This window comes from Carassius gibelio, chromosome A13, assembly GCF_023724105.1.
Source record: "Carassius gibelio isolate Cgi1373 ecotype wild population from Czech Republic chromosome A13, carGib1.2-hapl.c, whole genome shotgun sequence".
In the NCBI taxonomy this organism is placed as follows: Eukaryota; Metazoa; Chordata; class Actinopteri; order Cypriniformes; family Cyprinidae; genus Carassius; species Carassius gibelio.
In genome coordinates, this window is record NC_068383.1 from 17,540,720 (window position 1) to 17,612,808 (window position 72,089).

At 39.1% G+C, this 72,089-nt stretch overlaps 1 protein-coding gene across 4 annotated transcripts; it reads right to left on the reverse strand.

Moving 5' to 3' along the window:
* Positions 1 to 1,560: 1,560 nt before the first annotated feature.
* Positions 1,561 to 44,506, reverse strand: LOC128026358 (fibroblast growth factor receptor 3). Of its 4 annotated transcripts, none has more exons than XM_052613423.1 (18): positions 43,908 to 44,506; positions 38,369 to 38,565; positions 29,546 to 29,812; positions 26,735 to 26,788; positions 24,120 to 24,289; positions 18,007 to 18,130; positions 17,730 to 17,920; positions 15,262 to 15,406; positions 13,801 to 13,976; positions 12,519 to 12,667; positions 12,300 to 12,421; positions 11,232 to 11,342; positions 10,941 to 11,131; positions 10,640 to 10,762; positions 9,136 to 9,206; positions 5,658 to 5,795; positions 4,780 to 4,885; positions 1,561 to 4,683 (listed from the first exon to the last, which is right to left on the reverse strand). In XM_052613423.1, exons 1-18 carry the CDS (start codon positions 44,057 to 44,059, stop codon positions 4,516 to 4,518), a joined length of 2,655 nt encoding a protein of 884 aa, XP_052469383.1. In that variant the 5' UTR covers positions 44,060 to 44,506; the 3' UTR covers positions 1,561 to 4,515. The 4 variants fall into 4 exon arrangements, with proteins under 4 accessions (XP_052469383.1, XP_052469382.1, XP_052469381.1 ...); XM_052613422.1 differs by having other exon boundaries at positions 12,519 to 12,664; positions 26,723 to 26,788; XM_052613421.1 differs by having other exon boundaries at positions 26,723 to 26,788.
* Between the last annotated feature and the right edge of the window lie 27,583 nt (positions 44,507 to 72,089).

The window sequence follows — 72,089 nt, forward strand, 5'->3', positions numbered from 1 at the left end:
ATATATGCATATAGGCGTAATAGTTTTTATACTGTACAAACTGTATATTCTATGGCCCTACACCAACCCTACACCTAACCCTAACCCTCACAGGAAACTTTGTGCATTTTTACTTTCTCAAAAAAAAAAAAAAAAAAAAAACTCATTCTGTATGATTTATAAGCGTTTTGAAAAATGGGGACATGGGTTATGTCCTCATAAGTCACCCTCTCCTTGTAATACCTGTGTCATACCAATGTCATTATACAGAGTTGTGTCCTGATATGTCACAAAAACATGCCCCCCCCCCCCACACACACACAAACAGACACACACATTAAACAAAAACAAAATGATACAGTATATATTATAAAGCAAATGTTATTGGAGTAGGTTTTGCCAAAAAAAAAAAAATACTATTTCAGTCTTAGTGCTTTAACATTTCATTTTAGTATTAATGTTGCTTGCTGTTTCATTGCAGTCATTTGTGAAATATACTAGCAATTTTGAGTGAAATTTTTTAGATTCTACAACAATTTCTCTTCTCTCTCCTTCTCTCGCACTGTTACTTGCTGTTTCTGTGTGATTATTTTAAGTAAGTCATGCACCCTAGCAACACCACAGTGCTACTTTCATGTCATTTGTATGATTTTGTGCCATTTCTCTTTTCATTCCAATGTCAGTTAGAATAGCTAATTGGTGCCATTAGCAACTTAAGCTCTATGACAACATTTGTGATGGCATTGTTGGTTTGGTAAGACTCATAATGCTGTCAATAAAGTTGCTAATGGTACCAGTTAGCTATTCTGTTTTATAAGTTTGAAAAGAGAGAGTGCAGGTTAAAATAGTTAACTGGCGTCATTTTATGACTAAGATTGACCACTGACCAATAAACTAGCCTTGAAGGACATCACTACTTATCTCTCTCTCAATATATAGCAAGGATGAAAATGTCTCAGAAGAGTAAGGAAACTAGAAAGAGAAACAAAGTTTGCTAATAGTTAATAATGTACAAATTATTTATTATTTTAATATTGTTGCATAGTCCATAGTTGCATTTTATCATTTCTTTGAGCTAATTTATAAGTTCTTCCTGATCATGCTGTCAGGGTTCATTTTGCATTAGTGACCGCACTTCATCTATAATGAGGCATCAAAAATATGTTTATGGTTTATTAGTTTTTTTGACCAAAACCTAAATTAAAGTTTTAATTTCGCTGAAAACTTTAAGTAAAGGTTTTGTAATTTAATTAGTGTAATTTGTTTTTCATTTGTAGTAAAGTCACCTCTCAAATTTTACAACAGAAAACATCTTACATATTGCAATGCAAAATAAGTTTTTTCTTTTTCATTCAAATATTTTGGCTCCAGAAATTTTGGTGCAGTGTATTCTGTACAGTGTAATACTAGTGTTTTCTGAATTAGTTATGACTGAGGATTCTGGAATTTCAAAATGTACTTTATTTCAATTCTAAATATCCTTATCAAATTCTCTCCCACCCTTGATAATTATTGGCAAAATAACACTGAAATACTGAGTGTGGCCAGTATTGATTTAAAAAGAACGTGAGAAGCGAGCACTGGTTTTGTTGTGTTTATTGAAAAGGTTTTGATTGACAGCATAATTCCGTCAGGCACAGACTGATAGAGTGTAAAGAGGTTTAACAGCTCGGAAGGGGCACAACTAAAACAGAACGGAATGTTCCACAGATACAGAGATATGGAAAAATAACATACAACACTGTTAGTCAACTATTCCAATCTTTTGTTAAACAGAGAGGGATGCAGATGCTGAACGACTTTAATTCTGCAAACGTGCTACCTCACCGCGTAAAGAAAGCTATCTACCTGGAATGCAATTCTTCTGTAAGAAAATACTGTAAAGAATCTTTCATCCCTATTAAAACAAAATAAAATCACCTATTTAAAATCTACTAGACATATAACAATATTTGCAAATTTAAATCTATAACTTAATTTAATATCTTAATTCTAATAAGAGCTGAATGGCACAATCAAATAGAGCTTAAGAGGAAAAGAACAAATGTGTAAAACGAAAAACGAGTGTCGACATCAGACAAGTATTGCTCATCGTCCAGGCACTTTAAAAGTGCTGGGGGAACACATCATCCTTTTCAAACTGTCTGGATGTTCATTGTAAACATTTAAGAAGGCCTTCTTCAACCCCTAAATGCATCTCAACTCTTCCTCCATCCCAAAACACACAAGCATGAAGGAATGCTGTCCTTTTGAATAAAAGAAGGTCGTGAAAGCAAACGGGTAGAGAAAAACAAAACGAAACATAAATACAAGGAAATAAATAACGTGGATTTGTGACAAGGAGGGAAAAGGACCAGCAACATTGTTCGATATGTTTGAAACAATGCAGAAGGGCTGTCAGTAGTAGAGCGGAGGATGCGGAGGTGAGCCAGAGGTTACAGGTTGTACAAAAAAATGAAGGCAAGAGTGATCGCTTGCCCTGCCATCCCACACCAAACAGTAAACGAACAACTCCACACGTAATGCACAAACACACTGTATCCAACAGAACATGATGTCCCTCTGGAAGAAGAAATCATAGAACAACGTCATCTGTATCTTTAAGAACCCAATCTGAGAATAAAGGGAACAAAGTGCCTTGCACATATTTACTTTCTCACTCGAAGAAACACCCTGCTTAGGTTTTTTTATTGATGTGGCCGTACATTCAAACCGTTTGTTGCAATAATCACCCCCTCAGCTCCCTTCCAGGCACTTGACAAGTACAAAAATTCAATGGTTTGCAGGAGGAGGGAGCGACTGCTTCATTCGGCACCTGTACAGTCACCCCTATCAAATCTTCAAATTTACAGTTTTCGTAGTTTAGCAGCAAGCGAATCATCCTTCCCCCCCAACCCCATTATATATTATTGCCGGCTTTCTGCTTGAATGCAACTGTCTGAGGACACCCTGAGACACAACCAAGCTATCCCATAATGCTTCGCTTAGATTCGCAGGGCCAAAGACACTCATCTGACAACCATGCACGCTAGAGTTGAATAGCAATAATGGTTCTGTACTCATTAACATAAAACTCAGAGCAGAGAGAAAGATTTTGGCACTTTGCAAACATACCGACCCGGAGGATTAGCTCAAAATATTATTATACATATTCATTAGCAAAAGAGCAAATAAGAGCGACAAACTCATAGTATGGTTTCACCATTTATCTATATGCTATGGTAGGTTTTTCCCACATAGCACTCCTTCATATCATAGAGCTGGATGAAAAGACCACAGCGCTCATAATCAGAGAAAAGCAACACTGTTTTGTTTTTAAACTGTAGTGAACGGATCTGCTTATGACTCATGCATGGAAGCCCAAATATGGAGATTATTATAATGTTTTTTAAATATACAAAGATTATGAAAAGTGCATTATGTGTGAGTCTGACTGGTGTTAAAAAATGTTTCCTCATGAAGATCAGAAGCACTTGTGGTCCTTTTATCATTAAATTAAATACTGAGATAAGGGCAAAGGAACTTCTGGTGTACTGATTTGGTGTTTAGAATTCATCATTTCATAATTTTGCTCTGCTGATATCGCCAATTAGTTTCTCATACATTCTTGTCACTGTAAACAAAGAAATGGAAGAAAACCGGCAAAAGTAAAATACAACCCACTGGGTGAAATCTTGCACTTCTGTGGTAAATAACTTATAAAATTGAAAAGAAAAAAAACTTTGTTTACAATACCAAAACCCAACTAGAATTTTAGACCCCTTAAAAACCTTACGTCTATAAATAGCTTTACAAATATACATGTTAATTCAAATAAAACTTTTGTTTTGCTTTTTAAGATGAAATGTTTACATGATCTCAACAGTGCTCTTAGAATGTTAATCCTTTTTTTTTTTTTTTTTTAAGTACACTGCTACCAACTGCAATATGATACATATTTATATCTATATATTTACAATAAAAACTTTAAGATACATACAAAGCACACAGTTATATACCTTCTAATCAAATCTCACATCTAGGAGACCTTTCTCTCTTTTCTTATTAAGAAAGGATGAAAAATGTTCTTTGTGAGGAGTGGAGAGGAGAGACTGGCCATGGGTTTGATTCTCACTCCAGTCAGATATTGCTGTAAAAACACTTCCTGTCCATGTGTGACAGGACGACTCTATCTGTCACTTCGGAGCTGTGCTCTTACACAGTGTCAATCCATTCTTTTTGTTTCCTGTCCAGCAAACTGTCTGTTTTTTTGGTAGGCACGGAATGGTTTGACCATTCTGACTGTGTTGCGCAAAGGAAAAATGAAACTTACAAAATACAAAAATAGGAATTCTCTTTTCAAAGACAAAAATCTGAATAATAATTTGGAAGAAAAGGAGCTGAAGGAGAGGGGAGTAATCCCTCCTTCAGACCTGTGAACAGCAGGAAGTCTGAAGCTTCTTGTTGAGCGTTTCATGAGATCCACACTGCGCCACATGCTGGTTCAGTGCAGTGAACCAGAAGGTCCCTACAAACCACCGTTTCTGTCCCGGGTCCTTATGTTCGTATGACCCCATTGCTGTGGAGGTGAGTTTTAGGGAGGCAGGGCTCGTCAGGTAAAGGGTCGTGAGCAAACACAGAGTCGTCGCCGGAGGAACAGGTGCTGTTGGAGTCTGGGCAGGCTGGGGAGTACTGCTCGAACGACACTGACAGGTCCAGATACTCCTGATGGATCAAATACACACAAACACACACTTTAGAACTGTCAACTTCTGGATAATAATGGTGAAGGTGTTTGGTTGGATGCACAAGAGCTCTTACATCAGTGGAGGTCATGGAAAGAACCCTGTCGTGATCCTCCACCAGCTGTCTGAACGTGGGTCTTTGTGAAGGAACAGCGTGCCAACACTCCCGCATAATCATGTACCTGCACAAATCACATCACAGAACAATCTATGCATTTAAAACATGCCAGAAATAACATTTTCATATGGACGGGATGCATAGGTGCAACCACGTCAAATCGGAATTATTGTAATTACGAGAAAGTGCTCATGTTCTCGTAGAACTCGTAATTACTACTCAATAACTTGTGAACTGACTTTTCTGAGAGCATATGCACATGCACCTAGCTTAAGCATTTGTATAACAACTGTTAGTTGTATTGTATTGTGGGTTTGTCTATCGATTACTCAAATTACACAGATTAGCTGCCTTTTAAACAAATTATTTGGAGTATGAGGATGTGAACAGTCTTCAAGTTGAATGTCTGGATTGTTATCTAGAAATTACGGTAAATAGGACATGGATTGAAAGTAGCAAATATTGAATTGCAAGGTTTCTGCTAAAAATAAAATGCTTTTTTTTGTTCAAAAGTTCAGGTTTGCTTGTTTGTACGGTTGCATAATTTTTTTTAAATTTTTTTGTTTCATTTCATGCTATTATTAATTAATAAGCATTTTGCTATTGTAATTATACTATTTCACTGTAAAATTAAACCGTATTTGAGAAAAAAATCAATATAAACATCATACTCTGGAGTTTTATTTATTTATTTTTACTGAAGATATTTAATTAACTTGTAGCTTTTGTGATTTAATAATTGCACTAATCCATATTGGTTTTAACTGTTCAGACCCTACTTTACAGCATAATTTTAAGAGATGAATAAGAAATGTCTGAAAAAATCAAAAGCGTACAGTTCATGAGTGCAGTTGGCAGGTTTGTCCATCCGATGACCCTCCTTCAGCAGTTTAAAGAGCTCCTCCACTGGGATACCTGGGTATGGCGAGCCGCCCAGTGTGAAAATCTCCCACAACAACACTCCGTAAGACCACCTGAGATGCAAGAGAGGTCACAGTTCAGAGCAAATAAGGGAAACAATCACACATTTATAGTACAGTACAAAACATAAGTCCAATTCAATGACAAATTAAGTGTCTAAGCACTTGTTAGGCCACTATATATGGTGGATGTGCTTGAAATAGTGAAATATCTGTCTCCCTGTCCCTTTCTGGGGTGTAGATACTTGGCAGATGTGAGAGAGTTTTGTTGGTTCTTACTGAGGCTTATAATGTATGTTGGTGATACAAGCCATGAGTCTTATGAAACTACATAGAATGAGTGTGTGCGTGTGTGTACGTGCACATATGTGTATGTGGGTGAGTGTTATCACAAGTAGAGCTGAAACAACGAATCGATTTAATCGATTAAAATCGATTATTAAAATAGTTGTCAACTAATTTAGTAATCGATTCGTCGCTAAATAAATTTTATTTGCCATAAGCGGCTCATTTCGTGCATATTTCAAATCTGCGGTGACCAAAGTGTGGCAGTAATGAGCCACCGGAGGTTTTACTCAGCCAGTACAGCAGGTGAAGTAGCGAATAGCCAATAGCTGGCCTCGTTTTATGTCACGTGCTTCCCAAACAGCGTCTCTGCAGCATTCAGCGGGAAGTGGGAGTACTTTACTTTGAGCCTTTAAAATGAAGAGTAACCTGTAAACTCTGCACTACTGAACTGTTTAAGGGGCCGTTCACATATCGTGTCTTTTGCGTGCTCAAGTTCGTTATTTCCTATGTAGGCGCGCAGTATGCACTCTCATAATGGAAGCGACGCGGTCGCGACACGCACGCGGTGCGATGCGCCCGTTTTTCCAGGCGCGTCCACACCGCATCCATTTATCCTTTGCTGAAATTTCATGAAACGTCATGGAGAGAGCACGTCATTGTTGCTTAGCAAAGGCAGACGCCTCAGGGGCGCTTCTGCCCGATCGCTTTGGAAAGAAGGAGAAAGCGGCGCGACTAGCGTTTTCCACGCGTTTTTAGGTGCGATATGTGAACGGCCCATAAGAATTTTATTTGTGCAGATTCTCTAGTACAAGGTTGTTTGCAAATGTTTAGTCGTAAAAGCTGATAACATTGCTTTTTAACAGTTAACATTTAAAGCTTTACAAAATGTTATGTGATCAGTTTGTCGTTTACCAGTTCATAATTCAGACTTGCAGCCTAATTATGACTGAATGAGAGAGGTAAATGTTTGAGTATATTTAAAATGCACTTCTTTTCTAAGTATTCACTGCTCTTTTTCACACAGCAGGTTTTTTGTGTGTGTCCCAATTTTTTTTTTCTGGACAACCTTCTGATGGATTTTACTTTAAATTGTGAGTTCCATTCAGGTTTCATGCCATTGGCACTTTTTTTCGAAGGATTGTTTACAATTTCACAGCATAAGCTATAAAGCTTTTTCCCAGTAAATAATAAAATACAATGCACTGCAATTTTATTCTGTTTTATCCTTATACTTCATGAAAATATTTTCTCAAAGATTCCTTAAGCTTTGTTTGGGATGTTAAACTACTTTAGGAGCTCTAAGGACTGCCATGGTGAAAACAATATTTGAAATCTCCTTGTGAATTTTGCTAGAGTATGGATCAGTGTTTTGATTGCAGAAGAGTTCGACAAAGGATTACTAACATAATAAAACAACTCCAGGTATATTTTTGATGAGGATATGACAATGCAAAATGGTTAAAATCTCTTAAAAATCTATGCTGAATGATAAAGACCCTTTATTAATAATTTACCTGGGGAAAAAATGGAAAAAACTAAAATATAAGTACATAAACCGATTAATCGATTAATCGTAAAAATAATCGACAGATTAATCGATTATCAAAATAATCGTTAGTTGCAGCCCTAATCACAAGCTGCTCTGTTAACTCAGGGCTCTTTTGTTTTGGCCCCATTCCTCCCACACCACCACTGAGCAGTGCTAATCAACTTAGCCACGCTAAGAGACAACAGCCAAACGCACACATACACACACACAGCCAGTTAGAAGCCTTATGATGGCTGAATAACTGGCTCGTCATTATATCACTATCTGTTCATTAGCTTAATGTCGGAGTCAAATCTCATTTATGCCCATCAGTGTGGTGCTCACACAAACTCTCTCTCTGTCACTCACACACACATACGAGCAGATCGAGTGAATGAAGGGCTCACTGCTCATATATCATAGCATAAGTAGAGCCTACAGGCCGAGGCCAATGACATTATTTTATTTCTGCTGTCTAAGGCCAACTGTCATTAAAGAGTGTTTAGACATATTGGAAAGTGCAGCTCCGGGTAGAAGTCTGAGTCTGATGAATGGGTGTTCGGTCTACTGAGAGACAGTGTGCAGTATACTAACATACTAATCAAAACCTGCTGTGCAAACACAGACACACACACTACCGTTCAAAAGTTTGGGGTCAGTAATAATATTATTATTTAAAGAAATTAACACTTTTATCAATCTATTAAGGATGCATTAAATTGATCAACAGTGACAGCAAAGATGTTTATAATGTTTTAGAAGATTTCTATTTGAAATAAATGCTGTTCTTTTCAACAGTCTATTCATCAAAGAATCCCGAAAAAAATATATCACAAAAATGTTCAGCACAACTTATTAAATTAACTTTTTTTTTATTATTGATAATAAGATAATAATAACATTGATAATAGTAAGAAATCTTTCTTTAGCTCTAAATCAGCAAATCAGAATGATTTCTGAAGAATCGTGTGAGACTGAACTTGCAGACTGAAGTAATGATGCTGAAAATTCAGCTTTGCCATCACAAGAATCAATTATATTTTATATAATAGAAAACAGTTACTTTAAATTGTAATGATATTTCACAATATTGATGTTTTTACTGTATTTTTGGTCAGACAAATGCATCCTTGGAACATAAGAAATAACTTTCCCACATTTCTGAATGATAGACTACACACACACACACACACACACACACACACGCACACACACACACACACACACACACACTGTTTATAGATTTCTATATTTGTGAATTAAACTACACAAGTCATCCTGTATGTTTACTGTCGAGTGCAGTCAGCATAAGAACAGAAAGATGTGTCTTTGCTTTATGTAACAGATCTAATCCCTTTTAACTTTGTTCAGATATGTTTTGTTTTTTCATGTCTCTGAGTGTTGCTGGTGAATTCCAGTGCAGGAAACACTGGCACAATCTCCTGGAAAGCTTTGATGCTATCATTGCAGGGTTATGGCGTTCACTTGCATTCCTTTACTGCTTGATGAACTTTATGAACAGATGGCATGATGTGATGGGGGAAAAAAGAAGAGGTATGCATGGCAATGTAAACTCACACATCGCTCTGGTGCGTGTAGACGCGGTCGAACAGTGCTTCTGGTGCCATCCATTTGACAGGCAGACGACCCTGAAAGAACATAGATCAGTCAGAACAACAGCGGTGCTGACCCAGCAAGACATACAGACGCCCAACTAACATCAACAGGCCTGCAGCTTAATCTCCTACTGTCCTGTCTAATACAAATTTACTTCTACGTCAACATCGTTCCACTCCCCAATGCCCTCTAATCTCCAACTGCCCCATCCAATATCCAAATACTGCACCAACCACACCCCACAAAACTAAAGCCCGCCGTCACAACACCTAACAGTTTCATTCAACACATTCCATCTATTGTACCAGTGTCGGGGAAGCTAAGTTGATCTTGCTACAAGCTACTCTAAGCATATTTAAGGTAGTTAAACTACTGTAAAGCCAACTGTAGTTGACATTGATAGCTGTGCAAACAAAGAGAGTTCAGTGCGCCCACGTCCAGGTGCAAGTTAACAGGTTAAAAAGGAGCAAGCATACTACATGCTATTAACAAAAATGTAACTAGACTGAAGGTATATAAGTAATATCATTTAAATTATAGCATACAATCAGTGCTGGGTATTAATTGATTACATGTAATATCTATACGTAAAAAAAAAAAAAAAATCAATTTAAATGATAACGTATTATTCACACAAAGGAAGAAAATGATTCGTAATTTACTGATTCTCTCTAATTACTGTTTTTTTTTTTCTCTTTTGAAATCGACTTCCTTGTACTGTTTTTCATAGCATTTAGTTTTGACTACATTCCCAATAAGATGGGCCATGTAAATGTTATGTAAATAAATTTGTGATCCACGCTTTTAAAATTGGGGACAAAAGCACCTTTCAATGAGTTAGGCTCTTATACATTCCCCTATTGTATAGCTGTATCTTATATTTTATATATTTTCTAGATTTTTAGGCTCTACTGTTAGTGTTATCCGTATGCACCGGGGGTCTGAGAGTTACACAATTTCGATTCTCTGTATGTATGTACTGTACATGTGGAAGAATTGACAATAAAGCAGACTTGACTTGACAATGAATGAACTTGCTAAAATGTTACAGTGCTACATGCTTGAAAATAAGAGTTTTGTTTCCCACAGCTAAGCTAATGTCATGTTACCAAAAATGTAGTGAAGCTAGCAGCACCCCTAGTTTTAGCTAGTTACTCCCCAATAGTGTATTTCAGTGTTCAGTGGGCCAGGTAAACTTTGATCTGCTCAAAAGCGCACAGCCCTCGCCAATACCCACACATTCTTATGACCAACTCCAGACCTCAATCAACAGTTCATTCATTTATGACAAGTTGCTCATAAACGCAACTTCAAAAGTTCCTAAACTAGACACACAAAAAATTCAACATCTGCAGGTTTGACATTTGAAATACAGTGTGTGACTGCATCCGCTGTTTTTCAATCCAATGCCACCCAAGAGCGCTATCCTTCAAGTATTTTGAGATTGATAATAGTGTCGACTTACGTTGGTGGTCTTCTTGTAGTAGTCAATGTTGTGCACATCTCTAGCCAGGCCGAAGTCTGCAATCTTCATCACATTGTCCTCGGTTACCAGAACATTCCGGGCCGCAAGATCCCTATGGATACACTGGCAACACAAACAGAAAGAGGGCCATCTTTTATACCCAAGTCTGATAAATAGACACTATGACGTACACATCTGGAAAATATTAACTGGCATAGATAGACAGCATTTATAAACGTAAAGCATCTTAAATTATTTCTATTTGAAAAAGTTGACAAACTAAGATAAGCAGATGTGTTACCTTCTTTGAGGCCAGGTACTCCATACCCCTGGCGACCTGATAGGCACAGGACACCAGATCTTTAAATGTCAGAGTTTCATTTGGGATTTTACAAGTGTCATATGAGTAGTCCATCCCAGGAGGCCTTCTCGCCCGCAAGTATTCCCTAAGATTTCCTTTAGAGGCATATTCCACCAGCACATACAGAGGACCTGTGCGAACAGCCAGAAACTATTTGGTTAGAAAATTTTAAACTAAAAAAAAAAAAAAAAAGCCAAACATCAAAGCTGTGGTCTACTGTGGTGTACTGACCATTTTGTGTGCAGGCTCCTAGCAAGTTGATGATGTTCTTATGTTTTCCAATCATCTTCATCATCTCCATTTCAGACACAAGGTCCGACAGGTCCTTATCTGTGCCGTCATCTAATAAAACAGTAATTTTGTAAAATATTATTACAATTTTTTTCTATTTTAATATATATATATATATATATATATATATATATATATATATATATATATATTAAAATGCAGTTTATTCCTTTGATGGCAAAAAGCTGATTTGTAATTTTTTTTTGCATCATTACTCCAGTCTTTAGTGCCACATGATTCTTTAGAAATCATTTTGATGTGCTGATTTGATGCTATTATTATCCATGTTGAAAATTTTTTTGTTGCTTAATATTTTTGTGGAAATTGTTTGATAAATTGATTATTTGATGAATAGAATCTTAAAATAACAACATTTATCTTATATATTACTTATAATTATGCACACTTACTACTTAAAGCTGCAGTAGGTAACTTTTGTAAAAATATATTTTTTACATATTTGTTAAACCTGTCATTATGTCTGACAGTAGAATATGAGACAGATAATCTGTGAAAAAATCAAGCTCCTCTGGCTCCTCCCAGTGCTCCTATTGCCATTTGCAGAAATTCATCCGCTCCCGGTAAGAAACAATCAATCAGAGCTGCGGTCCGTAACTTTGTTTGTGTTCAAAATGTAGAAACATTTATATAATAAGTACACCATGAATCCATTTTCCAAACCGTGTTTTTGGCTTGTCCTGAATCACTAGGGTGCACCTATAATAAGTGTTTATATTCAGACTATTTTAGATTGCTTCGGGGATACCGCGGCGGAGTAACCCAGTACCTTTGTGATTCTTCATAGACATAAACAGAGAGAAGTAGTTCCGGCTACGATGTTCTTCCGCAAGACGCAAGCAGTTCTGTTTATTAACCGCTAGAGCGTCAAAAGTTACCGTTGATGTGTGATGTGATGTTTTTTTACTCTTAACTTAAGTTAGGTCAGTTGACTGATTTCTTATGCAGTAAAAAACAAATATAATTTATACCATCTGGACACACTCTCACCTTTGAGCATCTTGACAGCAACAGTGAGAGGTTTGTTGGGTTTCTCTTTGTCAATCCCAATGGCTTCTGCCATCACCACCTGCCCAAAGCAACCCTCTCCCAACGGTTTCCCCAGCGTTAGTCTGCAACAGAATCATCAATCACACAACTTTGTTTACTAATACCAAGTCTGGTCTGATTATTATGGTCATTTGATGTTCTCTTCAGCTTGTAACTCACTTTGTACGTGGAAACTCCCACTTGGGGTCAGAGGGCAGTTCCAGCTCAGAAACGTTGGGCAGCATGGGCCCATCGCTGGATGACAGGCGGGCGATCCGGACCAACGGGGTGTTTGAATTCATGGAAGAGTTCGATTCCAAGGACACCTGCTTGGGTAAAGAATAAAAACAGCATGTTATTGTCTCTGAGGGAGAATAAGACAGTGAGTGTAAGAGCGAGACAGAGAGAGTGGAAGGATCAAGATGTCTATTTTAAGAAGATACTACTCTGAAGTGTTGTGTTACAAACAGGAACATGGTGTTTGTTCCTCAGAGGAGTGCTTCTGGGAGAGAGAGAGGTTTGTAGCTGTCAGATCTCCACATAATGGACCACAGAAGACTGTGTGAAGCAACATTTCACTGCTGCTGCGCACACACAGATATGATCTGGAGTTTCGCTGTTGTCTTTTAACCAAAAAGGTGCTTGGAATCCACCAGCCCAACTGGCTCTCTTTTTTCTTTCTTGCATTTGACTCTAAATCCGACTAACAGCAATAATGTAACATTTTCATCCCAAACTATGACTGGTTTCTTTCTAGCATTGATTAGCATCTTTTTAACCATCCATAACTTTCTTTGCACAAGAATAGAATATCATGACAGTTACATGTTGGCCTATAACTTGAGCACTATTCTTTTAGTTCCTTGCAAGCGCTGCTATTTCCTTTAGGAAATGCAAATCTGTGTAGACTTTCATGAGACACTGAGAAAGTATGTCAGCAGCAGGAAGATCAAACTGCCTGACAATGATATCTCAATATTTTCTAAAATAAGAACTGGCTCAAAATACACACCTACACACACACACACACACACACACACACTATTTGAATAAAAGAGAAAGAAAAACACTGCAACATGATTATGTAGCTTGCGTTGATTCCAGCGTGACATTGTCAGACTTTGATTGCTGGAAATAACTTGAGGGTAAAAGAAGAAGAGATTGGGAGAGCGACGGAGATTAGAGAGACAGTGTGTGTCAGCTGCAGCTGCTGCGATTTAAAATGTTTAAAACAACTGAGAGAGAGCGAGTTTCACCAGGAGAGAAACATGATATAAACACTGGCAGTCTCCAGGAGAGCATGAATATCCCCCTGCCACATCACATATGACATGCACAAAGTATGTCTTCATAGACACGAATAGCCCAAAGAGCTTTATGTTAAGTGTGCAAATGAGGAGATACAGAGGGAAAAAGAAAATAGGAAATAGGCTGATCAAATCTTGTATCTACTTTCTGTTACCTGTCTCTTGAGGGGGAATTTGGACAGTTTTTGAACCGGCGGCATGGGGAGAGTCTTCTGCGTGTTCATCCGCATACGGCAGAGGATAATGATGACCATGGTGAGGATGAAGAGCACGCAGCCCGTCACGTAGATGAGGATGTCCGCATAGTCATCCTCTCTCTCCATCTCCACCGCTGACAAAGAGCACAAGAGCACGGGTTAGATGTGCAATGATGACATTAGGGGACACATGAGCCAATGCATGACTATAGATAAAACAATGACAGTTGTGTGTAGTAGTACCTCTGAATTACATTCACACAACACACCTTTATACTATTTAGAACCTACTTTTTAAACGGCAGCAAAACGGCAACAATAGATTACATTTTTTTTTTAAATGGCTCTCTTTAGTGGCTATTGTCAGGGTCCTAGTGCCAAATGCAAGTCAAATTCGCTGGGCATTGCTTTGCAGAGCAAATAATACTTTTACTGGGAACTGCAACATAATATGTAGAGGTAGCATAAATCAAGTTGTGATAATGTCTGATCCTCATTGATGTAAGCAGTGATTCAAAGACAAACATACCAACTTCAAACATCTATTTGCCTAAAAGACTTTTCTCTAGAACTAAATGTGGCAAGACACATGTGGGATATAAAATCAGGGGAACAACATCTGCTGAGGGGCGATTAGAAAAATATTTATGGCCAGTACATTTTCTAAGTTTCTCAGCCTCAAAAATTCCGCCACAAAATTCAGTTTATCAACTTGAATAAAATATGAAACCCAACATAAATTGGCTAATAACTACAGCCTCAAGACATAAAAAAAAAGAGTGACTAACCCTAACCCTAACCCTAGAAACAAGCTCCACTATTTGTTAGATTAGAGATCATGTTAAGTCAATCATCAGTTATTGTTCTTTGTTCGAATTTATAAAGCAGAAACCCTACTGTTAATTTACAGCCACCTTACAAACTAATTAACATGCTATCGCACCCCCATGCAGGTACAAACATCCCATAATGGCCCTCTCTCTGCGAGGCTTATTTGGCACTGGTGTGATGAGCCTCATAGATAGAGTTCAGTGTCTCTACATGATAAACGGAGAGCAGGATAACAGGATGAGTGCAGAGTAGATGAAATGGAAGAACGAATGAATTGGGCCTCAGAGATACTTTGACTGTGTGCCATCTTTTTATGTATGTAATGTTTGAATCTGAAAACAATTACAAACTACCAGGTTGTTTTTAGAAGACTTTAGTCATGGTGGCCTATTTAATTTGATGTGAATAAAACTGAGGCTGTTGTCTGCCCTGACTAAGGTCCATAGAAAATATCATTGAAAACATTTCAAAAACATTTTAACTGCAAAACTATGATTAAAACACTCAAGGAGAATAGAGAAAATATGAAGTGTAGACACATGGGAAGAAAGGAGTGAAAAGAAACCCCAGAAAGTGAGACTAGTATACCTGGTAACACTGTAAGCCAGGCAGAGTGATGGTTAAAGCCAATCGAGTTCCCTGCCAGACAAGTGTATTGCCCAGCATCCTCAAAAGACACATTGGTCAGTGAAAGAATCTCCAGCTCTTTATCCGTAGTATTTATTCCCGCAGTCTGGAAAATGCAAGGAGAGATGGAGAGAGAGAGAGAGAGAAAGAAAGACAGATGCGTAAACCACAACCCTTGAGAAACAGCACCCAACACCGGGAGGAAGATCTGAACGAGTGAAGATGATTTAACCCATCACCAGTAACCCAGAAATCCCACACTCCTGCGAATGAAGAGATGACCTACAAGCAAAATAAGTAGTGGTGGAAAATTTTACGCCTCATCAGCAGCAGCAGGTCACTTTTTTTTGTCATCCAGATCTATCTGAGGTGCAATGAAAACGTAAAAAAGCGTGGAAGAATATTACCAGCTTTAAGCCTAGTTTAACCTCTCACTAGATAAAACTCACACATTGTTATGGAGAAGTATGTCTCCCAACACTCAAGAGAGCTGTGTGTAGTGTATGAGCAAATCAATAAGAATGTGTATGTGGCACAGTCTCGGCTCCTATTAAACATGCCCTTGTTGCATTGATTGGGGAAGAAGAAGAAGCGAGCATTTAAATGAAGCAGACACACACTCGCCTTACATAACATAAGTCCTCCAATCAGGTCACTTTATTTAATGTGTGAAAACAAGACAAGAAGTGTAAGGAGGAATAGAGAGAGTTTAGGGGAGTTTGACTCTACGCCACCAAAGTCTTGATAGGCATCAGCTGTTCGGAGATAGATTTTTACCTGGCTGGGACACCATGAGCCAGAACGTATTCTCTGACATGCCTACAAAGTTGTGGGCTCTGCACCAGTACTGGCCTGCGTCTTTTTCTGACACATTATATAGAGTCAGCGTATCGTGGGCCTCTTTTATCTTACTGACAAAACTCTGCAGAGACACACACACACACACACACACGTAGTCAGAGCGAACATGTTCACACATAAACTAACAATTAATGATTTAAAATATTCGCGCAACTTGTTACCACTTGTTACCACTTTTTTATGATGCTGATACACTTAGGGGCAAAGTCCCATTCTGATATTTTAGTGGTGCTTAACATTTTGCTTTATTAATATTCAAATGAACTCATTGTAATTTCCTTTCAATGCGAACATCTCCATTCATATAAATTAGGCTTCTTCTAGATTGTGGCTTATTGACAAAACTTAGAAAATTTATGTTACTCTATTATCACAGAATGAAAGCAGCAAGATGTTGCGTTGTTAACAAATTTGCACAGTTCCTTGTAATCAGGGAACTAAACCAACACAGACAGCACATGCAAATAAACAACACTATCGGCAGATAAAAAATGCTTCCCATGAAGATTTATATGTGGTAGTTAAAATACGAAATATCAAGAGATAAGAACAGGAACGAGCTTGGGAAATGTTGCAAACTGGATTCAAACTCATTCCACCTGCACTGGCACCACAGCTCAACACGCTAACTGCTAGGCCATCGCTCTGATTTCACTATGTTATAATGAAATGCTCAAATATTGTCTTCAGCCCCTTTATCCACACATATCTGTTTCTGTGTTTCTTTCAGACGCTTCATTTGCTTTATTCTCAGTTTCCGTTCTTTCCCTTGATCGCAGGCGTTGTGCCACACATGATCTGTCGCTCAGCACTCTCGGACTGGGAGGGCTGGGGAAGGCTTTAAAGGGTGCGCAGATGAGACAGTGGGGAAGGGAAAAGCCGGCATGCGGCTCCCAGTAAAATACTGTTTCAATTATGTGGGAGTCTAAAATAGCGTGGCGGTCTGGCCAGCCGACGCACTCCCCTCCTCTGCCTGCTGACTCGGCCCTTCCCTTGCTCCCCGCACTCATTTTTTCCATGGCTTTTTCGGGAGTCTCTTCCCTTGTTCCCTCCCTGCTTCTCCTCTGAAGAGTGAGTGGGGCAGCACAGCTAATGGCTGTCTCCCTGTGCGACGCCACCACGGCGGTTAGCTTAGCCTAAAACAGATGTCTGCCTCCTCTCTCACTCTGAGAGGAAAAAGAGAGCGAGATACCCCCAATTCTCCAGTTGCAAGGTCTATAGTGAGATGCTATTATGGGTGGGGTTAGGAGTTGAGGGAGGTGCTCCAAGTCACTGAAAACTCAAATGAGACTTAATATGTGGTTTAATTTAAGCTGCACTTGGACACATTTCAAAAAACGCCTTCAACATCTATAAAGTCCCTTTTAACAAGCACAAAGTAAAAATGTTTACATAATAGAAGTTTCAATAAAAAATTTATTAAATCTTTGTATTCTCTAGAAAAGTAAAATGTAATACAAATATTTAAATCATTATCATTGTAACAAATCACAATTGTCTTAATATTAATATAAAGGCATAGTAAATCTGATACATAGTATCTGATGTGCCACTATAGATGACTGTACCTTAAGGATGTTGACGAAGGGGGTGCCATTGGGCCCATACTGGCTTCCATTCACCTCGATGTGTTTGAGCCACTGGATGTGTGGCTGGGCATCACTGTACACCTTACAGTGGAACTCAACATCACTGCCCACCACCACTGTCTGGTTGGCCGGGAGTCCCGCCTGTAGAATGGGCCGGTGAGGAGAACGCTCTGATTGGATGAGAGATGGAGGGCAGTCAGCTATGAAGGTACATTTACAGTAAGCTAGGTTGACTATGTGTGTTGTGTGTTCATACCCAGCACATCAAGTTGGTAAGTGTGTTTGATTGTTCCGTATTTGTTCTGCACCACACATGTGTAGTTTCCCCGGTCAGATGGAACCGCACTCTCCATGACCAAACTCCACTGCTGATGCCTCAACTAGAGAGAGAGGATGACAGAGACAGAGACAGAGACAGTTTTATTCATAAAGTGGGATATTACATAAGAGGTCCACTTGAATCCTTCCTCAGCTTTTTCTGTAAGCTGAAGAAGAGCAGGTGCTAAACTCTGTGTCTGTATAATGTTATGTGTATGATCCACTGAGCTGATAAATCCAAATTTAATTTGAACTGCATTTACAAAGTTTGTCAAGACTATCTTTGAATGTTTTCTTGACATTGGTTTGTTTGAAAGAGAGACATACAGACATACAGACAGACAGACATACATACAGACAGACAGACAGACAGACAGACAGACAGGTAGATAGATCGATCGATCGATAGATAGATAGATAGATAGATAGATAGATAGATAGATAGATAGATAGATAGACATGTCTAATTTTGTATTTCACATAGAAAAGCATACAGAGAACAACACAAGGATGTGTAAGTTATCTCTCACTTATTTATTTGTGGGTTTATTTTGGAATACCTTTAACAGCACCGGACATGGAAACTATGCTAATTGGTCAGAAAGTCTCATACACAAACCCTGCACCTCATACACACATCATGCACACACACACACACACACACAGAACCATCAATTCATTCATGGAGCACACTCTAACTACATGACTCTCTCTGCTTCTTTCTATTTCTCTTGCTCTCTGTCTCTCTCTCATTCCTCCTCTACGTACTTCGAAGGACTGAGTGGAAAAAAATGTAACTGTGTAAATATTATGGGCTGTGTTTTTGAACAGTTGCGTGGTAACACTGCCTGAGCGGGCAACACTCACACAGACAAACGTACATGCCTAAGAAAGTTGGCAAGGGCGTCTGTGCCCCCTGCACTCCTCCTCCCCCTTGTCTTCTAGATCGTCACCTTCTCTAAGGCAGCTCTCACTGGCTCACTTTCACTCAGTGAAGCTTCGGTGCTTCCTGATTGAAGTGTGTGTGAGTGAATGTTTATATGGGAGTGGTTGACATTTAATGTGCAAATTTACTTTTTTTAATCAAAATATTAGGTTAAAATTAATATGAAAGTCTAAGGGAAATTATACTTTATTGTATATTATATGTAATGTAACTAGTGACTACATAATATATATATATATATATTATATATATAAGTAACTTCCATGGTTAAACATTATTTCGAGAAGATGTTTACATGATATGATATCATATGATATATATAAATTTACATTTACATTTAGTCATTTTGCAGATGCATTTATCCAAAGCAACTTACAATTGGGGGATACATAAGCGATTCTTCTTAAAGAGGCAAACAGACACAGGAAGTGTTTGTAATACCAGGTTTTAGACATTGTTCAAATAAGTACAAGCTAAAAAGAGAAGGAATTAATAAAGAGAAAGACAATTTATCTTCTTTCTTTTTTTAATGATGAAGTCAAGGAGCTTTGAAAGATAAGAGTTTTCAGCTGTTGCTTGAAAATTGTCAGTTTTCAGCTTTCCGGATAGGGGTGGGAAGATCATTCCACCAGCCAAGAGAATGCTCTGGAAAGTGACTTTTCGCCCCTCTGTAATGGTACCATTAGGTGTAACATGGGCTCTTTTGGGCTTGTTGAAGACCAGTCATGCTGCTGCATTCTGAATCATTTGTAGAGGTTTGATTGTGCATGATGGAAGTCCAGCCAGAAATGCATTAAAGTAGTCCAGCCTAGAAATGACCAGGGCCTGGACAATAAGTTGTGCAGCATGCTCTGTTAGAAAGGTCCTGATATTTCTGATGTTATGCAATGCAAACCTGCAAGATCGAGCAGTCTTTGCAATGTGGTCTTTGAAGGTCAATTATTCATCAAAGGTTACACCAAGATTTCTGACCGAAGTTGATGGGGTAATTGTAGAAGAACCTAACTGGATGGTGAAATCATGCTGTAGAGTTGGAGTGGCAGGGAAGACAAGAAGCTCAGTCTTTGCCAGGTTGAGCTGTAGGTTATATCCTTTCACCCATGCCGAGATGTCCACCAGGCAGCCTGAAATCCGTGCAGCTACCATTGGATCATCTGGTTGAAATGAAAGATGTGCCTGTATAATGGGACCCAGTGATGTCGTGTACATGGAGAAAAGGAGGGGTCCCTGAGGAACCCCAGTGACAAGTTGACGTGCTTTGGACACCTCCCCAAGCCACCCTGAAAGACCTACCACTGAGATTAAATATATATGTATATGTATATTAATTTACCGTTGACCAACTTTAGAATAAAGGAAATAAATATTTCTCTGAGCTACATCAACTCATGCTCAGCCCCCCTTTCAGTGAAAACCTAGATTAGCCTTGTTAACTTCACAAAAGTATCTAATGTCAGCTACCCTTGTGCAGTGAGACTATGAGAGAGCGAGAGTTAATTTAGGACGCTATCTCACTTGACACTGACATTTTGTGTGTGTGTGTGTATACGACATTTATCTCAATGTGTCTGCTGAAAAGAAATGCTGTGAAGAATTCTCAGCTGTTCCTCAATCTACCCGAACACTTTATCTAGAGGGAATGGGAGGAGAGAGTTAGTACATTTATCCCATCCTTCATCAAAAGATAAGAGCTGAAAAGTGTTGCGATCTCAAGCAGGACCCAGCAGATTCAGAGAAAAAAACAGCACAAGAAAGACCCAAGCAGAGGTCTGATAATCATTCGAAAAGCGCCCCCTAAATTCCTCCCAGCATTATGCTGCTAACATATTAAGCCTCTTTAACTCTGATGTCAGACTGGGGTTAGGTGTTAAGACCAGTGCCGTGGATGTTGATTCTGTTCAACTGAATTGTGAAGTGCAGAGAATATTGGGAGTTTACAGACTCAGGAGGTGCTAAGAAGCTCAGGTCTCTCTTGAGTATGTGTGTGTTTGTACGTGTATGTCCAGGATTTATGGTTGTGTCAAAACTGTGTGAACTCGTTCCGACAGTGGTGCTGTTTAATTTGACCCACAGAGGCAGGAAGCAGCTGAAAAAAAGGGTTTCTTTTTCTCTCTCTCAATGAAAAGTACTACAGTAGTCTCACTGGAAAGACCTTGTACAGATGGCCCATAATCATACAAACCCTAATATGAAAGTCTGCCCTAGAGAATGAACTACATGGCTATATCAGTCGGTTCATATTGATAAAGAGAACTATTGCCACTTAAAGGTGATGTGTATTTAGCGGTCACTAGTGGCAGAAAAATGAATGAAAAAACAATTGTTTCCAAACAGGTTTCACAAAGAAATTGTTCTTTTATAAGTTTTGTTTGTGCCTTTTAAGTAAAATTTCTACAGAGCAGAATAATTTTATTTTATTTAATATGTGAAATAATCTGTATTTATTACTTTTTCCACACCAGTCTGTTATTGTGGTATCAGCTATTTCATATAAACCCACCCTATACAACAACTGTAAATTTTTTGTTATGTCAGTCAGATAGAAATCCAGTCATTTCAATAGGAATCAACATGAAGGAGAAAGATTTCCCTAAGCAGATTTCACACTGGATTCAAGATGGTTGTGTAAATTTGCAGTGTTGATCAAAAGAAAGCTGCTTAGTTTAAAAGTAACTTCTGTGTGAACTATGCTTCAAACATTGCTACTATTGACAATGTACAATGGACCTTTTGTTGCACACAGACTTCTCTAATGTGATCGGAACCTTTATTGGAAAGAAGCTGCAAAGTGGACTAGCCTTATTTTAAACAGCAAAAATCAGGCTACATGAGAAAAGTGAACATTAAACACTTGATCTTTAAACATATTTGTACACATAAAGGAATAACAAATCACACCTTAGCAGTTAATAAAGACATACACTGCTATGGCCTTCAGACAAAAGGCACATTTTCGGTGGATTAGAGATTCACTGATACTCCAAGCTAGTAGAATTTATTGCCGGTAGTCCCACAGAGCACTGCAACTGAAATTGAGTCATCTCTCAGAGGACGTAACAGTCTTTCCTCAGCTTGCTCGTCAGTTGAGCTGTTGAATATGTTGCTCGCATACACACACTCAAATGCACAAAACATCAGTTTGTGTGTGTGCGTGAGGTGTGACTAACACACAGTGCCGCAGATTAGCATTCTAACAATGCGACTCTGGCTGCCATATGTGAGCATGACAAAAGCCACGCCTCCCCCTGCCAATCAAGGTTTCTAAATCGCCACGACAACACCCTCTCGGAACCTCCCCCTTCTGATGACTCAATAGAGAGTTGATCTTTGACCTTAGAACCCTGCCAGTCAGGCACAGAGAGTGTCTGAGGAGTAGTGTCTGTTTGTATGTGTGTTTGTTTTAATGTGTGTGTGGCCGTTTGAAGGGAAAGCTATGGGAAAGTCAACTGTCTAAACAAATCCATGGATCGTTTCAAACAATGAGAGTACAGCCTGTGACTCATTTTCTTGCATTTAAAACTTTTTCGGCAATCTTACCGCATTTAATGCGCCCTGACCGTTGGCCAGAGAGTTAGTGGAACTTCACTGTGCCAATAGAAACATAATAACAGCATCATTGTTCCCCTTGCAATGCAAAAAGGAGCTTTAAGATGGAATATGCTGATCTCTCAGGGAACTCCTCATGTTAAATTTTGCGTGACGCTCTGCATTTTAACACATCGTTAAGTGCGTTATCAAGCCATTAGGCCTGTCATATCCACACACACAATAGGGTCACACATACTTATGCATAAATATAAGAGCTGTGACTTTTAGCCTTGGCCTTAATGGAGACAGAAGACATTTTAGGTGAGCTGTCAAGCTCCTGTGTATGTATGTGTTAAATAAAGCTATTATGATGCTGTCAGAGATCTCTAGACCAACAGTGACTGTGCTGATGTGGAGGGCAGGTCTGGTATAAAGGATGACCCTGGGTCAGTGCAGACCCCTGGTGTGTGTATACGTGTGTGTGTTTGTAAGGGCGGTCTGGTCACACTATGGCCATGGAAAGGTTGAGAGGTCAATGTTTTGTTTCTAAATGTCTCTCTTAGGGGACACTGGTTATTTTCTATGCATATAGGTCAACGCAGTGTTAAAGAATCTGAATGTGCAAATGTTTGTGTCCAAAAATAAGTCATTCAGAAGATCCCAGTTGTGTTTTAAATGTTGATTTTGTTTCGAGTTATAGTGCATTTAACTACATGAGAAATCCTGATCATATAGAGATCTTTTGATTTTAGACTTTCATATCTTTGTAAATCTGAGCACATTCTGAGATCTCATCTGAAGAGGGGATGTCTAAAAGGAGAACATTCTGTAAAAGTCTTTAGTGAAAGTCTCAATTTGCTGTCAATTTCATCTCAAGGCTATTTAGGAGAAACAATTGAGATGGTAATTCATGGTTTTTCTTTCCTGTGGGGAAAATGTTTGCCTCTTCAGGAAAATTGTGTTTAATAATACTGTATTTAAAGAGATAATTCACTGAAAAATCTAAATCATGAACTCACACTCATTTGGCTGAAAATCTTACTTCTCTGAAACATAAAAAAAAAAAAAAAGCTTTGGTGACCATTGACTTCCATTGTATGCACACACACACACACACACACACACACACACACACACACACACAAAGGATGGTAAATGATGACATCAATTACATTTTTGGGTGAACTCTCCTTTAAATTGTGGGGGTTAAGCATTGAGCAACAGCTCTGAAAAATGGTAATAATAAATAAAAATAATCTAAATAATCTGTGGATGGCCTCCAAAGCACGTCACAATCAACACCTGCACACAAACGCATCAACACATTAAAAACAAGACCACACAGAACTTTGTGTTCTTCTGCTCTTTCAGAGGAGCAGCAACAGGTGGAAATATCCTCTAGAGATGACAAGTAAATGATAAAATTCAGAGCGAGCGAGAGAGAGAGAGAGAGAGTTCCTGAAGGAGCAGATGTTGGGATCTGTGTAAATTATTACTAATTGCCAATTCTTATTATCTGTAATCCTAAACACACATGCACACGCACATGTTCCTAATCGATATTTATATTGTCTTACTTTAATCCCACCCATTCTCTGCTCTCCCTTGAATTCCTTCCCATTTTTCAGCCAGTGGATGGTGGGAGTGGGGTTGCCGGCAGCAGGACAGCGGAACTTCACTGTATTAGCGGCGGGAACGGCCAGTAGTTTCTTTTCCATCCGGTCAGGACGGGTCCAGTATGGAGCTCCTGTTAGAAATGAGAATAAAATCAGATGCTGCTGAAAATAGCAACTAAACATGACATTTTGAAAGTTTACCAAAAAAACATGTCAGTGTGAATCAATTGGTGCAAATGGACCAAATATAAGTGTATGTTGACATGCAGCATGTTTAAGGGGGTAGGGTGTTCCCTCTCCGGGAGTCTTCGTGTGGGTGAATGTTTATGGAAAGTTTTAACTTGCTCGCTCTGTGGCAGCGTCAGACTGGCTGCCTAATTCCCAGACTGAATTAAAATTTGTTTGGAAAAGCAAACACTCTTACATACACTCTTATGTGAATGTGAGGCGCGTCTATGCTCTTGTAGACAGAACTCTGAATGATTCCCAGTGTTAACTCCTTCACAGAGCCATGAACACACAATGTGGATTCCTAATCATAACCTATTATAATAACAGAGCAATTTCCCTACATTTAATCTTCCCACAAATTCAGTTTATAATGTGGTCAAGTCTGTGTTTATGCTTCCTAGTAACTAATGCCAAATATCAAAGCATAAATACTTCCAGTAAGATCCTTTAGCTAAAATAATAGTCATTATTTTTTATTTTCAGACAAGTCTTGAATTTTGTGCGTATGTGTCTTTAAGAGACTGAGTAAACATACTTCAATCCCTCCTCAAACAATTAACTCCAGATCAGATCAACCCGCAAACTTGGCGATTAAACCCACAGACGCCACATTTCGCTCCAGACATACATGCGAGCTCATAGGCACACATCTGTGAATGCGCGCACACACATACACACACAATAAACTCATTAACAGACTGAATACAATTCTCTCTTGCATTATTTGTTCATGCTATCAGATGGTGAATGTAAAGGGTGATTGACAGGCTGGCATTTCTTTTGGCATAACCGACATACTAAAGCCTGTATACACACACACAAACACACACACACACACACACACTCTTCCAGTTCCATTCTCAGATGGTCAGTGATCCGCCAGGACCACAACATGGATCTGTACCCAACAGTGGACATGGCGCCATACGTGTGTTTGTGTGGTTTGCTATTTAACAGAGTTCAGTACAGACAGTTTGAGCTTTAATGTGGGAACCGCAAATCTATAGTGACCCAACTTTTTTTTTCCATTTACTTTTATTCTACAGCCAAAAAAGTCATCAAAGTATAACACAACTCTACACAGCTGATATTACGCACAGCTTGCTTCAGTCAGCCAAACTGAGAGCAGTAACCAGCACTGCATCACTAAGATATTACAGAATGATGTCATCAGATGTCACACGACCTCAGCTCTTCTCAAATGTTCCAGAGAGCCCAGACTTCACAGCTCTCAGCTCCAGTGTGCTGATCTCTCTCTCTCTCTCTCTCTCTCTCTCTCTTTCTTTCTTAATTAGAGCTGGATTACTGTTCATTAAACTCTAAAGGGGTTTGGGTTTTTGCTTAATCCCTTGTTTCATGCCCTCCCCTCAACCCCTCAACCCTCCCCCAACCCCAATCCCACCACAGCATACAGATGCATTAGCTTTCAGTTCCCTTCCCTTTACTCTCTCTTTCATTCTTTGTGAAAAATCACAAATAAGATCTCTTCCATATCTCTGTTTTTTCTCCTACAGAACAATGAGCTTAAATAAAGATAAAATGGAAAAAGTCTCCAGAATTTCAGTGTTCTCCCTCAGAATACGATGCCAATAATCTTTTATGTGTCTCATGTAGAGACTTTTATTTTTAATTCGATTTTTGTTATGTTTTTTTAGTTAAGACTTAGTTTGATTAGCTTTTTTCTTCTTTAAATCTATTTAAATTTTTATTTTATTTGAAACGTATGTTTCCATGACAAAATGTAAAAAAAATTCATTTAGTTTTCAAGTTTAAGATTTGCATCTAATTTTTTACTCTATTGACAAACTGTATATCAACATGATTACATTTATCTCTATTTTTATTGCATATTTTTTTAAATATGGAAAGAACCAGTGATTTTGATTCTCTTGCTATACTGACACATATTTGCCTGCACAGACATTTATCAAAACGTGTCTAACATATATATTTTTTTTATAAATTAATTGTGTCACTGAGTTGAGAACCTACCAACACTAAAACATTAAGAAATTAAATCTTCCTAGTTTCTTTCTTTACTTGTTAAACACTGTCAAATAGACTGTGGCATTTTCTCAGATTCTGAGTCACATTTCAGTTGACGCTGTTAGACTTTAAGCTGTTTCTCTTCTTTTCCCTTCCTCTCTTGATTTCTTGTGAGAATTTGCATTTTAGTTTCAAGTGGGGGAAAAAAGCAGCTGATGAAATGAGAAGCAACCTTATTCCAGCTAGAAAAGACAGAAATCTCATGCATTTATTACACAACAGAGAGACCCCATGAAATCTCAATCAAAAAAGAGTATTAAAATTAGAAATAAGAGGGTGAAACACACCATTTCCATTACCTGCATCGTCCTCATCTTCATCATAGTCCTCATCATCACCAGAGGACAGCGAGTCTAAGAGAGAAAGAATGACATAGAGAGAGAGAGAACGATTTCATTACTACACAGTACAGTGGCCTTTCTGTATGAACAATGAACCTATTCATATGATCTGCAGAATTAGGAAAATAAACTGATAACAAATCAAAATCAATTACTGCACACACCCACACACACACACACACACCCTCAAACACTCACATACACAGCGGTTAATGGATGGCAGATGTTAGCAGAGATTCAGTAAGTAAAACGTCTCAGAGATTTCTGATAACAGCTGTATTTTTACACACGTCCTGAAATACACGTGCACAAACACACACTCTTATATCCTGCTTCTAAATGAACAGAGTCAGAGGGACAAAAAACCCCGCAATGACCCTAAAAAATAGATTATTCTGTTTCAGCTCTTCCTCTGTGAACATTTACAGTACACAGGTAACACTGTACAGCACACACTCCTAAAATACCCTAATCTAAAATCCAACACTAGGCTTATTTAGTGCTAAAGATATGCTGTTACTGGGACACTGAAGCTTTCTGTGTGTGGCTTTCACAGTGTTAGTTGAATCAAACCCTCAGATTTATGCTATATTTTCCTGTTTTGTGGCTTAACCGTCTTCAGCTGCTACTGAAGGTTTGTCTTTAAAAATGTTTTAACTTCTAATGGTTTGTTGTTTTTCTGTGGTGGTACATGTTTTTAAAGGATTAGTAGACCCAAAAGTTAAAAACTGCATAAGACGTCAATGACAAAACCAATGCAAACAAATGATGTCATTGATGTCAAACTTGGTGTGAAACATTTAGCAGTACATTATCAGAATATATGCAGGACCATGAAAAGCAAAGAACATTTTCTTTTTCTGTATGTTCCTTACACAGAGCTTTAGAAGATTTGGAATATAGCACACAAGCTAGTCCCTATTCACTTTCGTTGTATGGAACATTACATTCTGTAAAACATCTTATTTTATGTTCCACAGACAAAAGAAACTCAAACAGGTTTGGAATGAAATATGGGTGATTAATGATGTTTTTTGTATGAACTGTCTGTCAATGTGTCTGGTAGCTACGTCTTGTGTTAAAGTGTGCAGAACAGGATATTGCTGTCTTGTGGACTCTTTATCGGCATGCGATAATTGGTGCAGGTTGTGTGCCCATTTCCCTTTTTTTTTCTGTCTTTCTCCAGACGCTGGCGAGAATGAGAGCCGATTTGCCCTGGCCTAATGCCAAACACATGTCGGTAAAAAGACCTCTCCCCATGCACTTACTTCCATCTGCTTTAAATGATGAGGTGATTCAATATAATTACATTCTAATTAGTTGTCAATGAGCAGATCAGCTTGTGTCCACGAGTTTAGGGAACCAAATATCACTCCAAACTACCGTTTAAACACACACACACACGTTTGTTTTTGTGAAAAGTGGGGACATCCCATAGGCGTAATGGTTTTTATACTGTACAAACTGTATATTCTATCACCCTACACCAACCCTACACCTAACCCTAACCCTCACAGGAAACTTTGTGCATTTCTACTTTCTCAAAAAAAGTCATCCTGTATTATAAGCGTTTTGAAAAATGGGGACATGGGTTATGTCCTCATAAGTCACCCTCTCCTTGTAATACCTGTGTCATACCCATGTCATTATACAGAGTTGTGTCCTGACATGTCACAAAAACATGCCCCCCCCCCACACACACAAGCACGCACACACACACACGTCACACAAAAACAAATCATTCTATCATGTAATGTCTGTTTGTCTTAAGAGTTTAATTATATTTTTATTACTGTATGAACATATTCAGAAAAGCATAATATAATACCTCTACTAGTATTTAATATATATATATACTGTGCAAATCAGGCAGATGTTCAGTATGGGTCGAAATTACATTAGCCAAACTGAACTGAATGTAATATTAATGGCAGTTTAATTATTATTGATTTATTTTAACAAATGTTAAAATATTTGTGCATGATTAAAAAGATTAACTTTTTTTATAAATATATTTTATTTAATTTTAATAAACAAATGTTCCTATTATAAAACGTTTATATATTTTTTTCTTTTTTTTTAATCATTAGGCCCGTAAGTAAACGGCACTTGCTAAATTCAGATCACGTGTCAGTTATGTAGCATGCTACCATCTGAAATGTGTAGCATTGTATAATGCAAAATGTATCGCTACTTTTAAATTATACTAAAATAGACATTTTAGTGTATACTGTACCACATAGAATGCAGTGTTCAGATTCCATTATAAACAGACAGTGACACTTGTTTGTATAGTAAAAGATAACAATACCTGACAGGCCGGCTCAATGGGTCACATGTGACGCACAGACAAACAACAACTCTAGTAGTTTAATATTTAAGAATATTTCACACTGATTTAAATCTGTAGGGACCGAAATATGCCATTTTCCACTGTACTTTCCCAAGAAGGCCCTATGTAATTGCCTCATTTTTATTCAGGTAAAGCCCTTGTCTAAAACAATCCTGTTCAGTCCATGTGGAATATTAAGCAACATGTGGACTATTTAACATTCTGCCTTCGAGTGTGTGTTATTATGCTTGTATGATAAACGTCAAGTCAGCCTGTAGGTGTGTGCTGGGGGTATGTCTCAAGACCTGTTTGCCTGTTGGGAATGAGTCTGACTGGCGAGTTTCTACTTAATGCTTTGCATGCCTGAGCTTGTGCACTACAGTCTGCTGTACTAAAAAAACAACAACACTACTTAAATATTATTGGGAGAGACTGACCAGTGACTCTGACGGTGTAGTTGTTAAGCAGCATGCTGCTGTGGGCGTGTCTACAGGAATACACCCCTGAGTCTTCATAGGAGACGTTGATGATATGGAGCACTTTTTGCCCCACCCGCGTACGGTTGCTAGGAGACACGGCATCACCGTCTTTCTGCCACACGATGGGGACCAGGAAGTCACGCGGTGTGCAGGAAAGATCCACGGTGTCCCCGACTCCTAACACGTAGTCCTCCAGAAACACTTCAACCTCACTCGACACCCAATCTAACAGAGAGAAAATAGAGATAATGGAGTAAATTCAGTCTGCAGTGAATGAATGAATTTATGCAGATATTTCATCCAAAGGTACTTATTGAGCTATTTAGTAAGGCTATGTTAAATGTGTCATGTCACTGCATTCCAAAATGTGTCCATTTTGTTCGTCCACTTTAATATTTTCAGAGCATAGAAAAGTTTGAAAGTAATTTTAGCAAGTTTACATGTTTATAGCAAGGCTAATAGTTAATATGTGTTCCCTTATCTAAAGTTTTACTGTATTGGTCGAGCATTTGCATCTGTATTTGGGTAAATGCACAAAGTATGTTTCTGTAAATTCCCTGGGAGTCAAACCCATGTCTTCAGCGTTGCTGGTGCCATAATCTACCAATACAGGAATTTAACCCTTGATTAACATAGTTACTATTGCATCTAGTATAGTCTGACAGACAGATCTACAGAATAAATAATGACAATAATAATAATAATAAAACACTTATATTCTTACTTAGAGACGGGTCTAAAAATCATAGAAATGCACAACAGGAAAAAATAAACAAATATGTTTATTAACACTCATCTGAGTGAGTCATGGAGACCCACTGAAATACAGAAATGCAACATGCTAGAATAATATATTCTGACAGTCTCCTTTATTTTCCCTGTCTTTTATTCCATCACCTCTATAAAACCTGGTTGTCTTTTTGTAGCATCTCTATCACTCTTTAATTCTCTCTTTTCAAAGTGACATTCATCTCCGGGTTGAGTAGTGACAGACTTAAATACTGATATATTCAATAAATGTTGTGCTAGTGTGTGTGTGTTTGTGTGTGTATGAGGTCAGGAGTGTGCTGACAGAAGACTTGCAGACAAGACTAAGCTCGAGTGGAATACAGAATCGAGGTGTATGAATTAAAGATCGCCCGCTACATGTTAACGCATACACATGCGCTGTTAAGTGCAAAGTCCAAAAACACAGTTCCATCTGAGGCTGTCTGAAGGCCACGAGAAGTGTTAATATCTCTTTGATCAGTTCTTTTGTGTTTCACTCTTGATGCCATCACATCTGCCTCTCTGTCCCCTTTCTCAGCCATTCATCTTGTCTTTCACTCATTTCTGTACCTCTTTCTACCCCCTCTACACCCCTCAAATCCAGAGGCACCACAGTGCTGACATCAGACGGCAGCTCCTTCAGTGAATAAATGCTGCTGTGTGTGCTCGTGTCTATTCTATATCCTGTGAAAGAGAGGGAGTGTATGAGATGTTTATGTGCATTTGTGATAGATATGCCGGGCCCCGTGAAAGTCACTAATGTGCGTGGGGAACGTGTTATAAATAAATATCATAAATGGCTACTGTGTGTTCCCATATTTCCCAGGAGGTGTGTGGAGAATAGAGCCAGTGTGAGCGCTGATGTTTTACAAGGCTGATATAGTAAACTCTCTAGGAGGACCACAGATCAGGTGAGACCCCGTTAACTGTTAGGCTATACAAGCCTCATTTTATGTGCCACCGTGCTCTGAAATTCATAATGCAGAGTATGTCTCTGTTTTCTGCTATATACTGTATTTCCACTCATGTAAATGGTAGTTGCTCGGCTGAAGTACGTGACTGGATATCTGCTGGTTTTGAGCCGTAAATATAATTTGACATCACTCTGGAACCACAGGATATGACATCATGACAACACTGATTGGCTAAAGGCTAAAAGCAAAAGGCAAAACTAGATTACTAGATTTCAGCAGTGGTCAACCATCCCGGATGAGAACCAATGTCCTGACCTTCGTGACCACAACACTACTGTCCTCCAAAGCCCGTAATCATACATTCACTCTATAATCAGCTTCATGTATTTCCATAATCACTGTAGATTCAAGCACTGTTTTATATTCGGCACACACACACACACACACACATGCATGAATTGAGGACAGTTTTCCTTTGATCATGCAGAAAAGATGAAAGGTTTTTTTTGTGTTTTGCTAGAGTTGTGCAGGGTAATATTTGAGATGTGATTTAAAACCTGCTGCCATGGGCAACACAGCAGTCACTGAAATATATTTGACTGAAACGAACAGGTCAACACTCTGTGTGTATTTGGGTGAGAAGGGCATTTTTAACAGTAATCAGAAAACAGTAGTTTTTTATACATTTAATTCAAAAATAGTTGTGTGTGTTTAATATAAAGTGTGTGCATTTAGTTGATTAAATGTAAACACATCTTAGATGTCTGCTACTTTCAATATAATATTTATTATATAAGAAAAAAAAATACAATTATTTACACACTTCTGTTCAAACATTTGGGGTCGGTATGATTTATTTTATTTTTTTTAAGTCTCCTACACTCACTAAGACAGCATTTATTTGATCAAAAATAGTAAAAACTGTAATATTGTGAAATCTTACTATAATAGAAAATAATTGTCTACTATTTTTATACATTTTAAAATGTGATTTATTCCTGTGATGCCAAGCTGAATTTTCAGCATCATTACTCCAGTCTTCAGTGTCACATGATCCTTCAGAAATCATTCTAATATACTGATTGGCTGCTTAATATTAAATTTGTGTTGCTTAATATTTTTGTGGAAACTTTTTTTTCCGGATTATTTGATGAGCATAAAGTTCAAAAGAACAATATTTATTTAAAACAGACATATTTTGTAACAGTACAAATTATTTTTCATTAGTTTAATGTGTACTTGCTAAATAATGGTATTAATTTATTTCAAACTCAAACTTTTAAACTGTATACTGTATGTAAGCATTTAGCATTTTTAGAATAATAAAAAAAAAAAGATTTACACGCGCACAAACACACACACACACACACACACACACACACACACATGCACAAGCACACACACGCACACACACACACAAACACAAACATGTGTGTGTTGGGTGGGGGTTAATGTGGCCTCTTGATTTATTTGCTTGTTTTTAGGGATGTATATTGAGTCCCTATGTTGTTCATTCCAGCATTCACTCTCTCTCTCACACACACACACACACACACGCATACAGTTGACAGCATGTGATAAATGTGTGTACGACTAACAGTCTCTGGTTTTACTTGTTTTGGGTGTTGCAACAAAACGACAGGTTAAAACAAGAGAATGAGGGGGGAGGATAAAGAGTCTGCACACACACACACACACACACACAAACACACGTTGATATATGTGGTTTAACGGGGACTTTCCATAGGCGTAATGGTTTTTATACTGTACAAACTGTGTTTTCTATCACCTTACACCAACCCTAAACCTAAACCTACCCCTTACAGAAAACGTTCACAATTTAGTATGTCATGGCTGAAACAATCTATTGTGACACAGTGTAATCATAACATGTAGCTGATTTATAGCAGGTAATTAGTCTGCACCTTTATCTACTCACACACACACACTCACCAGCTTGAGCTGTGCCAGTCTGCTCTTTTGCCGTTTCCCGCTGCTCTCGGCCGTTTGGCGTGATACACTCAGTCAACATCCCCTACTGTTGTCTGACCTTCATACTGAACAACAAGCATTCATGCACACAGTCTCATGCACACTTCTCCTTTCCGCTCCCTCCGTCTCAACATTATCCAATCTTGTTGCATAAAAGAAGCATCTTTCTAAAGTTGGAGTCTGCATCCACTGTATTTGTTAATTGCAGATGCCGGATGTAAAAATGTCACGTTTCTGAGCCAGATCCTCCTCTGAATGAGACTGGCAAGAGAGAAAGAGAGAAAGACACGATCGACGACGATTAGGATTAAGACAGAAAAAGAGTTGGACAGAGGAGAGTTTGCAGCTTGTTATACCTCTTTTATTCTGTCCTGTTGAGGCGTGTGTGTGTGTGTGTGTGTGTGTGTGAGTAGACAAGGCTTTCTAAAGGCAGCAGCTTTCTTCAACTTTCCTCAGGGACACACCGTCTCTCTCTCTCTCTCTCTCTCTCACACACACACACACAAAACCTCCTGCATCAGCGTGCTAATTAATAATGGAAACTGGGTGATCTGAACATCCAGAGCCCATCCAGAGCCTGAGCCAAACTTTCTAACAATCACACAACCATACACACACACACACACACACACACACACACAACATTGCAATCAGGGACCGAACCATCTTAATTGTCATTCCATAGATGAACTGGCCTAGTTTCAAACCCTACACACTGTACATAACACACACTCAAAACACATCACAGCAGCTCGTAAAATGAACAAACATGCTCTTAATCTAAAGTAACGTCAGTATAGCTTTGGATATTTCACAAACGTCTTTATCCAGAACCAGTTTTGTCTCTTAAGTAATTTCCTCAGAATTAGGGTTAACAAAAACGGTATGTGTGTTCACTACTAACTGTTGTGAGTGTTCACTTGCATGGATTAAATGCAGAGCACAAATTCAGAGAATGGGACAGCATACTTGACTACATGTCACATCAATTTAAATTATGCACAACTACAAGCAACTAACCCAAACCAAACCAAACCCTAATCCTAACCCTAAAGTTAGCACATGTTATTAATATTACTCAATACTCAATTGTATAATTACACTGTAGCAATGACACCTTAAATAAAGCTTAACTAAAAAAAAAATTCTCATTTTCTGATTCTTTGTTTTAGCCAACATTAATGGGTCTATACTAAATTGTTGTATTGTTAAAAATGTGCTGTAAAGCCAAATGAGTTGTCTTAACTGTCTGAACAAAGTGAAATAACATCATTGTGATGGTGACAGAATAAGAAATGAGCTGAGTGAGATGTTAATCTTTTAACTCTGTGACCTTAAATTGGCCTCAAAGAAACACAAGCGTTCAAGCAAATACACACACAACCACGTCACCTCTCTTTGGCCTATGCCCGGCTGCCCCCTTTACTCAATCCATCTTTTAGTTTGAATAGAAACAGCATTTTCATAGAAAACAGAGAGAGAGAGAGAGAGAGAGAGAGAGAGAGAGAGAGATGAGGTATTACTGGGCAGGAAAAGTACTAATCCTCTGCCTTGCTTCCTTCCAGCCAATGATACCCAGAAGCAACTGGCAACAGCTGCTCAGAAAGATCCCAAATCACATACACAGTCTGAGTGTATTAACATGAATATGCAAATCCATTTATAACTCAAATTTTGTAAAACAAAAACAGGTTCCCCTAAACATGTGACACACTGTTTAGTCTATCACACAGTATAAATGGCTAATAACTGAAAACAAAAATTTCTTATGGCCTGCTGTCCTCGTGTAACATTATAACATTTAATGCTTGCACACTGTTAACTAAGCCAGCATTTAATCACTTTCAGTTACAAACTGATCTATGTGCGGTATATGCTTTGTTACGCTGTCATTAATGCATTATTAATGCTCTATAAACTATTTATAAGCATCCCAGGAGAGAAAGCAGCCATCATAGAGGACTCTGTGTTCCTGAGAAGCTTAATATATAAGATGCTAAGCCAAAGTTTAAATCTAACCAAAATCCAGAGGAGATTGATGGACGGACTGCTGTTTGTGCGACACATCAAGTACTGGTTTGTTGCGGATGTGTGTGTGGGATGCTATGTGTTGGACCAGGAATATTGCCAAGGCAGAGGTTCATTCCATGGGTGGTAAAGGAGAAGTGTACATGTCTCTGTGTGTGTGTTTGTTGGACTTCCTACAGCACATAACTTTTGCCATCTGTTCATGACTGCCAGAAGTGGTATAGCGGAGCTGAGGGAAATCAGCAACACACACACACTCAAACACACGTTGACTTGGCTAAGTGAGGACTTAGCATAGACTTCTATTGTTTTTATATAAAGCTACTTATAATTACTAGAGGCTAACGCAAACCCTTAAAGAAAACCTTTTAAAACACCCCAAATTGTGGGGTCTGCAAGGTTTTGAAAAAAAAAAAAAATTCTATGCTAACTATGATCTGTATATTAGACATAATATATATGTATGTATGAATGTATGTATGTATATATATAGTGTATATAGTCTGTCAGGAATGAAGCAAGTCCTGCTACACTGTGATGCACACACACACACACCAAGCCGTTTGTTTTACCACTTATGACTTTATGTAGGTATCTAAGTAATGTCCTTCAGGGGAACTGATAATTAAATTGAAGACACCCATCCTACAGGGTGACAGGCCAGCAAGTGTGTACGTGCTTCACACGCCTCTGCCTCTGTCTGTATGTACAGGTGTGTGCAATACCGCGCAGGTATCTGGTATAAGGAAGTATCTCTGTGTGTGTGAACAGGTGGTTGTAGAATGTGTTTCTTTTCTCATTAATAACTCATCTGCTGTCCTGCAGTGAGCTTCAAATAGCATTTCATGAAGTGAACAAATCCCCACTATTAACATCAAAACAAAAGAAAACATGTCTAAAATTTTACATAATTGTAAGTAGTTAGTAATAAGAAGGAATTGCAATATAATGTCTGTTTAAAACATAATGAACATTTAAGAAATTGCAGTTTTGCATAAACGCACACTTACTTTGTATTGCATATCAAGACTTAAGACCAAGGAATTAGGACATGATATTCTGCTTTATAAAATGGATAGTTCAATTTCTAATTATCAATTCTAATTGGACGAACCATGTTATGCCTTATATTGTCATTATACATACAGTATACATCATAACAGCCACTTTACATCCATTTATACTAGTTACGTTAACTTCACTGTAATGAGCAGCCTCTTGTGGCTTATTTCATTTATCTGTCTGTCTGAAATGATCAAACTAAATTTATTGTGACTGGATACAAAGACATAAAAACATGAATAGTGGAATATAAAGAAAGAGAGAGAGAAACAGGGGATTTGGTGGTTAGGATTAGAAGGGAAAAGGAGCTGGGTGGTGAAGTGTTTGCAGGTTTTGGTCTCATAACAATCCCTCTTTGTTTATGCTGTGGTTTTGCTGAAGACTTTCTGCATTCTCTCCTTTGGACCATGTGTGAACATTAACTGTAATTCTCTCGCTGTCTCCTAATATTTACCTGCTATCAGTATGAGAAATCAGATCCGCCAGCAATCAGATGATCTCTCCCAACACACACTCACAGAGCGGAGAAATGGGCCAAGAAAGCATCAAGCTCATTTGTATTTTCTAAGTGACTGTAACATGTTTAGTAGAGCCGTCTAGATTCCAAACACAACAGAGACTCAGGTGAACTCAGCCAAGAAACCTGTCTTTAACAAACAACTGAGAATGATCAACACCGTGGCCTCTCATGCCTGCCCACATATGCAGAAAATTCAGACACTCTTCCTGGAGTGATAAGCTATTTTTCGGTCCACACACACACACACACGCACTTAGCTGTCATGTAATCCACTCTGCAGGGCCTCATCCGTCAACTGCAGGATAATAAATCAATGGCAAGGACAAAGTGTGTTTACATAATATCAACTACACAAGTGTTCATTGCAACAATACCAACTTTGTGCCACTGTACAAACTCAGCCCGTTACAAACTGCCCAATCGAAGAGGCTGTAACCCAAGCTCCTTAAAAACACAGAATCACTGACAACCTATTCATTTTCAGCATGTGATAAATAGCAACACACGATTTGAAAGTGTCCAAAACAATACATTTGAGAAGTGCTTGCATTGAAAAAAGATGTGCATCAGAGGTTAGTGGAGTATGGAGATGCAAAGATTCAGATGAACTAAAATGAAGCATTTAGTGTATGAACAGAGTTTGACTGATTTATTTAAGAGAACTAACTGATTCATTTACAAATGAAACATCACTGCATCCACTATACAAGACTTACTGAAAACGTAGGCAACAAAATATTTCAGAACAAATCACAACTGCAAAAATGTATATTACCAATATAATCCCTATAGAAATGAAATTTCCAATCATTTCAAATAACTTTCTTGTTCTGATTCAGACTAATGTGTGATTTTGACATATTCAATAAACAGAATCTGTTTATTAGAACAAAATATTCATAAATCAATCTTGGTTTATCTACAGTGGGTATAAAAATGAATCACCCCCATCTAAAATAATTACATTTTGTGATCACAATAATCACAACACAGGCCCTCCCTGGATCGGGACGTCCCTTCAAACTGGATGAAAGGCATATATAGCAAAGTCTAGATGTGTAAAGTTAGTAGAGACATCCCAGCAGATTAAAAGATGTAATTAAAGCAAAAGGTGGTTAAACAAAATTGGTGCTATCCTTTCTCCAACTCAGTGATTCCGGTTTTTTTTTTTCTCTGACATTTTGTTGTTGTATCTTTCACTTGGATGTTATAAGTTGCACTGAGTAAATACAACAGGATAAAATAAAAACTGTGTCCATCTTCATTTCTGAATTACAATACTGTTTCACAATATTTCTGTTTTTACAGTATTTCACATCATCATGCAGTCGTTAAGCATAAGCCTTCCTTAAAGAACATAAAAAAATACTTACCCCAAACCTTTGATTGGTTTATACACTATATATATTCAAAGTTTCCATGACTTTTCCAGGTGTGTAAAATGCATTGTAATAACTCATGAGCATGAGACAGAGAAGGTGATTTGTAATGTCTGACCTGTGGGCTCTGGGGACAGCAGGTGGGCACTGTACACCGGAGGGAAGATGAGTGCTGCGAGGTACAGAAGGAGACAGAGCGGGACCATCCCGGGCCGAGTGATGCGTGGACGAGTGTCCTCACCACGGAGACTAGATTCAAACATCCTCCACTGTTCCACACATGCTGTCAATGTAGCGCTGCCACACACACAGACACTGAAACACAAAAACATATTCAACAGTCATAAGAGACCTAACAGAGAAGGAACACTGAACAAACACTTCCTATAACAGCATGAAAAGTAAAAATGCTCAGAGATATTCAATAAAACTTAGGCCTGTTGCTTTGTTATTTTGACATGGGACAAATCTTTCAAAACACTCTATTGAAATGCTGTGCTGACGTAAAAAATGTCTCTCTGCATATATCGTAAATTGAGAAATAAAGTGCGACGACCACACACAATTGCCACGAGCAAATGAAATGAAGTGATTTCATATTATTGCTCCCGCGCTAGTTTAGACGAGACTGGGATTTGTTGTAAACTCTCTTTTGCTGTCTTATTCTCCCTTTTTTTCTTCTTCTCTCTGGTCGGTCTACTCTGAAACACATCTTTCACTAAGCTAACACAAACACACTTATCTCTCTAAAGAAAATATATGCTCCCCTCACACTCTCCGACTTATGTGTGCGTGTGTGTGTGTGCGCGTCTTGCCACATAGAGAGTCAAAAAAATGTAAAGAAGTTTAAATACACAGACACACACACACACACACACACACACTGTAGGCTGTACGGTTTTATTCCCCACTGAGAGGTTTTTACTCAAAGACGCTGAGAATGTGAGAAGACTCTGTGTTGCTTTAAACTTGAACTCCTGTTATTTCAGAACAGCCCTGGTTTAGACACACAAAATGTTTGCTTTAAGTTTAAACGGTGGCATTCTTCTCGAACAGACACACACACTCTCCTGAGGCTATGTGGCGCTGTTTTTCTTTCCCTTGACGAGCAGACGCTCAATTCTTGGTCAGCACATACTGAAGAGAGAGAAAGAGAAAAGCCGGGCTGGTGTGTTGAGTAACTCAGTGTTTTCTCTGGCCGGCAGAGGAGAAGCATGCACTGTGCTGTGGGCTGATAGTGTATCAGCGCTGGCTGTTGTAGGAGAGAAGGGTATATTTGTGGAGCGTATTTCTGGAGTGTGTATAGTAGGTGTGTTTTTTGAGCATATTTCTGGAGCCATACTATCTTATAGTAACAAAGCTTAAAAGTAGGGGAGAGGCCTTAAAGGTGTTGTAAATTTCTGACTGCACTAAAGCATAAAAATACCATAATATGTTTGCAGATATTTAAGAAACATGCTAAGTTAATATATTTGTTTATCTGAAAAATGATGCTTCAGTCAGTTCTTCTCCTTTGAAAATATGCTTTCCGGGCTGGAATGTCGGTCTTTGTTTTGGTTTGTGAAACCCGCTCACTGCCAGTTTACCAAATTGTATTTCGGCAACCCGAATTACCAGTTGGCGGGAAACACAGTATATTTAATTTCAGTCATGGAAGCTGGCAAATTAAATGGATGAGAGCGTCAATCTGCGTATGTGTCAAATCTGAGGAGGAGGGACTGGGTTGAAAAAAACCCTCTCCAATATTTTGAATTTGGACTGCAGTACCTAGTTCAACCACTCGGTGTCAATCCTACATCCAGCCCCTTAAGCAAAAATAAACTGATAGATTCTTGGACTAAGCCTTATCTCATATTATTAAGCATTTTTTTTGGAGTACTTGACTTTGATTGGTTTATCACAGCATTGTGTGGTCTAAGGCCACTAAACTGTATAATTGACCGTTTTACCACAGGCAATGATTTATTTGAGTTCTGCTCAAAATCAAAATTACATGTCTATTACATGTGAAGCAGTGTACTAAATGGGAAAATGTGCAGTAAGCTATCCTTATCGCAAAATAAACCACTCTGGGGCGATACAACACTATCCTGTTGCAGTTTATTTTGTGATAATGAATGGATGATTGTGCAATAGCTGTTACTGCAAATAACATTGTGTAGTTTGAACACCGAACTGTGCCTGTTTGTATCTTACCTATGCATTTATAGTGAGTTATTTTAACACATATCAGTCAAAGGTTTGGGGTCTGAAAGATATATATATATAAAAAAAAAAAAAAAAGCTAAAGCAAAAGCAAAAGCAGTCTCTTAGGCTCACCCAGGCTGCATGTAGTAATGTCAAATTTTCATTCACTTTACAATGTAATTTATTCCTGACATGGTAAAGCTGAATTTTCAGCAGCCTTTACTCCAGTCCTCAGGGTCACATGATCCCTTTAGAATCATTCTGATTTCTGATTTGATATTCAGGAACCATTTCTTAATATGTTGAAAGCAGTTGAAAGCAGTTAAGTTGCTTAATATTTGTTTTCATAATTCCTTGAATAGAAAGTTCAAAAGAACTTAAAAAGTTCTTTAAAAAAATTAAATGTTTTTGTAAAATTTCATCCTAAATAAATATAAACATATATAAAATAAAATAATCGACCCCAAACTTTATTGCAAATACTTCTGTGCAAATGAAACTTTTTGGTACTGGCAGCTGGAACTGCGTGACATGACTAATGTGCAGTAGTCTTTTGCCGTGTGGTGTGCAAAACTCTAACTCTTTAAAAAAGTCAATGTTTATCTATGGGATTACTGAAGAATTTGATTTGGCCTCTATTGAAATATTATGATTATCATTCTAGCCAATAATTCAAAATTAGCTTCTATGTTTTTACTGTCTATATCTTTTTATGTCTGTATGTGACCCATACAGAAGTATAAAAAAATTCAATGCTCTTTTAACGGCAAGCAAAATGACTACGGACATGAACAAGGCAGTGCAAGAATATTCTGTCAAATCCTGGGCGTTTATGCGTGTAATGTCTAATAGTTTTGGGTGAAAGAGGGTTTTAATAGAATCCCATCACACGCTAGTCACACCTTGCAACAAATCTGGGACTCAAAAATGTCAGTAATCTCCAGTAATTGTGCAGCCATGTCAACTGCCAGCCCAGCCTAAATCTGCCAATGAAAATAGGGATTAGAAGGGAGACAGAGTAAGAGAGAGATTAAGAAAGTGAGAGAGAGACAGCAGATGAAAAGTCTGAAAGTCTGAGGTGTCTCTATTAGAGTTTGGCTGTAATCCTCTTCCGAGTACTTCACTCGCCGTCCTGCGGCTCTCTGTCAGCGCACGTGTGGGGGTGTGTGTGGCTACAGGTTTGTGCATTGCTTCAATGTAGACAACTGAATAACGGTGAGATTTCCATAACCCACCCTTTTAAACACATCAAACACACTCAAATCAAAGAGGAGCAATTTACAAACCACATTTACAGATGTGTGTCACTGTGAAATTATGGGTTTCTCCAAGCTTCTCAGCCAGTGACTTTTCTGTGCTTTCTAGCATTAAATCCATAATTTCATATGCTTACATAAAGCATATGGCATGACACTGTCCACAAAAACATTCATAGAAAAAGAAAACATAAGGGTAATTAAAAACAGAAGGATGAAACAGCTAGAGAGCTCAGTAACATTGTCCATTTTTTATTATATGCCTTGTTTTCGTTCATGCTTTTCTTAGCCTTTGGACTGCATTGTGTGTTTAATGATCTTGTGCACATTTTTTATTGAAGTTTATAATATATATTAAATTAACCTGTTGCCGGTAGCTTATGAGGTCTAAAGAAAGCATTAGGAGCTTTAGAGAAAGAGAGAGAGAGAGTTTGATGACTTGCATTCAGGACTTCAACTCTCAATCTTTCGACAGTCCACAGAGTGGCGTATTGATTTTGAGCCTGCACCGGTCCTCTATGGGTCACAATTAGTTGAGGTTCCAAATGAAAAGAGCCAATTTTTTTCCCCTGATGACACAATCTCTATTATTTGAGTTGTGCGTGACTTGGAGAGACCTTTACTATTTCCTCCAGGGCTGGTTTGATAAGTGCAGGGGACACATGACTAGAAAAGTAATGATTATCACCCCCAAAAAAGGCAAAGACATTCTAAATGTGGGAGACTTTCATCCTTTTAACCAATTGTTTCTACAGTTTCTACAGAGTTTTCAGAGATTCTGAGATTATTTGGTAGCACTTTATTTTATAGTCCTGTTCCTCATGTACATACTATGTAATATGCAATAACTAGGTAATAACTAGGTACTAACCCTGAACCTACCCCTAAACCTATCAAGGCAGTAAGGAAACCTAACAGTTTACATCCTAGTCAGTTCTCACCACGGACTCCTGTCGGGTTTGAATGACTCTAGTACATGAGGTGGCTAATTGCCCCCAGTAGCCCGCGTTAACACCTCCAGAGACTCTAATTCACTCCAATAGCTACAATTGTTTTCAGATGGCCGGTGGGTACGGTGGAGGAAAAACTGGTGAGGTTCTCTTCAGTGTGAGCTAAAAACAACACAAATGAAGCCCTGCTGAGGTGGCCGCAGAAGAAATGGATGTAATTTGGGTTTTGAAATGCGTCATACTACATCAAGCTGTAAAGGGCTTAGTCTCTCATCAGAAAGACACGCCAACTGACTCACAGTTAACCAGTTATTGAGATTTCGACAGGTTAAAATATAAATGGCTCTATGGTCTCTGAAGGGAATACAGTAGCTATAAACAGTTTTGTGTTAAACTCATGCACCACGAATAGCGTTACAGCGCTCACAAGGAAGATTGGCTGATATAAGCGTTATAGATATAACCCTTGACTAGCCTGTGTTTCTGTCACCTCACATCTCATGGTGGGTTTCGGCACCATTAAAACACTTACACCTACATGACAAAGACCAGCCGCTGACATATTAAAGGCTAGTTTGTGAATGAGTAATGACTGCCACACAACAGGCTAAATTATACACCGCAAACATTTTGAATTGAGCCATATTGTACATTAATTCAGCACAGGTGCGGCTTCTCCTCGAGACTTGTGGAGCTGCTTTCGACCACGCAGTACTCATACTCACACACACACACACACCGCAACACCTGTCCGACTGTAAGCGATACGGCAACACACCACATGTCACCGCAGCTCACTTCTACACTAAAACTTTGTTTCCATTCCCTTGAAGGCTTTGATTGAATCAATAGCCCAATTGAAAAACACGTTTTGGACCTGGACAAAGGAAATAACTAGAAACATGAGGAATAAGACTATTATACACAGCTGAAATACGACTGGTCTTAGCAGCTGTCTGCTTCAAATTCTGTGTCAAAACTTAACGCCACATAAAAACTAGTGAAGTATTTGAGGCCATTCAGCTTTTATAGAAGCCAATATTAGAGACGGCTCTGATGCTGCTTTGCGTCCATGCACATAAATGATGCAGTGCAGCCTTAACTTTATAATGATGGAGTATTTACTTTTTTTAATTTGAATATTTCAAAATTCATGTTTGTATATTTATAACAAATTCCATTAGGCTATTAGACTACTGGACAATTGTAAAAGACAATATAATAACGTAATACGCTAATAAGAATTATAATTATAAATCCTCACCAAATTCCTTCTTGACACAGTAATCCTTTTTGAGATAAAAAACAAAACAAAAATAGATTTGTCAGTTTTTTTTTTGTTGTTGTTGTTGAGAAAGCTTGGTCTGCGAGGTCGTTTCCAGATGTTTCGTGAATTGCATTCAGGGGGCAAATCATCCAAAAACAATCAAGTTTCCAAATCCAGGCGTGAACAGACGTGAAGTCAGAGGAGTGTTTGAGAAGACGCCGTATTCACACACAGCTTTGAGCTGTCCGACTCTGTCCAGTCCTTAAAACCGGTGAAAAGTGTATCAAAGCCCCACTAGACTGTATCATATAAAGGAGCACCTATGTAGTTTTGGCTCGTAAGAGGGTCTCGGGGTCCTACGGAAGAAGCTCCGCTCTTCTCCGCTGCGCTGTCCGGGCACAACTGCTTCGCTGCGCCGCTGGGTCGGTTGTGAAGTGCGGGACGTTTGGTGCTGTGTGAAAGCTTGGCTCACAGACTCCCACTAACAGTTTGAGCACCGTGCTCTGGAGAGAGGGGAAAAAATTAACTAGGATCGGATTTCAAACGGCGTCCCTGCTGCGAGTGCAGTGCTCGCCGCCTGACGCCCCCCTTGCGAGTTCAGGGCAGAGAGAGAGAGAGAGAGAGAGAGAGAGAGAGAGAGAGAGAGCCGCAGGCGCCTCCCACACCAAACCCGAATATTCAATCAACTTACTCACTGTCAAATTAGCTGCGCTCAGCGAACCCAAACCACGCCATGGACCGTGGAGAGAGTCAGCAGAAATACAATCATAAAAACAGCAAAGATTCTGCTGTTCATACTCTTTTCTGGGAGAGATTTTATAGCGGGGTTTGGGGGTATGACAGCATTATAGTAAGAACAAAAGTTTGAATACAAGTCCAGTGAGGGCTAATAAATGAGCTTGGCAAGACGTGGCCATTGTTTGAGGAGGTAACCATAGCAAACGCTGGTCTTATCGTCGACAGAAGTAGACCTAAAGTGTTATTAAGTAATAGATTTACACAGCACAAATATACAAAAAATAAAAATAAAAAAAATAAAAAAACGTGACATTCTAAAACGAAACGCTTAACGTGGCTTAATGTCCTAAGTGATATTAACAGACCAAACTCACTAAACATAAACACAACTAATAAAGTATACTATTTTCAAAAAAATGCAACTCGTTTAATAAAACGTTAAGCCTTATGATGGTTTTCTATGCGAGGGAAAAGGCTTAACGTGTTATTAAACGTGTTGCATTCATATTCAGGGCTCATCTGATTTTTCATAGATAGTATACTTTATTAATATGATGTTTAGTGAGTTTGGTCTGTTAATATCACTGTATTAGTACACGTTAAGCTTTTTTTCACATTGAGCGTTTTAGAATGTCCCAAAAACCACCTTTCTAATTGCTTTAAGAGAGGCAAAATACTTTTTATCTCTCTTGTGACGATTGCGCCCAGAAAACTGTTGACAGAAATCCTTTAAAATCACACTTACAGCCATTACATAATTTACACTCTGATAATGTTGTATATATCATATCCTGTCACAGAATAGCGTTTATAAATGTCAACTCAGATCTTTACTTTAATGTCCCATGGGTCACACCTCATATTGTGCAGTGAAGAAAGCGATTCAGCATTTAAAGTGATGAGAAACTAAAATGAACTTAAAATATACCTTACTAGCAAAAATATTTTTGACTGTCTGTCATTTCATGTCACTTATAATTCACCAAAAAATCACTTGCTGCTGGGAATAAAAGCACAAGGCAAAACATTCCTATAGAAGCATGATATTTTTATTGCATTAATTTAACTTATTTTTAACTAATTTGATACCCCTAAACTAAGGCCTTCCCTTCTATGTTTTGAGTTATTTACCTGCAGACATCTCAAGCTGCTGTCATTTCTTCAACAGGAACTAGAAATGCAAGTGTGTGTGTAATTACAGGCTGTGTGATCAGGTATTTCTGCTTATGTTTCTGTACAGGTGTGCGTGTGTGTGTGTGTGTGTGGTTTGTGTTTCTGCCATTGTGTGTGTTGATTTTTCACGTCATAAAGCTGTCACGAGTCTCCTGAAGGCTGATTAGGCGAGCACCAAATGATGTCAAGAGTCGTAATTCTGTAGCATAATCTCCAAAACAATGTCTCAATTACTTTTAAAGCTACAAACATGTTTGCCGAGAGAACTTTATGAGACAATAAAGAGAATAAAGCTCTTCTTAATTACCAGAGGAGTGTGTGTACATGTGAAGGAAGCAGACGGAGAGTTCTTAGCTGTCCATCTGTGTTTGTTTTAAGAGGATGGCTGTTAGCCTGTGAGTGGTAAAATCAGCATGCAAACATGAGGATCCTTGGTCACATCAACACTCTGTTCTCTGACACCAGGGTTAAAGACATTCAGTAAAAAGACACATAAACATCACCCATTCAATAATAACCCCTGTTAGCCTATTTCAAAATGCTATCTACTGTGAAAACTAATGCAGTGTCACTATTATTATATCTGTTAGAGCCTTGAGAAAGAAGATTGATTTTATTGATTGACAAGTTGGATGCAGCACCGTAAGTGATGACTTATGACCCCGACAAGGGTGTTTACAGGAATTTTAGTGCCTTGTTGGCAGCATGTGGTAAAAATGACTGCTACAGCTGTAAAGGCTGAAAGAGGGAAAAGACATGTGATCAGTGACTAAAATGTATTTACAACTTCTTACAGATATTTTCAGTGATCAGGCCAAAAAAAAAAGAAAAAAAAAAGTCTTGCACTCTGTTTTGAGCCCTGTAGTTAATCTAATGATGTTAAATGGCTCTATTAGAACTGCTTTTCTAATAATAGAAACTTTCTAATAATATAAAGTTCAAAAGAACAGTGTTTATTTGAAACATAAAACTGTAACAATATATATGTATTTACTGTAACCTTTGATAAATTGAATGCATATATATTTTATATACATTTTTATATTTTGTATGAATGATTTTCTTTTGAACATTCTGTTAAGAGGATCCTGAAAAAAAAACTGTATTCAAAAAGTAATTAAAAAATAAAATGTTATGCATACACTATGCATAGTAAATAAAATAGAATATATGTTATGATATTAGTTAAAATAATATAAATTATAAGTATTTATTTGGAATATATGCAGACTAGACAGGCAGTAATTATTATTACTATTATTATTATTAATTATTATTTGTATTTATATGGAACTTAGGTGGTATAATCAAGCAGTAATTATTATTATTATTATTATTATTATTATTATTGTATTTATTTGGCAATACAGTCAGGCAATTATTATTGCAAATTAAAAATAAAAGCCCTGACCACTGTCAGGGTATTTTTTTATGTACATTATGTCTTAAATGATCTGGTCAAAAGAAAATGATGCTCAGATAAAATGAGCATGCATGTGTCATGTGCTGGTTTCGGTTTAGTTCCAGTCTGTATTTATTTGGTTAATTTCCTTTTCTCATTATTAGTTAATCATCGTTCATTCTGTTCACCTGCGTTATATTACTGCTTGGTTCCCTGTTTATAAGCCCTCAGTTTCTGTTATTCCTTTGTGTCGGATTAAAGTTGCTTTCAATGGTTTAAGTGTGTTGATGCTAATTAAAGACTCCTTTACTTCTATTTCTTGTCGATCACCCTTACTAAAACCACGACTGCTATTTATTTATTTTTCTAAATCTCAAGGCTGTACAGAATGCAGCATCAGACATTCTGAGACCTGAAGAACTGAACGAATGGGTGACCTCCACCCCAAGAGCTCAGTTAGCCCCTGAACTCTCTCCCCAGATTCACCCTTCAGTTTAACCCCAGCCTCTGGCTACAACACACAAAGGAGCGGAGGTGAGGATGAAGGCCTCCCTTCACAAGAGTTTGAATATTAAACTGGGCTGCAATTATCCCGTGAAAAACACTTTGCATGGATGGCACTAATCCATAAGGTCCTTTGCGTTCAGCTACTGGCCATGTTTCACAACATCAGTGAGATGTGATTTTGTGAGCGGTAGGAGATAATCACAAATCAATAACTCCCTCATTGATTACAGATTTGGCTAAATCCCTAAAAACAACCCAGGATGAGCGTGATATTTAAAGCATTGGTACACCACATGGGCTTTTAAAGTGTGTGAAATGTGAAGAGAGGAGAGACAAGAATATCTGTAGAGTGTTTATGTGTGAGAGCATTTGTAAGATCTTTTTTTTTCTATAGTTCGGCTCTTATCAGTGTGCATACTTTTACTGATAACCTAAAGAGCTGATAAAATTCTGTTTATTTTCTTTTGTTTCTTTGCATATTGACTTTAAGTATTTGAATGAGTGTGTACTGGTTATAAGTTATTTTAAGAAGAAAATCTTGAATATAAAATGAGCCATGTGCAAATGTGTCACAAATAACAGCAAAAGTGAAGGTGATTATTTTTTATTTCCTATCTGTTTGTTAAATCCACACCAGTTCTGGTGAATATACTAAGGAACACTGTGCCAACCTTCCCAATGTACATTAAGTTACCGTTCACAAGGTGTGTCCCTCAGCAAGGTATACAGAGTCTATCCTTCCTCTTTAGGCCATGACCTGCACACACACACACACACAAACACACACACACACACACACAATCAAACACACACATATACACACCCGGATCAGTGTATAATGCTCTCACGGAAAATGTTCCTGAGTAAAGGTATTGTGTTGGGACTTCAGAGTTTGTGCATTTCTGTCCAATACAGGGAGGAAACTGGGATACCTGTCTCAGTTCCATTTCTGTATACAGTGTCTGCACGTGGTTATCTGCAAGTACTGTAATGAATAATCAATTAGATGCTGCATCAATGAGATGTGAAAAGGGGTTTGAGCATAAAGGACACAAGAGCAGAAATTAGTTTCTGGCAGAAGCGGTTTCACTCAAGGAGACAAAAGGTTATTAATAACATTTGCTGAACAACAGTTAAAATGTGCTCCAAATTATACATACACTTATGATGCAGTATCTATATCAATACCGAAGTAAGATATTTAACATAAAATACATTTAGTCCACAAGTGAAAATAATAGTTTCTGTACAAAAATGACCCTGTTCAAATGTTTAAATTGTTACCTCGATGATCCACAGCTGGCTTCATTTATTAATTTTTTTTATGATAGCTGATCATGAGTCCCTTGTTCTTCCAGAACAGTTAAAGTGACTGCTGTTCTTCAGAAAAATCCTCCAGCTCCTACAAATGATTTGGTTTTCCAGAATCTTTTAATTATTTGAACCCTTTCCAACAATAACTGTATGATTTTGAGATGCTTCTTTTCACACTGAGGACAACTGAGGGACTTACATGCAACTATAACAGAAGGCTCAAATGCTCACTGATGCTCCATAAGGAAACACAATTTATAAAGAGCCAGGAGTTTAAACTTTCGAACAGAATGAACACGTGTACATTTTTCTGATTTTACCTAAATATTATATTTGTTTTCATATAGTACTGCCCTACAGAAGCTACAGAAGATACTTGTTTCCCAAAAGAAAAAATAAGTTAAATTAACACTGTTCTTCAAATACAAAAACTGTTTACCTCCTGGCTCTTAATGCATTATGTTTCCTTCTGGAGTATCATATATATGATGTGACACACAGCCAAGTATGCTGACCCATATTCGGAATTTGTGCTCTGCATTTAACCCATCCAGAGTGCACACACACCGTGAACACACACCCGAAGAAGTGGACAGCCATTTATGCTGCAGCACCCGGGGAGCAATAGGGGGTGGAAGGAACACTGTACTCCCCCCACCTACAATTCCTGCCGTCCCGAGACTCAAACGATTCAGAATCTCCAACTATTAGGTCACAGCTTGACCTTAAAAAATGTTTTAATTACAGACCGATCTCGAATCTTCCTTTCCTGTCCAAGATGCTAGAAAGGGTAATAGAACACACTAACCCATTTTTAATATTCAAATCCATTAAAGGATTTTTAGGCTGCATTAATTAGGAAAATCAGAACCTTCCCATGACACACGATGTACTTGCTACGTCGTTAGAAGAATGGCATCTACGCTAATATTAGTCTGTTTCTCTCTTATTCCGAGGTCACCGTAGCCACCAGATCCAGTCTGTATTCAGATCAGAGGGTCACTGCAGTCACCCAGATCCAGAACACATCCAGAGACAGGACCTCTATAGACCTGAATGAGACAACTTGATGAGCACTAGATACAGATCCACAGTCAAGACCTTGTCTCAAGCGACCACCGGGACAAGACCACAGGAAACAGATGATTCTTCTGCACAATCTGACTTTGCTGCAGCCTGGAATTGAACGGCTGGCCCCCCGACTGAGCCTGGTTTCTCCCTAGGTTTTTTCTCCATTCTGTCACCGATGGAATTTTGGTTTCCTTGCCACTGTCGCCTCTGGCTTGCTTAGTTGGGGACACTTAATTTCCAGCAATACTGTTGACTTGATTGCACAAATATTTAAATTTAACGGAGCTCGATGATGACATCACTGAATTCAATGATGAACTGCCTTTTTGCTTTATTGACACACTATTTTCCTATTTAATGCTGTTCAGTTGCTTTGATACAATCTGTTTTGTTAAAAGTGCTATATAAATAAAGATGACAAATAATTTGTCGGACCTGAAGGATTTTTCTGAAGTACAGCGGGCAGTTTAACTGTTCAGGACCAACAAGGCACACATGAACAGCTACAAATTTAACTATTATTTTCTCTTGTGTACTATTATGTAAATGCCTTGGTTACACTTTATTTCGATAGTCCACTTTAGACATTCTACTGACTATAAGTAACTTTGTAACTACATGTCAACTACATATCAACTAAATCTCAGAAATTTGGAACTGCATGTCTACTAACTCTCAGGGTAGACTGTTAGGGTAGGTTTAGGGTTAGTGTTAGGGGTAGGTTTAGGCTTAGTATAAGTTGACAATTAGTTGACAAAGAAAGTGTTAGAAGATATTAAGCAGACAGTCTGCTAATACTCTACTAACTGCTAGTTGACATGTAGTTGCAAAATTACTTACTGCTAGTAGAATGTCTAAAGTGGACTATCAAAATAAAGTGTTACCAATGCCTTTTATGTGAATATCTTATACAGGTCAGTGCTAAATAAAAATAACATGAATTTTGTATGATCCCTTTTATTTGGGTAAAATAATTAACATTTTGCAGATACGGCAAAGTATATGTAAAATTTTGACCATATCTGTAAATAAAATATGATGCAAAATATAATAAAATACGAAAGAATATACTCCATTGTTGCAGTGTTATTTTTGAAACAAGATTAAAAGAAAAATCTGAAATTTACAGTACACAATAAAATGTTGAATAAAAAGTATTAATTTCTTTAAAAAAATATATAAATAAATAATAATATTTGTCATCAATATTATAACCCCAAACTTTTCATCTGTAGTTTAAACTTGAATTGAATTGAACTTGATGTGAGGTTGATGTAAATAAATAGTATGTTAACCTAAACATACAAAAATATTATAGAATTGATTGTTTGTTTACAGTGCAAAGTAAATATTGTGCTACAATCCTTTCAACACAGAAACCATGTAAGTATCAAAGAGAATATTATTTTACAATTGGATAAAAAAAAAAATAAAGCAATAAACAAAACAAAAACAAAGGCAAGGGGACACATTTCAGAAGTCGACGATGTGCCACTGCTTTGTGGCATATACCTGAGAGCCTCTATTTATCCTGCACACATAATAATTCCATCAGCATCTTTTTCCCCATCTCCCTCTCGGTTTCCCTTTATCCTGAAAGACAGTGACCACTCTCATCTTACCCTCAATTTGTATGTATATATTCAAAGGTCTTTCTGGGGATGCGTATATTTATGCAAGGATGTCCTAAAATCTTTCAGCGACAAGCAAAGCAGTCTGCACAATGCAGGGAGGAGATCACAATGATGTCACCTTCACTTGCACTGAAATCCAGCACGTCAACACAACTTACAAGAGTCATATTACAAATGATTTAATAAGATTCATAAGACGTGTGTTATCATGCCTGATGATGCACCATTATCAAAGGCTGTAGCTGGATTTGTTGATCTGAAGCAGAGCAGATGGACGTTGGTCCCAGGCCTGTGTAACTGCCGCTGATCCATATCCAAACACAGCAGCCCTCATCCCTGATCCAGTAGGCATCCATGGAATTTCAGCCCTCTGTACCCCTCCCGCTCACCCTAAAGCCCAGCTCCATCTCCTCCTAATCTCCCGCTCAGACACCCTGAATTAACGCCACATTCTCCTCTGATAAGAGTTTAATGCATTCTCTGAAGCATCAGATGTCCACAGCTCTGATGGTTAACAGACAGTGTTATACATTGCATCTACAGTCATTGTAGCTCAACATCTGAGATGCCATTAGTGCCCATTTATCAGCACCTCTGACACTCAAACGGCATAATGGGTTCAATGTATGATGCTATGTCAAGCCGTTTAATGATTTGACCTGCCCTTGATACGTTAGTATGACACATAAGGGGCAACTCACAAAAAAAGCGTTTTTGCTTTCGAAATGTGAGATGCTGGCAATGGAATGGGGAAAAAATGCAAGGTCTAAATAAATATTTGTAAAAGTTGAACTTTGTTTAAATTGTGCACCACAGATTTTAGAATGGCATGTCATGGAAAAGATGCCAGACGTGAACGCAACAGTCAAACCTGTTCATCTAATGTGTGTTTATATAGAAAAACAATGGAAAAGTAGTGTGTCCTGTGTGAACAGCCCCTAAGTATAGGTCTACTGGTTATTTTTTTATTTTTTAAAAATTTACTGTGGTATTAAAATGGTTTCTGGACATGCAGGATGGCAAAACTGTCTCTTTACCATGGCCCTGCCACAGAACTTTGTTGTAAGGGTCACATAATTCCACTACAACAGCAATAAAAAAAATAAATAAAAAAAAGCATAACAATTAGTTTCTCCATGTGCGCATTTTTCCTTTGCAGAGATTAGCTTAGCCTAGCATCTAACTCAATAAGCGAGTGGGCCAAGAACTGTGAGTCACCAGAACAAACAAAGAAACACCCTCTGCTGTATATTTACACACACACACACACACACACACACACACAAATACACACAGAGAACAATTACAGGAGACCTGTTGATACTCGGAGAGCAGCATCAGTGCAATGTTTACCAGTGGATTTAGGAGTAAATCTGCCCCCTACATTCCTATTGAGATTCAGACTGAGCCTTAAGAGAGAGCAGGATTACTGGCCAGTCTCTATAGACCCCACTGTACACAGCCCACTCGGCCTTAACACGACCAAAACCTGCAACAGACAGACACAAAGAGAAAGAGATTAAAACCATTAAAAAGTTAAATTTGCTGCTCTAAATATCTGAGAAAGTGTCACTTTTCATCAAACTTATCAAATAATTGGTACAAATTAATTAATAAGTGCAGATTTATTAAAGCCTCTTGTCGTACTATGACTGTTCAGGTCTATCAAGCTCTAAAAAAAAGACAAAACAGCCTCATAAAAGTAATGACTTGTGCGGTATATAAGTGATACGATGGCTCTGTATGAGGAATGGGCTGCATTAAATTTAAAGGGACCCCTTGTGAAAAATAAGTGTGTTCATTCGATTTATTTTAATGTAATTAAATAGAGTTAGCTTTCATGAATATGATTCCTAACACACTTTTAAAAAGTGCACTTTGTAGGAATGTCAAATTAAGTGCTTAGTTAATTTAAATTAATAATATATTTGTCACGTTCGCTGATACAAGAAACACAGGAGAGATCCAAATGCAGGTACGAGGTTTATTGAGGGGCAATCCAAAAGGGGTAAACAGTCCAGGCAGGGTCAAAACCAGGATATCCAATAAACATAACAAGAACAAGAACATACAGCAAGAGCAGACTCAGGGAAGTATCACACATACGACAAGGACTCTGTGACAAAGACTCAGACAGACCGGGTATTTATACACAGAAGGATAATGGGGAAACAGGAGACAGGTGGGGGAACAATCAATTAACTAAAAGAAGGAGGAAGGTGACCAAATAAGGGAACAGGAAGTGATAAGATGACAGACACCGTGGAAAACTGAGGAAATCCTAGTGGACACCCAGGGAACACAACCCAGACACTGTGACAGAACCCCCCCTCTACGGAGCGGCTTCCAGACGCTCCACGATAGACAACACAGAGACCAGGAGGGAGGCGGACAGGCGGAGGCTCAGGGGGAGGGACGGAGGGCCAGACTAACAGAGGGGAACAGAGACAGGAGTGAAGACACAAAACAAAAAACAAAAAGTAACATGAAGCCCCCCCAGGGCGGAGCAGAAGACCACCATATGCGTGTGGTCAGAGCGGAAGCCCCCCAGGGCGGAGCAGAAGACCACCACGTCCTCGTGGTCGCCGCCAGAGTCCTCCAGTGTGGAGCGGATGACCACCACGTCCTCGTGGTCACCGCTAGAGTCCCCCAGGGTGGAGCAGATGACTGGCCCTGGCTCTGGAGGGTCATCGGTGACTGGCCCTGACTCTGGAGGGTCCGCTGGCACCTGACTCGACTCTGGAGGGTCCGCTGGCACCTGACTCGACTCTGGAGGGTCCGCTGGCACCCGACTCGACTCTGGAGGGTCCGCTGGCACCTGACTCGACTCTGGAGGGTCAACTGGAACCTGACTCGACTCTGGAGGGTCAACTGGAACCTGACTCGACTCTGGAGGGTCAACTGGAACCTGACTCGACTTAGCCCTGACTCTGGATGGTCAACAGTAACTAACCCTGACTCTGGAAGGTCGACGGTGACTAACCCGGACTCAGGAGGGTCCATGAACACCTGACTCGACTCAAGAGGGTCAACCGGGAACTGACTCAACTCTGGAAAGTCAATGGGCACCTGACTTGACTTTGGACTGCCTGTGGAGACGTGAGACGCCTCGGCTTCGGGCACCACCTCTGGAACGGCCTCGGGGACCGTCTCGGTAACGGCCTCGGGAGCGGTCTCGGGCACCGCATCGGGAACAGCCTCCGGCACCGCCTCGGCCTCCAGAACAGCAACGGACACTGCCTCAGCACCGGGCACCGCCTCGGCCTCCGGAACAGCACCGGGCACCGCCTCGGCCTCCGGAACAGCACCGGGCACCGTCTCGGCCTCCGGAACAGCACCGGGCACCGCCTCGGCCTCCGGAACAGCGCCGGGCACCGCATCGGGGACTGCGGCGGCCTCCTCGGGATCGTCCTCCGGGACGACAGCGAGCTGCTCGGGACTGTCCTCCGGGCTTTGAGGAACGGTAGACGCCTGTCACCTCCTCCTCCTCCTCCTCCTCCGCCCTCTATGATGGCGAGTCGGTGGCACCTTGACGGAAGACTCAGACGTTGAGTCAGCCAATATTGTCTGGCAACACAGGTGTAAATTCAGCCATCCTGTGCAATGGTGCTGGACTGGCGGCCATCTTGTGCTGTGGCGCTGGGCTGGCGGCCATCTTGTGCTGTGGCGCTGGCTCAGCAGTCATGACGTGAACCATCTTGGGAACCTCTAGGATCCTTTATAGCATCTCGAAGTAATCGAGAAGGGTGTCAACGGCCATCTTGGGCGTTGGTGCTGAGCTGGCAGCCATCTTGCACTGTGGGGTGAGGCTGGCTTCCATCTTGCCTCGTGGTGCGGGGTTGGTGGTTATGCACCGCAGCGGCGCTGGGTTGGCGGCCATCTTGTGCTGTGGCGCTGGACCTGCGGCCATCATGGGCAGTGGCTCTGGCTTTCTTTTTCTGCCCTGGCGAGATGGTGGCTCTGGTCCCTCCCACGTGAGCCCCGAGTCGAAGGGGGGCCATGGTGGAGAGCGATGCTGAACTTCCTCTCGCCCACCCCCTCCTCGGCGACCTCCCCTGGTCCCGGGAAACACGACCAGGCGGGTGCCATCAAACCAACTATCTCTCTCCCGCTCGGTGGCTGGAGAAGAAGCATTAGTCAACATACCGCTGGATCTCAAGGTTGTGACGGAGTCCTTCTGTCACGTTCGCTGATACAAGAAACACAGGAGAGATCCAAATGCAGGTACGAGGTTTATTGAGGGGCAATCCAAAAGGGGTAAACAGTCCAGGCAGGGTCAAAACCAGGATATCCAATAAACATAACAAGAACAAGAACATACAGCAAGAGCAGACTCAGGGAAGTATCACACATACGACAAGGACTCTGTGACAAAGACTCAGACAGACCGGGTATTTATACACAGAAGGATAATGGGGAAACAGGAGACAGGTGGGGGAACAATCAATTAACTAAAACAAGGAGGAAGGTGACCAAATAAGGGAACAGGAAGTGATAAGATGACAGACACTGTGGAAACGGAGGACACCTAGCGGACACTCAGGGAACACAACCCAGACACTGTGACAATATTAATAATAATTTTTTTTTATAATTGTTTGTTGTACTTTAAAAAAGTAGACCTACACTTGTTTTGATGAGTTTAATGTGTTATTGCAACATATACATTTAAAGTTAATAAATGTACTTAATTTCAACTTCATTATTACAAATGTGTAAATGCAAATATTTAAATACATGACAAACACATTTCAATAGAAATTACATTAAAGTATATTTAGTTCACCATAAATCTTGTCAGTACTTTTGACAGCACACTTGAACCATTATTCAAAAGCAATTGAAGTTATTATGAAATTACATATAAAGTCCTACTTAAGTGGGTCAAAAAAGCACAAGCCTATTGCATTTCATATAAATTTAAATCCATAATTCATTTTCATTTAATTGCAAATAACATGCAATTAAGTTTACAAAAACATTACATTCAGTTCATCCTTAAATATTATTTTTAATCATATAATTTCTGTAATAGGCATCTATGATAAAGTATATTTTTTATTATTATTTTTTTACAGTAGTTTTTACAATAGTTTTGTAGAATACTTCTACAAAAGAAGATATTTTGAACAATTTGATTTTGTGATATTTTATTTTATTTTTAAGTCAAATTGATGAAAAAGTCCCTAGTGTTTTTCATATTATCAGTCATACAGTTTTGGAATAACTTGAGGGTGAGTAAATGGGGAAATACAGTAATTGTTGTTTTAGGATAAGCTGTGGCTTTAAGTTGTTATTTAGTTGTGCTCAGTACATTCACAGGCATATTGAGTAAGTATGATCTCCAGTAATACTAAAATGAATGGCCATCATGCTACCAATGAATTATGAGTCAAAATGCAAATACAGTGCAAATCTCCACTGCATACAGTGTTTACCGTTGTTGCACAGACAAATATTCTGTTTTTAACCATGTACTAAATCACTGGGTGGGACAGTTAAGCCAATCCAATAAGACAGTGACATCACCCTTTTAAATATTTCACAGCTCTCTTAAGTTATTTCAGTTCTATCTGATCTCTTATGAAAAAGTTTTTTTCCTTCAAACTTCTCAAAATGTGGTTTCACATCACAAGTCCAAAACTAGAACAAAGATTCTGAACAGTGAAACTTTAATTCTGTATAAAACTACCAAATATTCAGAAGATGAACATGAAGTTCAGTTTGCACATCTATCTGTATCATTAGATGTGTGCTGGAAAGAGGGTCTTTGAGGTGCATAAATGCCTGAAGGTGAGTGTCATCAACTATAGTCTGATTTAATCTGCGACACACTCCTGCACCATTTATACACCTGCATAAAAAAGTAAATAAAAAAAAAAACCTGGCCTTTGCAGTCAGATTCACAAACAAATGACTCTTAAGACTCTGTTATTTTTATTAATCATTCAAAAAGACTCATTCAAAAATATATAAAATATGCTGGTTAGAATCAGTTCATGAATCCTTCACTGAATAAACATACCAAATCTGCACAGCGACTACTGAATCCAATGTATGACTCACTGAACTACAAGTTCCATGTCAATAAATCATTAGCCTTCTTCAATATATCTGACAATAATATGACACAAAAATAACTAAAACAGAATAAATTACATTTTTTTCTATATTTCACTCTAAACAATTTATGGCTGGCCTTGAGATAGATTATGCTGCTCCAAGTGGTTAATGCCTATACATTAAGAAAGAATATGTAAGTATTTAAATACTCTATGTATGAAATATGCAGCACGTGCTGTGTATGCATAACACACAGTGTGCCCTACAGTTTCAATGCATCCTTTTCTACTAATACAACAGTAAACCCTTGATTGTGATGCTTCTTCTACGATAAATCCAGCCTTTACGTCTACCACATATCCCACATTCTGCTAATGCTAAATGATTCATATTCATGGTTATGAAAGAGACAGAGAATCTTGGCTCTTTCACAAGACACATGAGAATTATTATTGAGGTTTATGTAAACTCATAACCTTGCTTTCAGTCAGAATTAATCTATGATTATTATGCATGTTTACACACTAGGATTCTAAACGTACTCTAATACACACACAGACTCACGCGCACACACACACACACACACACACACACACACACACACCCTTTATGAAACACAAGCAGATTAAAGCCAATTTTTAGCTTGTTCAAGCTCTATTTTTAGCTGTTGGATTTTTCAGTTCAAACCTCACTGATCAAGCCAACATCAAAAAGAAATAGTGATAAATGAGGGATAGAGGGTGAAAGTGAGAGAGAGAGAGAGAGAGAGAGAGAGAGAGTTTGAAAGTGACATGCAATCTACTGCTTTCGAGAGAGTGGGAGACAGAGAGATGAAGAGATAGAGGGAGTTAGATGAAACAGACTGAAAGAGGTTGAGAGAGGACTCTTTTCTTACTACTAATGATTGAGGGGGTGGACAAAGAGCCGCATCTCCTCCTCTGTTCTCTGCTTCTCACCAAAGTTGTTATCACTCCATTCCCTATCCCTTTTATTCGCCTCTTTGTGAAGATGTAATAAAGAGGAGTTGATGGTTTGTTTAATTTGACTGGTTGAGATACCTGGTTTAGATTTTGCAGATTGTCCCTTTACATAAAAAAGATAAATATTCATAAAACATAATCACAAAAATAAAATGTATAAATTTAAAATTAATTAGTTTAAAATAGTTAAAAGTGGATTTTCCCGTTTTGTGTGAACCCTTGGTATTTCTGACTCGATCCTAATGATCTGAAGGGTGTTAGGTTTATATTCTGTGAGCATATGTGCAATATATTTAGGTCCTAGGCCATTAAATGATTTATAAATTAGTAAAAGTACTTTAAAATCAATCCTAAATATAACTGGTAGCCAGTGTAAGGACCTAAGGACTGGTGTGATATGCTCAGACTTTCTGTTCCATCTTTTGTTTGTTTAATTTAATGTAGTCAGGTTAATTCACTGATATTAAATCAAATTTTGACCATATAGATGCATTGTTTAGGTTACCTGACAATACATTTTTATGGGCATACACTGAAATATTGCCCTCCACTGCCCACATCTGTTTGAAGGCCCATTTGCATCACCTTATAAAAAATTATGCTTTGGTTTATCATAATTATGACATAAAAACTTTAAATTATTAGACACAAATTCATAATTGTGAGATAAAAAGAATAAAGCATATTAGGTCATAATTGTGTAATTTTTTTTTTATTTAATTTTTTTATTTATTTTTTATTTAAAGTAAAAAACTTTCTCTGGTACGGTACCCATTCAAAAGGTACTTATATTCATACATACTTACATACTTATACGTTTTAGGAACTAATATGTACTTTAAAAGGACTAATATGTATTATTGTAACATTTAGGAGAAATAAGATGCCGATATGTACCTTTTAGCTTTTGTACCCAAGTGGAGGCTTTGTACCTTTTTTTTTGTTTATTTGTTTGTTTTTGAGATTGTATGACGTAAAAGTCATAATTATGGCATAAAAAGTTAATTATGAGATACTAAGTAATATAGAAGCTCATTTGCACCACATAAAAATTTACCACGAAAATAAAAATGGCTTTGACTTGACTTTTAATGTCATAACTATGACTTTTTATTTAAATGAAAATTTTTTATCTCATAATTCTGATTTAGTATTTCATAATTATGACTTCTTATGGTATAATTATGAATTATATTTATGATTTAACAATTATGTTTATTTTTTCTTATGTAGCAAGAACTATTTTTTGTATGGGAGTGTATTTTTTCTCACTATGTTGGCAGATTTTTTTAAATTAATTAATTATTATTATTATTTTTATTTTTATTAAAAACAAGTGAAAATGTTTGCCAATAAGAAAAAATAGGCTTAAATTCAAGGTGCAATATATATATATATATATATATATATATAAATATATATATATATATATATATATATATATATATATATATATATATATATATATATATATATATATATATATTGCAGCGTCGCTTCTCAAGTTAAATCCATGATCTTTCCATATTCAAAAAAACATATTCTGCTGCTGAGAGAACATATTCTCAGAGTGTGAGAGCAAAACACTCTCTCCCCTTAATTTAAGACCTGTTTGGCCCTATTGGTTGGGTGTAAACTTTTGTGTCACCATTTACCAACTTTATTTTGACCGCCTCCTGTCACAAGGCTAATTGGCAGCTTGTGTTAAATGAGTCCAACAACCATTGCAACCTTCCCACCAACCTCTAACCCCACACCACTGGAGAAACAGCAAGCCAAACAGTGTGTGAGAAAGTGCACAAGAGAGGAAAAAGAAAGATAGTCCAGAGGGGATAAAAGAGCAGAGATTAGCTCTACCTAAACTCTGTCAGGCAGAAAACGGTAGGAGGCTGACAACGAAGCAACCTCAGTCCCAAATCTCTCTTTCTGTTTAACATGGTCTCTCTTCCTCCCTCACTCTGTCTTTTACTTTCTGGCCAACAATAGTAGGAGGTGCAAACTGCAGGCCTCATAAAGGTGGACTGTATAGAGATTAAAGCTTTTGTTGGCAAAATACAAATGCTCTCCCTCACTCTTTCACTCACTTCTTTTGTCTGACTCTCTCTTCCTCCAGAGCCTCTCCCAGTGGTCTGCATCAAAACTTCCCTCTCATTTCTCATTTATATTGACTCCCTAAAAAAGGGGAGAATGATAGAATGTGCCACAGAAAAAGAGGTTGAGAATGACAACTTCAGATGTATTGAATGTAATTATGACATTTCTCCGCTTGTCCTTTAATATTATAATTACCTCAGCATGCATGGAAATTACCCCACAAATAAGAGCATGTTGAAATTTTTATATTGCACACATGCAGTCACACAGACACAGGATATTTTTCCTGGCCTAAAAAAAAAAAAGAAAAAAAAAAACATTATATACCATAAGCAAGGGTAAACATTTCCCAGTTACCCCACTTCTTGGTCAGGTTGTGGAGGGGAAAGATTTTAATTTGCTTTGTTAAAACCATAAAACAAGAAGAGCAATTTTAGGGCTGCCAAAAGAATTAAAACAACCATCCACAATCCAGTTTAGTCTGCGCAAAATGTGCTGAAATAGCGCTGCGAAATGAGTATGTAAATAAAGTCATTAAATAAAGTACAAACACACTCATTTTTATGTAAATTAGCCTCGTTATGAATCACACATTATTCAGAAAATTCAGCACTATTTTCTCGGTGCAATTAACATTGTGCTATTTCTTGCCATGGGTAAACAAATTCCATAAAAGAGGCTTTGAGTGCAATTTCAATTAGTCTTGTCAGCAGCTATTCACTAAATACAGCATTTACAGTTTGAGAAAAGTAATTTACGGTGAGTCAGAAAACCAGTAAACGCTCACTCGGTTCGCTCATTCAGTGAAGGGTTCATCGTGAGTCAAACTGTACCACATGATTCATTAAGAGATACAGCTCATAAGAGTCATTGGTTTGTGAAACATGTGAAACATCCTTAAATGGTTGCACGTTATGTTTTTGATTCGCTAAAAACAACCAGGTCAAAATAATAATTAGTTTTTTATTTGGACTTAAAGGGGAGGTCAGTGCTATTTCGTGCATTTTGACTTATTTACACTGCTAAAGAGTTGGTTCCCTTTCAAACTTTCACGAGACATCGCAGAGGTTTCTCTGCTATTGGAACTTCTTCACTTCTGTCCTTTCCTGAAGTCCTATTGACTCATGCCCGTCCAATTGACTGGCCATTTGTTGCAAAATATGCAAATTGCATGCAAATACTGCACGCAACAATTACATCAAAATCTTCTCCTTCCCTTCTTTTTTCCCCATTTCAATGGCGTGGTGCAGTCTATAACACTGCCTCAAAATGCCCCAGTTCTGAGAGGTATACAGCCTGCTCGAAAAAAGAGCATTTAGAGCGAGACCCTCCAAGCAAGCTGCAGAGCGGGTTATACAGCTGCTATTTTGTGGTGCCAAAGAAAGATGGGGGACTCCGGGCGATACTAGATCTTAGGCCTATCAACATAGCGCTTTGCAAGCATCTGTTCAGGATGATAGCACTGAAACAGATCCTGGCGCAAATACGCCCGGGGGACTGGTTTCCATCCATGGATTTAAATGATGCATACTTTCACATTCAGATAGCACCCAATCACAGACACTTTCTGAGGTTTGCATTCAATGGCATGGTGTACCAGTACTCTGTTCTTCCGTTTGGGATGGCTTTAGCCCCACGTACTTTCTCGAAGTGCATAGATGAAGAACTTCCCCCTTCAGAGCGAGCGGGATGGGCATTCTTTATCTCAATGATTGTCTGATTTAAGCTCGCGCCTGCCTCTCTCGGGAGCACTTGGTGGCCATTTTGTCTTCCCAGCATCATTTCAGGGTGGGCAATTCTGTTCACTTGAAGGAATTTCAGTGGCTGCTGGGACTCATGGCAGCAGCATAAGTGGTGTGCCATCTGGGTTTACTACACATGTGCTCACTGCAGTTATGCCAGAAATCTTGAGTCCTTTGGAAGGCGTGGACTTCGGGCCATTTGGGTGTATTGAAGCTCTGAGGTTGTGGAGCAACCCAGATCTCTTCTGCAAGGGGGTTTCCCTGGGCTTGGTGATGTTGCGCATTGTGGTCATGACCGACACATCAACTTGCGGCTGGGAAGCAGTGTGCAAGGGCAGGATGACCTCGGGTGTGTGGTCAGAACCCCAGAGCTGGTGGCACATAAACAGATTGGAGTTGGAAGCAGTGTTCTTAGCTCTAAAGGTTTTTCAACCGCAGCTGGAACAGTGACATGTTAATGATTCACACTGACAACATGTCTGTCGCTGTGGTCTCGTACATAAATCATCATGGTTGTGTGTGCTCCAGGGCGCTGTACAAGTAGGCAGCAAATCTCCTACTGTGGACAGACTATCACTTTCTCGCCATCAAAGCGTGCACATCCCCGGTCTTCTGAACCACTGGCAACACATGCTTTCGAGGAAAGGGATTCCTCAAGGAGAGTGGAGGTTGCACCCTGAGTCAGCATGGATATTCTGACCCTTTACCGAAGATTGGAGATAGATTTGTTTGTGACTCCCCACTGGAAGTGGATGCTCTGACGTTGCCCTGGCCAGCAGTCAGACTGTACGCATTTTCCCCGATCAAGATATTGCCACTGATGTCATGCAAGGTCACAGAGGAGGGGGCTTCGGTGATACTTGTGGTCCCAAACTGGCCGAACCATCCTTGGTTTCCAGAACTGACAGAGCAGCAACAAATAAAGTTTACCTTGATCTTGACCTGCACCACCCTGACCAGTCCCCAACAGGAAGGATCTGCTGTCTCAAGTGAGCGACTTGGTGTGCTACCCAAACTCGGAGTTAAGGAGCCTTCATTTGTGGCTGCTTCGGGGATATCAGAGGAACTGAGTGCCCTGCATTCTCATGTGCTTGACATGCTTTCAGATGCACGGGGCACCCTTCACAAGACAATAGTGGAACTCTACCATCAACTCTGAAAGCCTATGTGGCTGCTATTGCCACTTTTCGTTCCCCACTGGGTGGGCAATCAATCGGTCGGCATGCACTGGTTGAGTTCTTAAGGAGGCGAGGAGATTGCATCCCCTGCATATGTCTTCAGTCCCACCCTGAGACCTAGAGGTGATGTTAAAAGCTTTTTCACAGCCATCATTTGAGCCTTTAGCTTCCATTGCTATGAAGGAGCTATCTCTCAAAAGTGCACTTCTTCTTGCCCTTACTTCGGATAAGCCAATAGAGTATTCGCTTTGGACCCAGTGACTGCAGCGTCATTTATCAGCTAAGACTGGACTATGTGCCTAAATCTCCATCTACTCTCTTCAGAGGGCAAACAGTTTGGCTCTCTGCCCTGTATTCTGAGTCACTGACCTTGTGTGATGTAGACGCTCAGATTTCGGTGTGCCCTGTCAGGGATTTGAGGCCTTATATTGACCGTTTGGCCAGCTTTCGGCAGTCTGACCAGCTTTTCGTGTGCTACGGTGGCGTATGAAGAGCCAGGCCGTGTCAAAACAGAGACTTTCCCACTAGATTGTGGATGCTATCATGGCTGCTTATATGAGCCAAGGTTTGAAATGCCCAAGAGGAGCCTACATTATTACTGACCAGATATGCAAATTTAGTATACCTGGGTTTTAGATGCTCTTTGGTGTCATAAAGGGCGGAAGAGGATGCGCACAAATCAACCAGAGTGAAAGCAAGAGCATGCACATCAATGTGCTTCAGTAGTTAATTAATTAACCCAACCCACAGTACGCCTCTAAGAGCTTTGCTGTTTTCCGAGAGAATCTTAAGCTGTATTTATCTTCTATAGATCTGACAAAACCAAATACTCTTCAGAGCTATGAAGTATACAATACTACTCTACATGTATTCAAGATAAACATGGAATTGGCAGAAACTGTGTGTGTTATGTCCCCTTTAACCGGACAGCTTTTGTTTGCATTTGTTTTTCTTGCACTGTGCAAGAAAAACAAAATTAACGTGTTTTCTTATCATTGTTTTGCTTTGTACTACATTTTTCATCCCATTACATTCAAACTCACAATACAAATTTAGTGTGGGCATGGCACTGTAAATTTTAGTGGTGTTGGAAAAGCCAAGTGAGAAACATCATGCATGAGTGGAAACTGCAGACGACAGGTACAGTACCTTTTAGCAGCAGGACTCAGAATTAGACACAATTTCGTTCAGAATTTTTTTTTATTTCCCAATTGATTATATTCATTCACATTGGACGTCAATCAATATAAGAGTATCCCACATGAAAAAAATACTATAGCATTTTATAATAAATACTATAGTGTTTTTAAACCATAAGCCTACTATAGTCAAACTACTTCAATTAATTTGTTGTGACAGTTCTATAGTTGCTGTGGTAATATAACAACTATAGTAATATAAACAAAATACTTTAACCAGTACTGTACTAAGTTTTCCACAACACCACAGTCTACTATAGTAAAAACTAAAGTAGCCTATAATACAGTATTTATTACAATCTATCAGATCACTATAGTTAATGCTACTGTAGAGTATGCTGTAACATTCATTATCTATTCATTGAGCTGTGTTCAACCAGCTTTCTATGTTCCTTGTACAGAACAACCTCCTGGACAGCAACAAATCTGGCTTCAAAAGTGGCCACTCAACTGAGACTGCTCTGCTCTTGGTTACAGAAGCTCTGCGACTGGCAAGAGCAGCTTCCTTTAAGTCCTACCTCTCTGACAGATCCTTCAGTGTGTCTTGGAGGGGTGATGTTTCTAAGTCACAACATCTTGCTACTGGGGTTCCTCAAGGATCAGTACTTGGACAACTTCTCTTCTCCATCTACATGACGTCATTAGGATCTGTCTTTCAGAAGCATGGCTTTTCTTACCACTGCTACGCCAATGACTCCCAACTCTACTTCTCATTCCACCCAGATGACCTGACGGTAGCTGCTCGCATTTCAGCCTGTCTGAGTGACATTTCTAGCTGGATGAATGACCCTCACCTTCAGCTTAACCTTACAAAGACAGAACTCTTGGTGATTCCAGGTAACCCATTGCGTCATCACAACTTTTCTATACAGCTGGGTTCGTTAACCATTACTCCTTCGAGGACAGCCAGAAACCTAGGAGTTGTGATGGATCATCAGTTAAGCTTCACCGACCACATTGCTACAACGACCCGGTCCTGCAGGTTTGCCTTATACAACATTAGGAAGATTAGATCCTTCCTGTCAGAGCAAGCCACCCAACTTCTTGCCCAAGCTCTTATTCTCTCCAGACTGGACTATTGTAATGCTCTCCTGGCGGGCCTTCCTGCATGTACTGTCAAGCGTCTGCAATTGATCCAGAATGCAGCAGCAGGGGCTGTCTTCAATAAACCAAAAAAAGCTCACATTACTCCTCTCCTCATCAGGTTACACTGGCTACTAGTAGCCGCTCGCATTAAATTCAAGGTACTGATGCTTGCCTACAAGACAACCACTGGCATGGCACCAACATACTTAAACTCACTGGTTAAATCATATATTCCCTCCAGAAGTTTGTGCTCTGCAAGTGAACGACGCCTTGTGGTGCCATCCCAAAGAAGTTCAAAATCACTCCCACGGACCTTTTCTTGGACTGTGCCCAGCTGGTGGAATGGCCTCCCAATCTCAATTCGTACAGCTGAGTCTTTACTCATTTTCAAGAAACATCTAAAGACTCATCTTTTTCGACAGCACTTAACCAAGTAATACTAACACTTTTCCTTTTCTTGTCTTTTCATTTATAAAAAAAAAAAAAAAAAAACACCTGCCTGTGCCTTCTATACTAGACTAACTGAGACTTGCCATGGCACTTGTATACTGTTGTTGTTCGCTTGTTGACCTGACTGCTTCGATTGTTCTCATTTGTAAGTCGCTTTGGATAAAAGCGTCTGTTAAATGATTAAATGTAAATGTAAATGTCATTAACAAAGTGTTGTAAATACTATAATATATACAGTATAATGCACTTTACTTCAGTATGGTTAAAAAAAACTATAGTATTTACAATAAAAGACTATAGTATTTTTTTAATGTGGGAAAGAACACATTTCTAGCCTGCTGTTGATGAAGGTGTCCTTAAGCTGTACTGATGGGACTGTGGGGGTGTATGAAGCAAGAGCTACCATATCCTGCATACACTTATGAAATCAGGAACTCATGCAGACACTCACACAGATGGAGGTGCAGAGGGAAGAGCTGTCTGAGCCTCTGTAAACCTTTCACCTCTGTGCCAACCTGAGAGAAAGCTGTTGGATGCCAGATTGTCTAGGTCTGTGTTTTTTCTCTTAGTCTTGGGCATTAGCCGCTCTTTTAAGAGCCTACTGACTGATGAAGACCAGGTGTGACTATGTGCTTGAGTATGTGTATGCGTACGACAGAGAGAGAGTGAAAAAGACAGACAGACAGATATACAGACAGACAAGAAAAGCGAGAGAACGAGAAAGGAAGAACATAGAGGACACAGTACACCTAAACCACTGGTAGGGATGACTGTTATGTAAGTGTGTATTTATATGGGCAGTATCTTCCTAGAGTTCAGTGTTTTGGTAGAAAAATATTACTTTTTTTATCATTTATAAATGGTAATCTCCAATTTCCAGTCGCTCAAGCAGGCATGTTCACGACAAAGCTTATGACGTAGGCGTAGCAGAGGCACAGTGTGGATTTACTTGTACTTCTTCTCCTGTATTTGCTTGGCTTAATTTATGCTGCTACTTTTGTCACTGTTAGTTAGATGTCACATACTTTAAAGTTAATATTTGTTAATAACACCATGTTTGAGATTTGTGTTTTGGTATATGCGCATCTCATTGCAAATCTGGAGAATTAGTTCACTTAAAAAATGTAAGTTTGTGTAATATTTCCTCACCCTCAGGCCATCCAGATGTAGATGAGTGCATTTCTTCATTTGAACAAACTTGGAGAAATGTAGCATTACGTCATTTGCGCTGTGATTTTATCCGCTGTTTGGACTCTCATTCTGATGGCACCCATACACTGCACAGGATCCATTGAGCTAGTGAGAAAGTGATGTAACGTTACATTTGATTTGGGTGAACTATCCTTTTATAATATTTGCTAGAGAAATATGTTAATATATTAGGGTAATATATTTGATTCTAGTTTTAAGAAGCAAATAAAGCTTATGTCATGTAGCAAAATGAAAATAAAACATAATCATGAAGTTATAAGTGTTTGTAGCTTCTCGAATTGCTAAATGCTGTTTTATAACAAAGTTCGGGAGGAATAGTCGCAGTTCATTAACCTGATTAACACAAGTGGAGACCAATCAGTAATCAACTCATGACAAGGTATAAATAACAGCAGAACCTACCTCTGTTCATTGACAGTTTTCAGCATCCCGGTTCGCGCTGTCTGTCATCTTATCAAAGACGCAATTTTCCTTCCAGCAAGGAGATCCATACCGGTGATTTTTCAGATCTGCTACTTTTGCTTACTATGATCATTAAACACGGCCGTTGAGCACCATCAAACGTCATCGCGACAGCGGCTCTTCTTTTGGCAAGCCACACGTCGTGGCCAATAGACCGTGCAAAGCTCGAGCTCGCCTCGCTTGACACCACGATTGATCCGATCAAGACCGGGCTCTCTTTGAGCGCTGGAATCGCAGCACCAGCAGGCATTCAACCAGCCCGCTCCTCAGTTCTTACTGCAGCAAGCCTCTTTCACTTCAACATAATTTATGTAAAATGGTGGTTTATAATAATTATGGGAGAAATAATTATTAAACCATTATTTACGTGATTAGCCCCATAAAACCTACTGTTTTTATTTTGGGGGTGATCTGATTTGTGACGATGTATTCATACATTATACATTATATTCATTAAAATTATTAATTTTACCATGGTGAACAAGTCAAGGTAACAGTTGCTGCACGACCAGTTTGAAAGTTCTGCATGCCTGCCACTAGAGGGAGAAATGCAACAATCGTGTCCAAATGTCGTGTGCTGTGGAAAGGAGGCTTAAAGTTTGTTAAATGAGGCTATGACGTAGCCATCATCCACACTGAAATGTCCAAAGATATTATCTGCCTTACCGTGCATGTTTAAACCTCCCTGAGGTTTTACAGACATAAGTTTCATGCAATTATTCTGGCAGGACCAATTTATTTAGGGACATATTTCACCATCTACTGGCGTGATCACTATACCCTCGTTTTGCCGCAGGCAGCAGTGTGAGTAAAATTCTGAGTTTTTCTAGGACTGTAATATGAAACGCATGCAAGTAAATATCTTTAGAACTGCTTGGAAGTGGATAGCACATAACTGCAATTAACGTTATTGCCATAATCATGTCTATTGGTATGTTTTACAGACATAATGATATTCATTGTATAATGATATTCATAGTTTTCAGAAGCCTCTGTTTCCACAGTCTATACTACAACGTGAAACCAGTGTTCCAAATGAATCCATTAGTGCTAGTGATGTGTCGTTCGTGAACGAATCGCTCTTTTTGAACGAATCTTTTAGATGAACAAATCTTTTAGGTGAACGAATCGTTCATGTTATCCACTGACTCATATTTCTCGTTCAGTGAAGTTCCTCCCTCCATAGCAGCGCGGCGCTATAAGCAGCGCATGCGCAGCTCAGTGAACCGGGTAACAACCATTTCATCCTGTCAAAGAATAGGGCTTGGGCGCCAAGTTGCATTCTGGGACGTGGCGGCCATGTTTTTCCGGGGTTCTCACGTATTTGAGCTGTTTTCCCGCTGTCTTCCCGTTTTAGTATTTTCCTGTAAAATATCCCGTTAGCCCCTCCATCAGACCTGTCAAGTCTCTGTGCTGTTGTCCTGTTACTACTCCTTGCCCTTCCAGCGAAACAGATGTTTTCAAAGCATCGTTTTGCTTACTTGAAAGCAACCTTAGTGTGATTTTGGGCTTTTTAAGATAGCGTGGTTCCTGGTTCAGGTCTGATATTCTTGCGCTGCGGCATTCTGAAAAGTTGAGATGTTTTCAACTCGATGCGGTGCGGACGCGCCAAAAAAAACAACAAAAAAGGCCCATCGCTTCCATTTTGAGCACGTTTATCGTGTGCCTACATTGGAAATTACGAACTTGAGCGCGCAAAAGACGTGATATGTGAACGGCCCCTTAAAAGACAGCGCGCCGCGAGACCACAGTCACAAACCACCGAGCTACCCAGAATCAGCTCCAGATCTCTGGAAACCATGCTAAACCTTAGCAGAACCCTGACTACATTCTATGGTCGTGATGCTAAAGAACATTTCATGACGTCTCAGACAACGGTAAATTTATTGCTACCGTGGTTTAATTATAATCGCTATAATAAACTCATATTTACAATAGTAAAATAATTGTAACTCTATTATTTTATACTGTAAAAACTTCCACCACATTGGTTGAAAATGAACAAAGGTTGAAATATCATATTAGAAGTTGTACATATCATTAGCGCATAAATAAATAAATAAATAAATAAAAAAATAAAAAAAATTCTAATATATCTTTTCGTTTCCCTTATCCGTCCAGCGAGCACTAGTCTCTCAGTGGACGCAGTAAAATACCTATTTGTCTCATCTGTCGGTTCAGCGAGCACTAGTCTCCCAGTGGACGCAGAAATATCTATTTGGTTCCCCTGCCTGTCCAGCGAGCTTTAGTCTCCCAGCGGACGCAGAAAATACCTATTCGTCTCCTCTATCAGTCCAGCGAGCTCTAGTCTCCCAGCGGACTCAGTAAACATCTATTTTGTTCCTCTGTCTGTCCAGCGAGCCTTAGTCTCCTAGCGGACACAGAAAACGTCTATCCGTTTTTTCCCCTGCCTGTCCAGCGAGCACTAGTCTCCCAGCGGACACACAAATATCTATTGGTTTCCCCTGCCTGTCCAGCGAGCCTCAGTCTCCCAGCGGAAGCAGTAATATCTATTGGTTTCCCCTGCCTGTCCAGCGAGCCTCAGTCTCCCAGCGGACGCAGTAATATCTATTGGTTTCCCCTGCCTGTCCAGCGAGCCTCAGTCTCCCAGCGGACGCAGTAATATCTATTGGTTTCCCCTGCCTGTCCAGCGAGCCTCAGTCTCCCAGCGGACGCAGTAATATCTATTGGTTTCCCCCGCCTGTCCAGCGAGCCTCAGTCTCCCAGCGGACGCAGTAATATCTATTTGTTTCCCCTGCCTGTCCAGCGAGCCTCAGTCTCCCAGCGGACACAGTATGCATCCATCTCTTTATGTTCTTCGTCCAGCGAGCCAGTCTTCCAGCGGATGCAGGTATATAATTCGTTTCCTCTACCTGTCCAGCGAGCCTCAGTCTCCCAGCGGACACTGTAAATACCTATTTGTTTCCTCTGTCTGTCCAGCGAGCACTAGTCTCTCAGCGAACGTAGTAAATAACAATTCATTTTCTCTACCTGTCCAGTGAGCCTCAGTCTCCCAGTGGACACAGTATGCATCCATCTCTTTCTGTTCTTCATCCAGCGAGCCAGTCTTCCAGCGGATGCAGGTATATAATTCGTATCCTCTATCTGTCCAGTGAGCCTCAGCCTCCCAGTGGACACATTACACATCTAGTCAATATATCATTACACCTCGCAAGCAGACGGTGGAGCCTGTCTTCCCGACATCGTAACCGCTTCTTCCTCAACTATTAACCAACAGGACCTGCCTGCTCCTCTGCTTCTGCCATAGGCAACGCGAGATCTCCTGGTCAAATGAACATACTTCTAAAAACGTCAGCCCGCCAAATCGTTTTGGGGGGTTCGTAGTCCGGCGGCTGTCCTTTTGCTCTCTTGTTTTAGGGGGAGTACTCTGGGTTCGGGCCACATCCCGAGCTCGGAGCCCTCCACCCGGACAGCACGCCAAATACGCATAAACTTACTGTATTAATATACGTAGATGTGAACTCGTGAAATGCTGTTTTATAACAAAGTTCGGGAGGAACAGTCGCAGTTCATTAACCAGATTTACACAAGTGGAGACCAATCAGTAATCAACTCATGACAAGGTATAAATAACAGCAGAACCTACCTCTGTTCATTGACAGTTTTCAGCATCCCTCCTCCACCCCATTTCTCCTCACTTAAAGATCCATCTACTCTTACCACAACCCGGGGGAGTACTCTGGGTTCGGGCCACATCCCGAGCTCGGAGGCCTCCACCCAGACAGCACGCAAAATACGCATAAACTTACTGTATTAATATACGTAGATGTGAACTCGTGAAATGCCTAACAGTTTTTGGTTGCCTTGAAGTTCATTTGATGAACCTAAGTTTACAGTTATTAGTTGTGTTAAC

Coding starts and splice junctions, on each gene's coding strand:
- LOC128026358 (XM_052613421.1), bottom strand. CDS start 44,059: ATGATTTGCCCCCTGAATGCAATTCACGAAACATCTGGAAACGACCTC. Junction 12,422..12,518: donor TGGGAGTTTCCACGTACAAA/GTGAGTTACAAG, acceptor ATTCTGTTGCAG/ACTAACGCTGGGGAAACCGT. Junction 10,763..10,940: donor AGTACCTGGCCTCAAAGAAG/GTAACACATCTG, acceptor TTGTGTTGCCAG/TGTATCCATAGGGATCTTGC.